Below are 70,364 nucleotides of genomic sequence, written 5' to 3'. Positions count from 1 at the left end.
AATCTTGGTAGCTTCCTTTTGCACTCCCCAGAACTGACCTCCCAGTCACCTGGACCCAGCATTCCAGTTAAAGAGGAAGCAGGCAGAGCCGGAAGTGGGACTCCTACCCCAACATCCCCACATTCTACAGGGAACTGGGGTAGGCCCGGGGGTGGGGAGAGAGAGCAGAGGAAGGGGTTCCCCTTAGCCTTATTTAAAGTCACTAGACATCCCCAAATCACTCACTCCTTGATATTTTTGCAAATTCTCTGCTTCACTGCATTTAAAAAGCTCATGCTGTATGCCTACCCACTGAGCTAGGTGTTGTCTGTGTATAAGATCCCAAGTCTGGCCTTTATTGGAAACAGCACGGGTGTTTGACTATAAAGGGTGGGTAGTTGAGTCGGGTTCTCCAGTGTTAGCTCCCTGGCCATGCATACCAGGAAACCTTCCAGGTTTTCACTACATCATCTTCAAAATGGGGAGAGTTCCATGAGAACACCAATGCATAAACCATTTCATAAGCTGAAAAACTCTGCACAGAGGTCAGCTGAATGTTCACAGCCTAGGGGGAGAGACCTACACATGCCCAGCTATCCATAGGGCAGGACACCCTGGGGTTAGGGCATCAAGGATGCCAACTGGCACCCAAAAGGGGATTGACTCATTCTCACTAAGGGGAAACCTTGAAGACTTCATAGAAGAAACGGCCTTGAAGGATGGGTGAGATTCCATTAGCTCCAACAGAGAAGACAGGGCATTTCAGGTAGAGGCAACACCTGGGCAAAGGTGATGCTGTGAAAGTACAGTGCATATGGCCACAGGGAGCTACAGAAGGGTTTTGAGCAGGGGAGTAGCAGAACCAGATTTGCCTTAGAAGTCACCCAGTCTTCTAGGGAGGGGAGGAGTAGAATTGCTGAGCAACACTGAGGCCTGAGCCAGCTGCTCCCTCCAGAGAGGGCAGGCCTGCAGAGGTAACCCCTTCGCCCCCCAGGAGGACTTACAGGCAAAGGCAGATGGACATGGGCAGCCAGTGAAAGAAGGAAACTGCACCAGGCTAAGCCAGCTGCCTGCCCAGGCCCCCTCCCCCCAGCATCCCCCCAACCTGCCCTCCCCCTGCCTCCTGGGAGACTGGAGACCTGTTTGTTTTCCTTGTAAAGAGGGGAGCCCTGCCCTTTGTGAGATTTCTGCTTGGGAAGGAGCGAAATGTCTACTAGGGCTGCTGCCTGGATTTCCAGCTATTGACACAGACACTGACAATGAAAGCAAAGGCCAGCAGAGGCAGAGACAAGGTGGCTGATTAAAATGTTCTTCCCTGGGGTTGCTCAGCACTGCCCGGAGAAGGCTAACTGGAAAACCCGGGGAGGAGCCCTCTCATCCTGAGTTGCAGGCCCAGTTAGTGGTGCTGCTTTGAAAATGGTTGAGAAGTTTCTGCACCCGACCCTCAGCCTGTCTGATCCAGCTCTGGAACCCACAGCTTTTGTTCTTGTGCTCTTCCCTTAAAAGCCTGGGGCACTCAGATGACTAACTTCTTTAAGGTTCAATTTTGTTTCTAAAACAGGGGCAATGAGAGTACCCACTTCATGAAGTTCATAAGAAGCCAGATTCCCCAAGGAACAACTTTGAGATGGAGCAGGCTTGCTAGAGACAATATAGGATACCCAGTTAAATTTGAACTTAAGCTAAATAGGGAAAGCTTTTTTTTTTTTTTAGTGTAAGTATATCCCACATAATATTTGGGATATACTTATATTGACAGTTTGTTGTGTAACCAAAATCCAAATTTAAATGGGAATCTGACAGCTCTAGAGTGGAGAATGTTCACATATGCTGGGGGTTTGTTGAGTGGCAGTCCTTCTGAGGGGCAAAAGGGAGCAGGATGCCGTAGAAGAACTAGGGTCCTGATACTCAGCTTGTCCTGGTGCAGCTCCAAAGCTGGGCCAGACTTTCATAGCTTCTCCAAACTAAGGTTGGGGCCTTGAGTCCTTATACTGCCATACTGTAGCGGCAGGATGGCCACTGAGCAGGTTATCTCTGATCCCAGCAGACTGGGTAAAGGAGAGTCCCGGAGCCCTCAGTGGCTTTCTCAAGCTTTTAGTGAGCTTTTACATGTAGCGCAGCAACCAGGTACACAGCATGCAGGGGTGCTGCCAGGCCTCCAAGCTCCCCGCCCCCCAAGCCCCCCGCCCCCCAAGCCCCCAAGTCTTTGCTCTGGGCTTCTCTGGAGTTCTTTCTCCCTGTCTCTCTCCTGCCTCTCTCCTGCCTTGGCTTCTCCTGGCAAATATCTAAACTGCAGCTATGACCCATAAAAGTAAACAACATTACTTATAACAATGTAACAAAACACAGGTGCCTCATTAGGCAGGGCAATCCTAATGGCAGGAGGGCAGAAAAGCCTGAAAATCTTTTACCCTACACATACCCACCTGTCATTTGGAATCTGACATTTCTGTAGGGGTGTGACCTGAAAGAAGCTTCTGCAGGAGAACTCAGCTCAACACTACTGGCTCCCACTATACCCTGCAGCTGGGCAGGGAGGTTCCAGTCCTGAGGGGATCTAGGCAGCAGCTGGACACAAAACCAGACCTGGTTGTTAAACAGTTATGTAAACAGCTCAGTAGGAGCCTGAAACCTAGTTGGCAATGATTTTTTTTTAAGATTTATTTATTTTATACAAGAACTGGGGTACAGGTCAGAAGCGCAGGAGGGTGAGAGAATTCACCAGAGACAGAGTGGTGAGCAGAACAGGCAGACGGACCGAAGATACCGCTGAGGGGAACAGCGGGCAAGGCAGGAGAGGTCTGCTGCACCATGTGGGGTTGTCCCTGGCTGGCAGGCGGGGAATCAAACCGATGCTGCGAGGCTGTGGACAGCCTCGCAGCGCGGCGCTCAACTGCTGCGTCACCGGGGAGGCCCCTAGTTGGCAGTGATTTTAGCATGTCCTTCCACCCCCAATGAAGGTCAGGTCACTTAGCCTGGCCTTCAAGGCCATCAACCACCCAGATCCAAGTTATTGACTCTTCTTATTCCCGTCAGCTCTTTTGGGAGAGCCCTTTCCCAAATCAGACATGTCGATTGAACATCTGGGAAGGAAGCCATGTTCATAGTTCTTCCCTTGTGTTGATAAGCAAATCCACTCTAGCCTTCAATTCCATTCCACTTGTTTCAATTCAATTCCCAGATAAAGCATAATGTAGGTCTTCTCCTGAAGGCTCTGTCCTAAGCCTCCTTCTGATCACAGTGGTGGGGGCTTTGTTATTCCTTTGTCTGGTCTGGCCTAGTTCCCATCTTAGCTTGGAGTTACAAGGCTGCAATTAATTTGGTTGGACAAGGCATGCCTAGCATTGGCTAAAAGGGTATCCCTGCTTGCCAATTGTGGGGGCAGCCTGGTTCTGCTTCCTTGTGTCTCTCTGGCTTTGACCTCCGAAGGGAAGAAGGCTGCAGTAGGTAGGTCTGTCTCCATGCTAGCCCCTTTCAGCTGATCGATGCCCCATCTCCACACATCTGTGACTTACTAACCTCCCTCTTGCATTTTTCCTTTTCAAGGACTACAGGGGCCCCCTGATTAACACTCACCTCCAGCATTTATACTTCCGAGTCCCCAGTTTCCCTTCTCCCCATGTCTCCCACTTCTGAGACATACTTAGATCCTGGATGTAGAGAATCTGGCTTGAGCAGGAAAGCACCAAGTGTGGATTTAGATAAAAAAGACTGAGGACGTCTGGACACATAGAGACGATGTGGTTGATGTGACCTCATTTGTTCAGAATCACTAACAGTCACTGCAAGCTTGCTGCCAGCCCTGTAAGCCCAGTTATTCTCACAGCCACCCTGTGAGGAAAACACTTATTATTCCCATTTCACAGATGAGGAAACAAAGGCTTAGCAAAAACAAGTGTCTTATGCAAGGTTACACACACATACACACACGCACACTCACACACACACATACACACAGGAAAAGAAGAATTGGGATTTCCACCCAGATCTATCTACAATAGCACTTGATCAGATATATCAGAGAGAACCCTTCAAGGTTGTGTGGGTTCATCTGTCTATGTGTACCTTCATGGTCATGAGTCAGCCTTTCTTTCAATATAACTATTCTTATGCAACAAATAAACAGCAGGTAAAAAGACAAAACACCCTAATCCAAGTCAGGCTGAGACTGGCACAGTCAGGAGTCTTGCTGGAAACAGCAGGCATCTAGCAGCCAGGGCTCGGGTGCAGAGAGAGCAGCCACTTCAGCCAGGCAACACAGAGCAGCATTCAGCAGGAGGAATTCCTGCCTGAGCCACCATTGGAAGGGGTAGAGGAGAGGGGAGCAGTTGGGCCTGGAGAAACCATGCCCAGAACTCTGCAGAACTCACCTGCCACAGGGGCTGCCTCCTCTTCTTTCTTTTTAATTCTTGCAAAAAGCACATAGCGTAGAATTTACCATCTTAACCATTTTTTAGTGTACAATTCAGTAGTGTTAACTCTATTTACACTGCTGTGCAACAAACCTCTAGAACTTTTTTATCTTGCAAAACTAAAAGTCAGTACCCATTCCTCATTCCTCCTATCCCTGACCAAGCCCCCCCACCCCGACACACACACACCAGTCCCTGACAACCTCCGTTCTGCTTTTTGTTTTTATAAGTTTGACTATTTTATATACCACATATAAGTGGAATCATATAGTATTTGTCTTTTTGTGACTGGTTTATTTCACTTAGCTAAAGGTCCTCAAGATTTATCCAAATTGTAGCATGTGACAAAGTTTCCTTCTTAAAACTGAGTAATAGGGCCTCCCTGATGGCACAAGGGGTTAAGTTTTAGCACTCAGCAGCCACTGCAGCATGAGTTCTATCCCTGGCTGGGGAGCTACCCACATGATACAGCAGACCTCTCCTGTATCTCCCGCTGCTCCCCTCAGCAGTGTATTTCAGTAGATCTGCCTATTCTGCTCCCCACTTTATCTCTGGTGAATCCTCACACCCCCTGCACCTCTGGCCTACACCCCAGCTCTTGCATGCATACATAAATAAAAAATAAATCTTAAAAAAAAAACTGAGTAATAGTCCCTTGTATGTATAGATTACATTTTATTTATCCACCCATCTGTAGGTAAGCATTCAGGTTGCTTCTACCCCTTGGCTACTGTAAATAATGCTGCGTGAACATGGTGGCACAAATATTTCTTCTAGCTCCCATTTTCGATGATTTTGGATCTATACCTAGAAATGGAAATGCTAGGTCAGACTATAATTCTATTTTTAATTTTTTTGAGGAAATTGCAGCCTCTTTGTCATAGTGGGTGCACCATTTTACACTCCTACCAACAGTATACAAGTGTTCTAATTTTTCTGCAACATCCCAACTCTTGTTATTTTCTTATTCTTATTTTTAAAATAGTGGCCATCCGTATGGGTTTGAGGTGATATCTCTTTGTGGCTTTGATTTTCATTTCTCCAATGATTAATGATGTTGAACATCTGTTGATGTGTTTGTTGATCTCTTGTAAATCTTCTCTGGAGAAATATCTATTCAAGTCCATTGCCCATTTTTTAATGCAGTTATTTTGATTTTGTTGAGGTATCGGGCTTCATTACATATTCTGGTATTAACCCCTTATCAGACATGTGGTTTGCAAATATTTTCTACCTTTCTATAGTTTGCCTCTTCACTCTGTTGATTGTCTCTTTGGTTGTGTAGTGATTACGCTTGATGTAGTGCCATTTATCTATTTTTATTTTTATTACCCTTGCCTTTGGTGTCATATCCAAAAAATCATCACTATATCCAATGTCATGAGGCTTTTCCCTTGTTTTCTTCTAGGAGTCTTGAGGAGAGAGTTGTCTCTTTTGGTATATTCGGGAAGAAAGTAAACAGACAGCCAGCTTGAGAATCTCTAACTTCATGAATACCTGTTCCCTGTGATCCCTGAATACCTGCTCCCCACCGTCCAGAGCTTACAAAGCTGTACCATCCCTCCCCACACCACAACTTAGCCTTGACATTTATGAAGCTGGTGATTCAACACTGAGGCCTGAAGCAGAAAAACCCATTGTCTCCACAAACACATTCCCAGTCAGGAAAGCCTGGGATAGCCCAAGATGATCTCTGCCATATTGCTGTATCCCAGACTTGCTTGGGATCATCTCGTTGGGGAACCCTATTTTCCTTCAGTGCAGCAGTATAGAAGTGTGCAGTTTTGCTGTCAGCCTCTCGGCGCAGGCAGTTGCCCTATAAAGAGGTTGGAAGGGATGATGAGTGTTGAGGGCCAAGGTAATAAATTAGGTGATCTGTCAATAAGTGCCAGGTCCCTGCATAGCAGAGAGTTATATAATTGACTTTCCAGGCATAATGTGGGCTGATGAGACAGATTGGTACCGGGTAAGGGAGTGCAATAGTTATGGGCACAAACTCTGCCACCAGACAGGGCTGGTGTGGAATCCTGGGTCTTCCAAGCTTAAGTCTCATTCTCTGCTAAGCAGGAGACTGGTGCTTTCTGAAACATCATCTAATTTTTGGTGTGACCCCAGAAGCTCATGGAGACTCTCTGGGTCTCCCTTTCTCCTTTACAAAAGAGCAGGGGGTGGGCCATTTCACAAGAGCAAAGTGGAGGCTGAATTAGAGCTAAGGGATACCCTGAGTGTGAAAACAATACAAGATCTTCAGCAATGATGCATCATCAGAACAGTCACTGCACTGGAACCCCCTTAGCACTCTTCTCTTAGTAGAACATTCTATGGTAATGACTGAGAGTTATTACGCAGCTTGGTCATTCTAAAACTTCTGTGCATAATATGTACAGATATTGTGTAATTTTGTCATTCGAAAACTACTTTTTTACCCCCAGAACCTTTCTCTCTTGTCCCCAAACAAAATCTTTTGTGCAACCTAACCAACAACAGATACAAGTGGGGCTTGTACAACTGAAGTGGCAGAGGGGATCCTGGTGGCCACTCTTTTCACTTCTCCATCTTCTTCCCACTCTATCAATTTCAGAAGATGCCAGGATTTCCTTACATAACAATTTTAGGACCTGACTTCTTTATGGAAAGAATGAATCTTATGCCAGAAAGGCCCATTTTGGCCAGAACTCGACATTATCATTTTGTGGAGTGGTAGACAAGGCACTAACCTATCTCTATCACTCAGTTTCCTCATCTACCAAATGCTGGACATGTTGGGTCTTGCATCTGAGCCCACAGATATAATATGCTTCAAGCTGAGACCACAAAGCTAAAATGGTGCTGGTGTCGTTTGTACCTTGCTTTGTTCTGCAGCACAGTAATAGTCAAATCATAAGTTGGACCTTCAGACTTTCAAAATGAGTCTTCTTTGCAGTTCTACTGTGACATTGAAGTCTGTAGCGGTCTATATGCCTTATTTTCTCCTTTCTTACAAATAAGAACCTCATCCTCCTTCTCCAAGGCCTCAGAATACCAGAGTCTACCTGAAGCCTAGACCTTCGGGAAATTCCTCACCCTCTTCTCTCTCTACCCTCCACTGGTGCTCCAGCCCACCCTTCTTGGGCTGCCCCAATTGCCCTCCTGCACTGCCATTCTAGGAAGCACATGCCCAGGAAGGCAAAGTACATACCATTCCTAGGCCACACAACCGCCCAAATCTACACAATGTAATTTTATTTAGCATTCCACCTCAGCATCATTTAGAGCTTGACCAACAACTACTTTTGTGTCCATTTCCCAGTGTAACACGGGCCCCAGGGCTATTGTCCACATTTGTAGGAGCTCTGGGTGTCCCAGGAAATTTTGTAAAGACTTAGATACTATATAAGATAGAGCTGGTTGGTTTTACCATACAACCAGAGCTGGTTGGCTTTACTTATTTTCTAGGAGAGACCACAATAAGAACGGGGAAGATGCTGACAAAGGATTCGGAGAGAGAGGGCTTGAGTTCAACAATCCTTCCCTGCCTGCACAGGATACTTTCCTGTTTGCCTCTCAGTTTGCTCATCTGCACAATAGAGACATGGAGGCCCACCCTGCAGGGAAGATTAGTTAAGACGTTGATGTCAGGTTACTGAACCTTGGTGTTAATAGGCATTTGGACCAGATAGCTCTTGGTCTTGGCGACTGTTCTGTGAGCAGGTTTCTGTCTGTCTTTCTTTCTTTTTTAAAGAAATATTTATTTATGCATACAAGAATTGGAGTACAGGCCAGAAATGTGTGTGTGTGGCGGAGGGGTGTGTGTGAGAGAGAGAATCACCAGAGACAGAGGGGGGACAGAAGAGGCGGATTAACTGAAATACACTGCTGAGGGGAGTAGCAGGGGAGACAGGAGAGGTCTGCTGCGCCATGTGGGTTGCTCCCTTGGCGGGTATCAAACTCATGCTCAGAAGCTGTGGACAGCTACACGGTGCTGTGCTTAACTCCTTGCACCACCAGGGAGGCCCAGTGAGCAGGTTTCTGTGGCAGGCTTCAAGGTATCCCTGGCCTGTACCCACCAGAAGCCCATGGCAGTCCTACCCTGAGTTGTGACAACCAAAAGTGTCTCCAGAGATTGCCCAACATTCCCTCCGAGCAAAGTCATTCCCACTTGAGAATCATTAGTATATGTGAACCCGGTAGATGAACAAAAGTCTTTGCTATTGTAGTATGTGATAGACACAATGTGTAACTGCATGTGCAGTAAGGATATAAAACAGAGAGCAGATCTGGAAGGGACTATCAAAGCTGTCAGGCAAATACCCTCTCCTCCTGCTCCCCCCAACCTGCCCCCCTGCTCCCACCACCTCCCTGCAAAGACCAGGTGTGCTCCCTGAAAGCCCTGCCTTAATCATCCCACTGACCCAGAGCCTCGCCTCCACTGGCCTGGATAATTCTTGCAGCATGAGCCTCACCCTTGTGAAGTTGGATGCATTAATACCAGCAAAATATTTCTTAATCTCCTAAGCCTCAGCTTTGAATCCTTAAAAAGGAAAGAAAGAAACGGCACAAATCTCTTAATTAGGACGCCCAATCACTTCGATAAATATTTACCCGGTTCCCGGCATGAGGCATGGAAACCCAGCACCATTAGTCAATAGAGGTCAGCAAAGTGCACCTTGGGAACAGCGGGATACATGCAGCTTGGCTTTGGAAGGAGTACTGGGAAGATGTTTCCAGTTTTATGCTTCCGCTAAAGACAGGTGAACAAACAAATCCCATGCCGACTCTGCACCCCCATCCCCCACAAAGAGCCAGGTGGACACAAGGGGCTCGTTGTAACTCATTGTCTGGCTTTTTTAGCATTCTAGAGAGACCCATGGCAACATCCTCTGCTGGTTGGGCCACCCAGTAAATCAAGCCATCCCTGGCATTCTCTAGGGTAGTCTCACTAGACACCTTTGGCCCTCTCTGGAGGCTCTCATTTCTCTCCACAGGGAAGAGAAGGCTCCCTCACCCAGAGGTCTGTCTCCTCTAGACAGCTGCCCTGATTGTCAACCCTCACCCTTCTCCCCAATACTGTTTTCCTGCTTAAGCTCTAGTTAAGCTCTTAGGGCTCTATTTAAGCCTGGAATTAGGGGCCGTCTAGCCTTGTGTATGTACCCAAGGCAAGGGGGTCCCGTGGAAAATGGTATCTCCAAAGAAGCCTTGCATAAAGTAAGCTAGTAAATTCTCACCAGGTAAGCCATCAGGTGCAACTATTCCCATTTAACAGAGGAGGAAAACAAGACCTTGGGTGGTTCGGGGTCTGCCCAGGATCTTGCAGATCCTCAGGCTTCCAGGATGCTGCACAGTGCTGGTAGCCTTCAGAGATATAATTCACTAGAGCCTGAAATGGAAATGGGATGAGGGCTGGGATCTTGGGGAAGCAAACTCTTAGATCCCTTCCTGAAGGGGGAAAATAATGTGTCAGGTGGCAAAACAAAAAAAGAACCAAAGGAAGCAAAGAGCACCCTGGTATGGGCTGAGAGGCAGTGAAGAGCTCTGTTAGAAGTGTTTGCTGGGCCTCCCTGTTGGTGCAAGGGGGTTAAGACGCAATCTATGAAGCTATCCGCGGCCTCTGCAGCACGAGTTCGATCCCTGGCCAGGGAGCTACCCACACGGCACAGCAGACCTCTCCTGACTGGCCCGCTGCTCCCCTCAGCAGTGTGTTTCAGTCAATTTGCCTGTTCTGCTCCCCACTCTGTCTCTGGTGAATTCTCACCCCCACACCTCTGGCCTACACCCCAGTTCTTATATGCATAAATAAATAAATCTTAAAAAAAAAAAAGAAGTGTTTGCTTATCCTGGCTCCTCTACCCACCAGGACTTCTGTCCATCCTTCTGCATCAAGCTTAGGCAAGAACCCCCCAAGAAGTTCTCTGAGAACTCCCTTCACGCCTCCCATTCCCCCTCAGAACCCAGGTTACTTTATGCTCATATACTTCATTTTTGTGGCTTGTCTTCTCAGAAATTCTATGGACTCCACTGCTGTTGCAGTCAGATTCCTCTGGCTCCACCTTCCCACCTTTCACATGCCCCCAGGCCCTTGAATCCCCACCATTCTTTCCTCCTTCTCCCTTATACCTCAGAGGACCTTGGGCAGTAGGGATGTCCAAGATGATCTGAGGACCATGATCAAAAATAGGGTTTCCAGGGAGAGCGGGGAAGACCCCATGACCTGAGGAGGACATTCAGGGAGCTCCAGAGAGGGGTGCTGGGTGTTCCCACCCAGGTTTGACTATGTCTGTGGAAAGCAGGGTTGGGGGCTACTGCATGGTTCACTGCCCCCAAGGGCTGGGACATCAGACCTTCCTTATCTCTGTAGGCACCCAGAAAATGTACGAGGAGTTGAATCACCTGATGGTACGACATCATCATCATGGCCGCCATAGCTAACTGTTATTGATCACTTAATGTTCCAGGTTCTGTACTGAGTACATCGCGTGCATTATCTCCATCGATCCTCAAAACAATCCTCTGAGGAGGGCGGGATTGCTTTCTTCACTCTGCAGATGAGGAAATGGAGGCTTAACAAGATGAAATAAGTCCCCTAAGGTCACATAGCTTGGACCAGCAGAGAGAATTGGAAGAGGGGCTGGGAGACCCTGGGAAGTCCCTCAATCTCCTGGCGCCTAGTCCCCTTCCCTGAAATGAGGTGGCTTTAGGATGAGCTCTACAGGGACTCCCTCTGGGACTTCCTGGGGCCCTTCAGTTTCCTGTGGTCTATCCTACAGCCTGAGCCTAATTGCCAGGAAAGCCAAGCTGGGTGTGGCTGTGAAGACTCTGAAGTGACCTTGGACAAGTCATTGTGCCACTGCATGTCAGTTGCACCCACTGTAAAATAGGGGTGATACTGATAGCACCCACTTTGTTCATTGTGAGAGGATTAAGTGTGTTAATATTTGTCAAGTGCTTAGAACAGTGTCTGGCACAGAGTAAGGACTATGTAAGAGTTTGTTAAATAAATAAAATTCCCTTCCCTCTTGCTCTATGGTGAGGTGCTTGCTTGTGGAGAAAGGTAGACCTGGGGTGCCTGGCGGTGGTGGAGGTGCTGGTGGTGGTGGTGGGGAACAGAATTGCCCTAAGTTTGGAACCAACTGCCAACCATCAGAGGAGCCTCACAGAATCAACCAAAGGGGTTTGAGTGAGGGAGACTTTTCTTCCCTGTGCAGCCCATGCTAGAGGCCTCCAAAGAAAATCAAAGCCAATGGAGGCTGTAGAGGAAGGGATGACAGGGGAGGTTCACAATCCCACCCAAGACACTGCCATCAGTTCCTCAAATAAGAGGCCACAGCCTGGGGGCTGGCCTGAGTTAGACCCTGTAAGTCCTAAGAAAGGAAGAAAACATGTATCAACACTATTTAAATTGGCTGACAATTATTTTTAAAGAACCAGAGGAGCATCTTCCCAAGCTGGCAGACAACTGCCCACCAACCACCCTACAATCCCAAAGGAGGGGCAGGAGAGCCTCCGCTGTGGAAATCCAGGCCGGGCTTTCCGACTCACCCGGGTGACTTTTTATTTTTTTTTTTTTTTAATGTGCCAGGAATTCCTCTCCCACGTGGGGTGGACTCCGAGGTACTCAATTAGGCAGCCAATGAAAAGTCAGCTCTCCGGTAGCAAATGACCCTGACACTTCTTGTAACATAAACAGTTGAAACGTTTCCAATTAGAACTGGAGACAGAGACGTTTGAACTCTCTCTCTCTACTCCCCTCCTTCTTTAAAAATAATTGTCGAGCGCTTTGGACTGGGTGTTGTATACATGTTTTTTATTTTCTTTTCTCTTTCTGGAGCATAAAAGAAATTTATTTTTCTCCTTGTTTTCCCTAATTTGTGGGGTGGGGTGGGGGAGTAGAGCAGTGAGCTTAATGGGGTGCTGCCCCGGCTTACCTCCACGCCCCTCTTTCGGGGCTCAGGCAGTCCTGGAGAGCAGCGAGGGACACTCAGTGCAGAGCCAGTGGGAGTCAGGGGCCGGTGAGCTGGCCCCGAGGCTCCACAACCTTAGACCCTTTCCACAGATCCGGGGCTCAATGAGCGAGTGAATGCCTTCCCTTCCACAGATGCTAGCACAGAGCCAGTTGGGGGAAAGCAAAGGCAGCGCTGAAGTTGGCTGCCCCAGATTCAAGTCTTGCACCTCTGCCCAGTTTGGGGACAAATTACTGAGCGCCTTAGCCTTTCCTTTTTACGCTCTAAAATGGGGCTACTGACCAAGCTGTTTCCCTCAGGAGTCAGGTGAGGATGAAAAGGGTTTTTTCCCGGTAGCAGCCCTGCACCAAGTAAGGGCTCTAGCGCTCTAGCTCCGTTAGCACCGACTGCGCGGCGGGGGTCCTTCACCCGGCTCTGCAAAACCAAGGCAGCGCTTGCAGCGGCTGGCTTCACCAAGTGCCAGGCCTGGTGCTGGCGCTGAGGCTCCCAGGTGAACTCGACGTGTGAGCTGCAGGAGCACCTGGCAGGTGGAGTCCAGCGCGGCCTCCAGGGCAGCAGGGAAGCCCAAATTCGAGACGAAGCTGCTGTGCTCTTCGGCCCGCGGTCCGCTTACACCCAGCCTGGGGACCAGGGTTCATTGGTCGTCTGCGGGCTGGTGCCATCAGAGCCAGTCCGTAGTGAGACGAAGAGGGAGGCCCGACAAGGCGCCTTGTCCCGGGCATCTTGAAGGCATTGTGTTTAATAAATCCGACCGAGACGTACCCCGGCTCTTCCCTCCCCTCTCCTTTCAGTTTCCAAATCAAGACCTGCTGTGGGATCCCCAGTTTACGGGGTCTTAAAACCCCCTCCACTTTGATTAGTAGCTTCAAAGAGCTCCCTTTAATGTTCGCCCCCTGCCCGCCCCCACCTTCCCTTTTACAGGCCACCCCTCCTCATCATTCCTTCTAGACTTCTGGACGACAACAACAAAACACTTAATGCAAGTTTAAGATGGGGGAGGGGAAATCTTCAGGCTTCCTCCTGAACGTGGGCCGTAGAAATTACCTGTTTCAGGCGTAGCACAGGAATCGGAGAACCGTGGAGTCTGGGATTTTTCTTTCTTTTTTTTTTTTTTTTCTGTCTTTTCTTTCCCCTTTCTTTTCGTTTTTCTTTCTTTCTTTCTTTCTCTCTCTTATTTATTTATTTATTTTTGGTTTGTGTGTGTGTGTTTTTACCTTTTATTATTTAAATTGATACGTTTCATTACTAGGGAGAAAAATAAAATATTCCTTTGATACACAAAATCAAATTGATATTTAGCCTCTGCTTACTTTTTTATGCATGGCTCCTTTATACCACATGGTAGTGACAGATTGTTTGAGCTGGAAGGAAAAGCCATTCAAAGCTAATTAAGCAGCCATTCCAAGCACTATTTGCAAGCGGGAGGCTCAGAAGCCTCGGCATTTGTCAGCGCTCCCCCACCCCGCGTGGTTTTGACTGACAGCTCGGGCCGCGGACTGACAACTCGCGGCAGTTTCGCCAATCAGTAACGGAGAGCCTCCTTTGAGGTCGCTGATTGGTCTTCCGCGCCTCGCTAGGGGGCGGGGTCGACGGCACCCACGTGGGGGACGGGAGCGAGAAAGGGGCGGGGCGGGTGGAAAGCGGGTGCGCCCACCCGTGACGTAAGGGGGGAGGGCAGCGAAGGGGGAGGGGAAAAGGAAGCTCCAAAGAGGAGCCATTTTGTGTCTAATGAATGCTGCGGCCAGATGCTCGCATCTGTCGAGCTGGGCTTCTCCCCACCCCCCCTCTTCGGTGCGCGCCGCACACGATTTATGTTTTTATTTAGGAGAATAAATAAATGAAGAGAGGAGCGCGGTTCAGGGCTGGCGGCCGGAGCGGGCGCGGGGAGGCTCAACTCTGAGGCGGCCGCTCACGTGTAACTCCCTGCGCACCGGCCCCCGAACGCCGGCTCGTTCTCAGCTCATTAAGATGCAAAGCGAACTCCGGCTCCTAATGAGGGGAAAATATAGATCCGGGGCGCGCGGCCGGCTCGCGCGCGCCCGCCGCCGACCCCGGGGTGCGTGCGGGTTCTCGGTGATTCCGGGGGGGGGGCCCCCCACCCGGCCGTGCCCTCTGGGGTCTGGGGCGCGGCCGCCCCTGCTGCCCAACTCCTCGAGGGCCGTTTCCCCCCGGCCGGCCTGCCCTGACGTAACCTGGGCTCAGGAGATCGAGGCTATCGGTTTGCGGGCAAACTGGCCCCCCGAGTCGAGCGGCCTGTGCGACCGCGCGGGGAGTCCCGGAGGCGCGGGGGCGGGAGAGCGTCTGCGCCTCCCGGGGCGTCGGGCCTGACGGCCGAGACACCCACAGACTCGCACACGCGCCCCTCCGCAGCTCCCGCCGGCGCGGCCGACTCAACCCAGTCGGAGCTCGGAGTTGCCGGTCCTCAACCCGGAGGGCGAGCGCCCCGGCCCCGGCTCCGCTGGCCCCGGCCCCTGAGCGCGGGGAGAAGCGGCGGCCAGGGCGGAGCTCGCCCCCTCGGGAGGGCCCCCCACGGGGACGGTGAAAATTGAGTTGGTTGTCGGCGGGCAGCCGGACCCCTCCATCTGCGCTGCCCGCCAAGCAAGAGTTCTTCAGACTTCTCGCTGGCAGCCGTCTCACATCAAAGACGCTGTTTATTTGGCTTTCTGAAAAGAAGGACGAAGGAACAAAGAAGGAAAGCTGGGGGCCGACGGGGTGTGTGTGTGTGTGTGTGAGAGTGTGTGTGTGAGTGTGTGTGTGCAGAAGGGGTAAAGAAACCCCCTCAGTTCCGAGCAAAATCTTTAAAATGGGAGGCAACTTTGGGAGCCACCATTTTATCGGTCCTAAATCTTCTGAAGTGAAAACATTCAAGTGACAAAGTGATTCTGTTTGTTTTATAGTATCTAATTGGGCTGCTTTGCAGACCTAATGAGATTAGAGGAAGGAATCGCTCGCCGCCACTGCAGAAAAAATGGATACATTACTACCAGCCACAGGTTTTGAGGACTGTACAGCTTGTCTTTTTTCTTTTGTTGTTCTGCCTCTGTCTCTCTCTTTCCTCCTCCCGCCAAATAATTATTTGCTAGTAGATCGTGGGAAAAAAAAAAAAAAGAGGAGGAGGTAAAAAAAAAAAAACAAAACCTCTAGCAGCCCAGGACTATAATATATATCTATTTATTATATGTCTTTCGGTTAATTCCTGATCTGAGGAGCGCTGTTTTTCACTCCCATGCGAAAGTCACCAGCGGGTAGGGCCTGATTGCTACTTTTCATGCATAGTTTTAGACACAAGAGGGCATTGTGACGTCGCGCCCGGCGGCGCCCAGTGGCAGGCCGAGTCCGGCGGCCCCACGTGGGGGTCCCGCGCTCCCATTGGCCGGCGCCGGGCGAGGCTGCCACATTATTTTGTTACTTTTCAGTCCCTATTTGGAACTGCTCTCGCGGCAGTTCAGACCTCGTGCTCGTCCCCCTCGCTGGTCTGTGTGTGGTATCCGCAGGTCCGGGGCACTTTTTTGGGGTGTGTGCGTGTGCGTGTGTGCGCGTGCGTGTGCTAGTGTGTGTTTTGGGGGTTTGTCGGGGCGCGGAGCGGAGCGCCGGGCCGCGGGGAAGGAAGGAAGCCGCAGAGCGCCCCGGGCTCGGGCTGCGTCTCCCCGCCAGCGCTCTCCAGCCTGCGCGCTCCGAGGCGGCGGCGCCGAGTGCTCCTCGCTGGGGACGCGGCGCTCGACCTGGGAGCAGCGAGATCCTCTTGGCGGAGGCTTCCTGGACCCGCTGGAGTTAGCATGCCGGGGCGCTTGATTTGCACCTCCTGAGCCCGGAGTTTCCTCCTCGGCCCTGGGAACGGCGCGCCGCGGCCGTGGCGGCAGCAGCAGACGGAGCAGCAGGCTCTCTCCTCCGAGGGGGGGCGTCGAAGCGCCCGCGCCGGGCTCCCGCCCTCACCCTCCGGCGTTCCTGCGGCCGAAGCCACCACCTCGGAGCCTTCCTCCTTCCTTTTCTCGCCGACCGCCGCCTCCAGGATTGGACTCGCGCGTCCCGGATGCCGGGGCTGCCCCGGCGCGCCCCCCTCCCGGTGCGACGCGCTGAGTGACCCGGAGAGGACCCGCGCGCGCCCCGGCAGGGGCCCCGGGCTGGGGACCCGGCACCGGCCCGCCGGGGAGACAACGATGTCCGCTCGGCCCCCGGCTCTGACGCGCTCCTCGCAGCCGGGGGAAGGCGGCCGGCCGCAGCCCGCGGGGCCCTAAGCTCACAAAGCCCGCGCCCGCCGCCCGGCCTCGGCGCCCGCCGACGACTTTGCCGCCTGCTCCGCGGCTCTTTGTCTCCTCTTGGGGCGGGCGCCCGATTCTGGGATTTCGCTGTGAGAGCGAGCTGGGGGGGCCGGGGGCGAGCTCTCGGTTTCCCGGCCGCCCCCCGCTGGGGCTGGGCTACCCCCTCCCCCGCACCTCCCCGACCCGGGCTCTCGGCACTTCCAAGCTCTCGGAATCACGACCCCTCCCTGCCATGTATCCGCAAGGCAGACATCCGGTGAGTAATTGCAACTCGGTTTATTTAAGCATCTATCAAGGCAGGGTAAACGAGGCAGTTTAGCTGGCACCTCCATTTTCCTTGTTGCTACCTTTATGGTGTGTACGCGCGCGCGTGTGTGTGTGTGTGTGTGTGTGTGTGCGCGCGCGCGTGTGTGTGTGTGTGCGCGCCCCCGCGCGCGCGCGCTCACACAAAGGGGATGGAGATGGGGGGCGCCGTTGAGAGGTTAATTCAGCCCGTGTGGCGTGGGGGTCTGCTTGTGCTCCAGGGAACTGTTTGTTTTCCTGTTGCCTCCCGCCCCCTCACCCAAGTCTCCAACTCACCCGGCTTGGCTCCCCCGCCCGTGTCTTACTTGGGAATGGGAACCCTCCGGCCAATAGGGAGGGATTGGGGGGCCCCCTCCCCCGCGGGGAACCTGAGAAACTTGCTAGGAAGATTCTGGTCTGTGAAGGTGGCCTCTCTGATTGGGCGGGGGTTGGGGGGGGCAGGAGACGCCGCCTGGGGGCCCCGGCAGCCAGCACCCCTTTCTAACGCCCCCGCGCTTTCCCCGTCTTGTCGCGGACTGCAGGCACCCCATCAACCCGGGCAGCCGGGGTTTAAATTCACGGTGGCTGAGTCTTGTGACAGGATCAAAGACGAATTCCAGTTCCTACAAGCTCAGTATCACAGGTAAGGCGGGTGGGGGCCGCCCGGGTGCTGGCGGGGAGGGGGGTTCCCCGCCGCTGCTCCTGCCACCCGCGGCGGGGAAGGAGGGGGCTCCTGACCCCCGCGGCCGGGTGGCCGGGGCCTCCGCCTTTTGTTTCCCCTTTCCGTGCGCGGTGCTTTAACCCTTGGCTGCTCGCCGCCTCCGGACTCCGGTGCCGCCCGCCCCCTGGGCCCCTGAAGTGAGGGTCGGGGGTCGCCGGTGGGTTCGCTCTGGCTTCTGGGGGCCGTGAGCCAGCGTCGGGGTTCCGCTCCCCTCCCCCACTCCTGGACCTAGCGGAGTCCACTTGCTCAGCTCGGGAAGTTTCAAGTTGTTTCATCCCCCCTCTCGGTGGTGGGGAACCCAAGTCCCCTCTGTCCAGAGGCTGCGGGAGGATGGGGCGCCCCCGGGGGTGTCAGGGAAGTGGAAAATGGCTCTCAGGAGTCCAGGGGTTCGGAGGAGGCTGTGCAGGCTCCAGGCCTGAGCCGGCTCCTCCTGCCCTCGCAGCCTCAAAGTGGAGTACGACAAGCTGGCGAACGAGAAGACGGAGATGCAGCGCCATTATGTGATGGTGAGAGGCGGCCCAGGGGCCTGAAGGCGGGCGGCCGAGCCAGCGGGGGTGCGGTGTGGCTCTGGGAGTCTTGAGCTCTAGGGCATCTCTGGGAGGAGCTCTGGGAGCATCTTGTGATCTGAGCGCCCTCTGACCCTTCCCCAGTTTCCCTTAGCCCTAGCTAGTGGCGGAGGGCGGATGAGAGCACGGGCAGAGAGAGAAACCCACATCTAAGCCCGGCACTGCTTCACCACCTTTGTGCCCTTTAATTTGTGTGTTGGAGGTTTCCCAGAGGGCTGGTTGCCCTATCTTGGCTAATAAGATAGGATTGAATCAGTCCACATAGGGTTGGATAAAAATCTCTCTTAAAGACCTCCTGGGAGTGTTTGGAAACTTCTCTGCAGCCCTGGGATCTGGCCAGAGTAGGACATAAACCCTCTCCCCGCCTTCCCTTTGGCTCCTCCAGGGCTTTAGGACAGTGGTGGCGTCTTTTTGAGCTCTTGGCCTCCCCTTCCCAGGGATCCCCCAACTTGAGAATGTGTCAGCCCTGGGGCAGTAGGTAGACCTTCTGCCCCTCTGCAAGTGTCTGTTTCAGCAGGTTTAACTCTCCTGTTTGTGAAAGGGCAGGGAAGGCACTTAAGCACAGCTCCCTGCACTGCTTTCCACATAAGAGGCCTTCGACACATTGCTAAATAACTCTCAGAGGACATGAGGGTCCCAGTGTACACACGAGTCCCTGTTGAACCCGAACTTTGTATAAACAGGTTATGTGGCACATGTGTGCCTGTGGGAGAGGGGGGGAGGGCCCAGCTTTTTTACTGCTGTACATAGAATGTTCTGGTCACGTGGGAACAACACTCACCCCTTGTAGGCTCTGAAACCTCTCTCTATCTCTGGCTTTAGAGTTTGATTTTAACTTCTTTAGTAAACACTGTTTTGTTAAAACCTTACCAAGTAAAAGCTGATTTTGAAAAATGAACAGATTTCTCTGTTTTTTCTGTTAATGGAAATTCTTTTTACTTTTAGTACTATGAAATGTCCTATGGCTTGAACATTGAAATGCACAAGCAGGTAAGTGCCTTTCTCTTTAAAAATACGTATCTCATTTTTAAATATGCATATCCATGGATTACTTAGGTCCCTTTCTGTTTGAAAGTGAACCTAGTTCTTCTGTTCCTGGAAGAGTGAATGGATCCAGGCCTTGAAATGAATGCTCTGAGGCTTTATGGGTTTCTTGGACATGCTGAACGTTTAGCATTGGAGCTTGTGAAATTATCCTGGTCTTGGATTTTGGTGGAGAATAAAGGAGCAAAGGGAAATTTGCACCTCCAGCACCTATTTTGCAAACTCCTGAAGCTTAGAGGTGACTGGTGCTTTGTTTTAATGTAAAATTCTCAAGAGGAAATGCAGGAGAGTGTGTCTGTAAGTGCGCTCTAGAGTACGTTGCATGATCCTATGAAAATGTGATGTTCTGCCTTGATAAGATGAAACTTCGAGTCTCACATGCCAGGTTGAGCTGCCAGAATTTAAGGGAACAATCCATTAACTGATTAAAAATATTGAAGGCGAACTAAAATTCATATGCCATACGTTTATGAGGCCGATTTCTCATCTCTGTCTTCATTTGAAGGCAGACTTGTTCCCATTTTACAGAGAAGGAAGCTGAGCTGAGAGGTGAAGTAATTCGCCCAGAGGCAGCTCAGCCAGGACTTTTGTGATGGCTGGGAGTTGAGCTCAGCTTTGAAATCCTGAAGTCAAACCAGTTTAGCTAGTGTGGTGTTGTTTGATGGATATGTAAACCACCTCGTATTGTCACTCTTCTAATAACAGTATACCTCAAACTGAGCAAATACAAACACCCTTTATCTCTGTGCATATCAGTAACTAGTCCGGCTGCTAGGCTGGGCTGTGGGGAGAGGCCTGTTTGTGTGTTTGTGTTCCAAGGAGAGGCTGCCTATAATTTGGCTCGGCCTGGAGATTAGAGTTGACTTGGCACATCTAAATGGCGCAGGCAGGCCGGTTGTTCTTTTTAACAATTGGTGTTCTTGAAATCTCAGAAAGCTGTTGACTCATTCTAGCCTTTGGTGACCGTGACTTGAATGGATTTTCTGCTCTAAATTAACAGTCATTTACAAGGTTTAAATTTTGCTCTTTAAGGGGGCAGGACCCAGGGCAGGTGAGAAGGGCAGGTGACCCCTGGAAAGCTGGTAGATTCCTGCCTGCTCCAGTGGTTTTGTGTAGAGTCTGTGGTTTTCTTTCTCCTCTTGGAAGGAGGCTTGTATTGGGTGAAGGGCAGCCAGAAAGGGGCCTGGGTTTATTGAGCAATGTGGGAAACCAGCATGTGGCTTCCTGAGGGATTAGCTCCCTAGGAAGGCCCATAAAGGCTACCAGGTTTTTACTTATTGACCCATAGAAATAATAAACAGAGACCTCTTTGTGTATGAAGATGTTTCTCTTTGGGAGAATAAACTAGAGACAGGTTCTGCCCAACTTTAGGGGGGAATGGACCAAGTCTGATAGGGCCAATGAGAATGCACGAAGTAGAACTTGGGTCCCAGGTGTTCAGGAACATCAGTGTGTTATGCAAGGTGCCCTGCCGCCTTCTTCCTCCATCCCCCCTTTTTTTTTTCCTCCATAGCGCTTAGTATCTTGGGTGTGTTTAAAGAGGGTAATTGCACCCAGGTTTAAAATTTATAGCAGCAGTTATTCTAAGAGCTTCGTAATTAAGGTGTAATATGCCGTTGCGTGTTGAGGTCTGCATGGGTGGTGTTCTCTGTGTTGGTGAGTGCATGGTTCCTTGGCTTAAAGAATTCACCTTGGCTGGAGCAAAGCTGTTCCCAGAGTCTTCGGGACACTCTGAATCCAGGAAGAGTTAAATATCCTAAAGAGTTGCTTTTGGTGGTGGGGCTTGTATAAAAAGCAGCAGTGTACATTTAGGACTTCTGGCCATTCTGCAAACTGGGCTCTGGGGGTGGGGGGAGGGGGGTCCTGAGGTTTGGCTGCATTGTCTCATGTAATCCTCACAGCTGCCATTGGCAGAAAATGGCTTATTTGCTCCCTTTTTTATAGGTGGGCAGACTGAGGCTTTGGGGAGAGGGGCACAGGAGGGTAGAACTGGTGTCTGGATTCCCAAAGCGGGTGCTTTACCCCACTCTACACTCACCTTTGCCTTCCAGCCAGCCTCAGTTCCCATTTGTCTCCCAGGATGAGTGTGTGTGCTCCCCATGTGGTGCCATTGCAGGGTTATGGCAATCTCTTGAGGCGGTGCAATCGCCCGTGGCTGTGTAGGAACAAAGAGGCAAGGAGGTGAAGAAACCTTGCGCTGAGAAATGCAACCCTGACCTAATGGGGCTGGCCACTCCCTAGGCTTGCGAGGCTTGTGCAGAAGAAACCTGGCCACTAATTGTAGTGTGGGTCTTGGGTGCATTTGGCGGATGGTGGTTAGGCCTGAGCAAACAAGTTTATCAGCTGACCTGTTTAGCGGTTGACTGGTGTTTTATCTGCACACACAATCAAGTGACTGGAGTGCTTGAATTATTCATGCAGTGTCCTGCCCTCTAGACTTGACTGTTCGTGTGATTACATCTGCCTGGAACAAACAGGCTGGATTCTTCATCTTTAAGCTCAGGAGTGGGGGGCGGGGACTGTCTGTACTTTTATATAATAGATCATCTACAGAGCTAGCACCTTGGGAGATGGGTTGGTCCTCACACACATACACTCATAGATGCACACCCTCTTACCATAGATGCACACCCTCTTACCACCGTACATCTTCTTAAAAGCTCTTCTTTGCTGGTGCGACGGAAAATGCCTGTGAATTTCGAACCTCAGGTTCTGCCAGATGTGCCCAAGTATTGACAGAGGGCAGCTGATGAGATGCGTCCTGCCCCTTTTTTACTGAGGTTGGATTCACCGTGGCTGGCTTCTTTCTTGCTTGTGTCTCTGTCTCCCTGTCTGTCCTTTTTCCAAACTGTCAAATCCCAGGGAAGTAATAGATGGTTTCTCCTCCTACTCTGCTGCCTCCCTCCCTAATTATGGGAAAGCAAAGATTACAGAATCACGGGCCTGGCCCAAGACTTCAAGAGGTCACCCACCTCCTTCCAACCCCTGCTTCTAGGCAGAACGTCAAGGGTGATTCAGCGAGACCAGTTTGGCGACGATGGCCTAGCAGTCCATCAGCTCCATCTAGGCTTTCCAGTGTTAGCCACAAGTCTCAAAGCCAGCTTAGAAGCTGCCAGAGCAGCTATTTGTTGTACGTGGGGCTTGAGGCTCTGACACTCTGAAAAGCTGGGTCAGGCAGACTTTTCACCCTCTGCTGCTGAGCACTGATGTTTAGAAAAAGGACTTGAGGTATTTTGATTTGGGGGCAGCAGTCACCTTTTTTCCCCCCTGTAAAATGAGCAACACTTTACCTTTCTTTTGGCATCCTGAAACTGGAGGAGCCCTGTTTCACATTACAGGGGATGCCACTGAGGCCCAGAGAGGAGAGCCAAAGGACCAGATCACACAGCCCCGTGGTAGCCATTGTAGCCTCTGCCTCCAAGCCTATGTCTCTCTTTCAGCAAGACTCAAGCAATGAAGAGTGCTAATTTAACTCGGTGTGTTTACTATTGCTTCTTTCGGCTTTATTATCTGAAGAGGCATGGGCAACAAATTGGTGACACCAAAGTCCAAAGTATTCCATTTCGGACTGTATAACGATATCAGTGAAGTCCTCTTCTGCCTACAGTCCTGATCTGAATTGCCAGCGGTTTGCAGAGCTAATGATTTGATGTTCATTGCAATAAATAGAATGTATAACTAGCAGCCCCAGAGGTCAGGTTCAGGGTTGAGGTAAAGTGGTTGAAACTGTGAACTTTTCACCCAAGGCTACAACAGGGGCTGGAGAAGGCAGATGGACAGTCCCATTTGTCACCTCCTCTCTGGGTCTTCTAAGCAAAGAGGGTCTGGCCTTGATCTTGGTACAACAGCTTGAAGTCCTGTGACCATTGTGGAGGTGTGGGTAGCCAGGGGGAGCCACCAGGTGGCGAAGTTACAAAGACCCCGGACCACAAGTTGAGTCTGGCTTGGTAGGGAAAAGCGGGGCCCACTCTCAAATTGAAGGGTACCTGGGTCCTGTACTGTTTGGTGGCATCTGAAGAAAACATTCCTTTGAATATCCTTTTTTGGATCAGAGTGCTGGCATCCAAGAGCCTCTCTACCCTGGTTTCCATTGAACTTTCCCTGCCTTATCACTATTCTCTGGAACAGCATGTCCTGGCACACGACTCCTCTCACTGTCTGGGATTCCTGCCTCACCCAGCTTTGGGGGTCTATTGAGTTAAAGCCCCCTTTACACTATCCTGTCCACCTAGAAGGTGCCCCCCTACCCTACCCCTCCCAGTCTTCTCTGGACCCCTGTTCTTTAATTGTGCAATTGGGGGTTGGTGAGCTTCTCCGGGTCCTCCTCACTGTGTGGTCACTTGAGTGATCTGGGAGATGGGCAGATAGACGGCCTGTTGCCCTTACTTTCCGATCAAGGAAATGGAGGCTGGAGGGCAACCTGGCCCCCTATTTAGGACTCTTTTCTCTTAGTGCTCCTACCTAGGAGCCCCCCTGCCAGTGCAGAGCTCTTCTTTCTGTCTGAATTCCTCCTCCTTCCCCACCTACCTGAGTTTTTGTTGGCGGCTCTTCCCAGGAAAACAGTGAATTCCTTTTGTCCATGAAAACATTTTTCTGTTTTTTTTTTTTTTTTTGTTGTTGTTGTTTGTTTGTTTTTGGTACAAAACCAGTGGCAAAAAGGATCAAGGCTAAATCTCAGCGGGATGCTCCCCTGTGACTGGCCTGTGATGTTCTTTCTCGCACCTCATAATCTCAAGATTTTTTTTTTAAAGCTATGGAGAAGCTCCTCTGTCCAGGTCTTGCGTTCACTTAGCATGAAATAGATGCTAATCAAACATGTTGAATTTTCTTGACTCAGAATTACTCAGGTTGGCAGAGGGTGGAATTCTAGTCTCTGAGCCCAGTGAGTAGGAAGTAAGGGTTGTAATTGCGGCCTGGCCACCAGCTCTGCAGCCTTCCTCCTGCGGCTCAGCATCCAGTTTCTTCATCAGTAAAATGAGGGGTTGGATTCATTCCCAAAACGGTTATTAGGTGCCTGGGACGTGCTTGGTGTGGGCTGGAGCTAGTTAACACAGACAAATAAGATACCATTCTTGCCACGGGGGAGTTGGGCATCTAAATAAGTCATGGGTGGTAGGTGAGGTAAGTGCTAATGTGCTTGAGTGTCACCCGAAGAGCCCTGGGGACAGCAGCTTATTCTTCCTGGGAAAGGGCAGTCCCTTGAGAGCAGGCTCCCCCAAAGGGCCATTCCTTGGTCAAGTCTTAAAGGGAGGGCAGGGGCTCATTAGGCAGAAGCCAGCAAGTGGAGGCTCCTCCAGGGTGGCAACAGCTTGTGGAGAGGCAGAGGTGTGTTCTGGAAGCTCTAAGTCTGCAAGTCATGGGAATGGTTTGAGGTGGTGATGGGGGGTCCACATGGGGAGTGAGGCAAGGTGGTGACATATTACAGCAAAGTGATCTCCAAGGCCTCTCTGCTCTCTCACTGCCGACTCTGTGACTCCCATAAGGCTCTGCAGGGGCAGATAAGGCACTCCAGGGCTGGCCCAAGTCCATCTGCTGCCAGGGTGGGGGTGGTCCCCCCCTCCATCTGTGGCCTCCACTGCCTGCTTCCCCACTGTTGTTAGGCTCTTTTGAACTTTATTCCCCAAAGTGGCATTGTCTTCCTTTCTTGTATTGGTAATTCTGTAATGACTGGTTATGACCCGCCCCCTCCCCCATATTTAATTCTCATCAGCCGAGCTCTCCACTTGGCTATTAATGATAGCAGCCAGCAAAATAGCTTTCAACATGCCATTGACAGTCTGGTTTAAGAGAGCACTTGAAGTAGTGCTAGACAGCTGAAAGCACCCATAATTGTGTACCAGAGTGAGAACTGCGTGCTCAAGGGCCTTGTTTTTATATGCTTAAAGGGACAATATCATGTTTTCAACAAATGCTCTCTGCAACTCCCAGCCAAGATGCTGTGCTTTCTTCGTCCTCTTTCCTGTTTTCCTTTGACTTCCGTTCTGGTCTTTCCCTTACCTTTTAAAACAAATGTTCCCCCTCCAATTGGGACTAAGGAAAAACTTTGGGAAGGGGCAGTTTCCTGCTGTCACATCAGGAACACTGGGGCGAATGCCTCCCCCTTCATGCCTTCCCCCCAGGGGGTTTGGCCTGGGCCCCTCTGGAGGAGGTAAATGGGGGATTGGCAGTTCTCACCCACATTGATTGGGAGTTCTTTTGTTTGCTAAGGATGTTGCACAGTCAGCAGGAGGATGGGCTGTCAGCCTCTGGAGCTGTCATTGTGAACATTAGGCTGAGGCCACCTTTTGGGGGCTGTGGGGGTGGGGGGAGGCGGGGCTGGCCGGCTTTTGGAGAGTAAGATCAGGGCCCCTTTAAGCCTTTTTCAAATCAGATTTCAGGAGACTGTTCAGTACACAGGGGCCCCTCTGGAAACCGAGGGTTGGGAGGCAGGGACTTAAATTCTTAAGTGGTGGTTTATCCTAGGCTTAGGGGGTTAACCAGGGGTCCCATCTACTCAGCCCTGAAGCTTGTGCTCAAGAACAAGTACCCTCCTGCTCCTTTACCTCTGCAGACTTAATTATAACCTGTTGGCAAGAGGCTCCTTTTACCCCACTGTCACCAAAGTTTCCCTTTACCAGTTGCATGCTAAGGATGAAGAAAGACCAGGAGGGGGACCTGAGCGGCCAGGGAAACCCCATGGGGGCCTGGAGTCTGTGGCCGTGGGTTTGCCCTGCCCTTCCAGAGGTTGGCCCTATGGAAGACACTAGGAACATGGCTACATGTGGCTCGTGTGTCCCAGTGCCCCTTCTGTTGACCCATCATGTGGAGGACCTGCACAGGGCCTGGCACCCTGGGGCAGCTGCCACCACCACCACTACCAAATAATCCCAGGAGAAGGCCTTGATTGAAGATTAAAAGTTTGAAAAATTTGGTTCTCTAAATATTATAGATTATAAAAATATAGTCATTTTATATTTCTGTAGCACTTGATTACAAAGCAGATTAGACATGTCATCCTAGGTACCTAGAGTAATGGTCATTTTGGTTCAGAACAAACATCAGGCAGAAGCTTCTGAGCCTGGCATGAAAGGTGTGGGGTGTGGAGAGGACCTGGTTACACCAGGGCACTAGAGGACTGTTCTTAAGTGGGGGTAAAGTGAGGGGTGTGGAATGAGGAGGCGTTGAGTTCCTTCGGGGGACTTGACTGTTTTGTAGTCACTGAGGCCCCTGAGCTCTGCGTGGTGCTTGGCCCATCCTGGGTGCACAGTGAGGGTCATGTTCCAGTTTGGGGTTCTCCCTGACCCTGTATAGCATCTTGGACTTTCCAGAAAGTATACAAGGGTTTATGTGGTGGGCCTGTTGGCTTCAAATATTGTGATTACAGAAAGATGTCAAAGTGTCATAAACCTTTATTTTAAATCCTCTTTAATGTAATTTAGGCATTTCCCCCCCCAATCTCATATTCTAGATAGTTTGAGTGTGTAAGGGGAAGGAAGAAGGGGGTGACGGAAGAGCTCATTGGGAGGAGAGGCGATAAACAGACATTTTGGGGGAATAAGGAACTTGGGAAGGGACTGGACAGCAGAAAGTAAGGACCAGTGGCTTGGAGGTAAATTAAACTGCCTGTCTTGTGTTGGCAGTTTGGGCCTGTTGGGCATGGAGGTCCCTAGTATGGTGACCTCATCTCACTGCCCTTTCAAATCCTTGATAACCGTTGTTCACAACTCTTCATCTCTTGTTTATTGTTGTTCTGAATGAAAACTATACCAGCCTAAATGGGAGAAATTCCTTTTTGAGTTTACCCTGGAAGGCTACGTATTCCCTTGTGAATGCAGCCAGAGTTCTTCCTTTCCTCTGTCCTGCGGCCTGGGGAATGTCAAGAGCACTTTCGGGCAGGGAAGGGGGCTCTTCATTCTTGGTCGATAATAAAGGCCTTGCTTTTAGACTCCCGACACCATCAGCCAGTATGTAACTTGGCGTTTAGAGGAGGAGGCCTTCTTGCCACTCCCCAAGTAATTCCTAGGGAGAGCTCGCACAAGTAGGTCCCAATCCCGAGTCTGAAACTGATAATTTTGTCAGGACCATGCTTTGAGAAACAGTGGTGATTTGTTGGGCAGAGGAAGGCAAACTCTGGGATGGACATAGGAACCGGCAGACTTCCTGTTTAGGAAGAGGTGATGGGGCCCACTCAGAGGGCCCAGGAGAAGCTGCAGGTGATGGTGCAGAAGGTGGGAGAAAGGCTGATGGGAGCAGAGAAAGTAGATGGTGCAGAATGAGAGAGAAAAGCCTGATGGGAGGGCAGATGGGGGTCGTGAAAGGCCAGGACTGACGGGTCAGGGGGTGTTTTAGCTTTTCCTTAAACTTTTGCCGTCCCGGAAGACAGCCCCTGCCCTGAGCACCCTCATCAGGGGACAGAGCCTGCTGTCCAGTTCTCACTAGGCTTTGCCTAAGAGCAGCTTTGCCTCCCAAGGACTCTGGAGGAATTGAGGTTGACACGTGGTATTGCTCTGTCTCCCATCCTCAGTGCTAGGACCTCACATGTCATCCGGAGAAACGAGGGTCTCTGTGAAGCCAGCATGAGGGGGAGAAGCTCTGGGACTCCTAGAGAGCTGCCCTCCCCAGCAGGGGTCTCCCACATTGGCTCTTCCACTTTGCTGACTGTGGCACCAAGTCCAGCCTGCAGCAACCCCAAAGGGGGGCCTCCTAGAAACTTTGGACTCTTAGCCTTTAGGGGTTTTTATCTCTTTCTTTTTCCTATCACTTTTCTTCCTGGCTCTCCGTCACCGTCCACCTCACCAGGCCTCTTTGTACAGCCCCTGATTGCTGCAGGGACATTGGGTGTTTCCCAGGCCTCCTGGGGGTGTCTGGATAAGCACTCTCTTACTGGCACCTGTTTGCCGGTGGACTCAGCTTTTCCTCAGAAGTCACTGGTTCCCAGAGGGGAGACTGGGGAGTTAGGTGTGGAGCCCTAGGATCTGGGACAAGGTATGTCCGTGGTGGCCGAGACAAAGGCTTTGAAGTCAGACAAACTAGGGTTTGAGTCCTAGATCAGGACTTGCTGGCTGTGTGCCTTGGGGCAGACTTTCACCTCTGTGAACTTCACCTTTTCATGAGGATGGTAATAACACCCACTGTTCACTAGAACTTTCTGCAGTAACAGACATGAATATCTTACTGTCCTCTGGCCGCCAGCAGCACATGTGTGGCTGCTGTGACTGAGGGACTGAATTTTAAATTGAATTTTAATGAGTGTTAGCTAGCCGCACGTGGCTACTGGCTTCATCTCTTGGACAGAGCAATTATAGGGAGTGTTAGGAGGATTATATGAAATGATGTCTATTAACTGCTTAGCCTGGTACCTTGGGAATATGAAAACCCCAGCAAGGTAGTGTCACAGTGACAGTCCCAAAAGTTACTAAGTCCTCAAAGAGCCAAACCACTTGATGAGAATAAGCCACTTGATGTCATGATACTGAGAGACTTCCCAGGACCCTTTCTCATGGGCTACTTGCTGGCTTCCTGTGCCAGTCCTGCAGGGCAGACATCGTCAGCACCACTCGCTAGGCAGTAGCGTGACCTCTGAAGAGGTTAAGTGACTCCACTGTGACAGACCAGGGACAGGTTCAGGACTGGAAACCAGATCTGTTTGTGCCTCACAAGAAGCCAGGGTCTTGTCTTCCCCCATGCCCATCAGACCCACTTGTACTTGAGGGCTGTGGCACCAGTGCTGGCAGGTCCCCTGACTGTGCGATTCAGTGAACTGTGGCAGCGATGTGTCATCTGGGTCGCTCAACCTGGAACTTGGGCGGAGAGTTCTTGGTGGTGGAGCCGTCCTGTGTGTGGAGGATGTTCAGCAGCATTCCTGACCTCTATCCACTAGTGGTCAGTAGCACCAGCACAGTTGGGGGACACCCCAAAAATGTCTCCAGACTTAGCCAGATGTCCCCTGGGGAACAAAAGCATCTCTGATTGAGAACCTTTGATGGGGGAAGAATTTTGACTATTAAGTTGGGAGACTTGGTCTACTGTCTTGCAGCTGTGTGACTAAGACAGCTCCTTGCCCTTTCTAGACCTCATTACCCTCAACTGTGTAATGAAGGGTTGAATGTGGTGGTTTGGGAGGGGGTTGGTTTGAGAGGGAGCAGATTGCATAAGCAAGTGTCTGCATAGCTGTTCTTGATTTTTGTGGCCTATGAGATGGCAAGACTCCTGCCATCTTTGTCCGGGGGGGGGGGGGGGGGATGGGCCCTCTGACCCTTTTAATCCCAGGAAAAGGGACAAATTCTTTTGGGGAGCTGGGGGTGAGTGGATGGAATGGGGCTCTGTCCACGGTCAGCCTGTCCCCTCCCCCAACCTCTTTTTCCCTTCCTGCCAGGTTTCCCAAAGAGCCCTGGCCTTAAGAGGTCATAGCCAGTGTGTCATTGTAGTGCTGACCTTAATGGGGAGACACCCAAAATTTAATGAGCTGCCTCTGCAAGGGTAATGTGACTTTTACAGCCTGTTGAGGGGCAAGGGGAGATTTGCATAATGTTCCAAGGGGGATTAGGTGGGGGGGGGGTTTCCATGGCAACCCCACAGGGATGAATTGAGAATTTTTCCTCCTGGCAGGAGTTGGGCAGCGGAGTCTGGGAGAGGGTGGAGGAGGGGCAGGGGTTACCTGAGAGGAGGTGTGGAGGGGTAGTGGCAGCCGCAGCCTCTGGGATGAACTGTGTTGGGGGAAGGTGTCATCTGAAAAGGCTTTCCCTATTCTGTCTACACAAGCAGTACTTAGAAAGGCCCTCCCCCGGAGTAGGGGTGGGAGGCTAGCTGAGTTTAATGTGTTTGGGAACCAAGAAATTAAAGTGAACAAATATTTAAAGATTATTGGATCTTGTTAACAGGAAACCTGGTAGATGGAAACTGAAAGTCTGAGAAATGAAAGCCTTAGCACCTTAGCCTGGGCGGGCAGCTAGGCCTGCGGGTCCCTCTCATGGAGGGGTGGTGCCCCATATTCCTGGTGGGTTGTGTTGAATCCTTCCCAGGAGGGGGCACTCATTCACGCATGGCACCTAATTCATTTTTTGAGGGCTCTGTTACAGGGGACCCAAATCAGCTTCCTTCATGTAATAGAAGCTGAGGCCTAAGTGCAGAACAGACCCGGGACTGGAACAGAACATGTCTTTCGACTGTGCGGTGGCTCTTTGAGGGTGGGTGGCTGAGAAGTGCCCTTTAACACCCACCCCCACCCACCCCGTCCCTCCTTCCCATTCAGCTCATCATTTTCAATTCCCTTACTCCCTAGGATCTCCACAGAAAATGCTTGAGATTTCTGGTGGGTAGAGTGAGGGAAGGCCTTGAATTCCTTTCAAGGAAGCGCAAAGAGGGGTCGTGTCATGCCCCCAGCATCCAGCCTCCCTTCCCTTTTCCCTGTCCTAGCTGGGAAGGGACAAGTGCTTTGGATTCCGACAGCCATCCTCGCCTTGCACAGGGGGAATGGGGGCTTGTGCGCAAGTGTCTGTGGCAGGCCAGCCCCAGCCAGCTTCCTATTCCTTCCCCCGGGAGACAGATCCTCAGGGTCACCGCAGGACTGGGACTTTTCTTGTACCAAACCCTCCCGGCATAAAGAATTCAGCAGGCTTCCTCGGAAGGCATAAATATTTAATGGCACTGTAGTTATATATAATTTGATCAATATGTCAGTGCTAAAAGGGCTTTAAGGAGGCTCACCTATCACTGAGCGATCTGTGATGTAAGCCCTTCCCGGCCCTCCTGGAGCAGGGTCATCATCATCTCCCGTGGCTGCTAAGTGGATCATTTGTGCTCCCCCTCCTTAAGGACACTGTGGCGCTGCTTCTCCCTGGAGCCCAAGGTGGAGAAGGAAAGGAGCTTGCCAACCTATGGGAGCCTTTGCTGGAGGTCTCACCCCTCCCTGTCCCTGGACTTTGCTGCTGCATTTGGCAAAACTCTTTCACTTGCTTTATTTCGGTGCGCTCAGAGTTCGGCTCAGGGAGAAACTGCCTGGCAAGGAATTTCATCTTATAGTCCAATAATTGAGGGCCTATCAATTTAGAATTGCCTAGGAAATGCAGTGGGATATTTTAAGTTAAAATTGCCTGGACACATTGTTCCGGAATCTTCCAGTATTTGAAAGCTGGGTGAGTGTGGCGCCTGGCTGCTGGCACCGGCTCCTTCTGCACAGCCTCCAGCCTTTCCCCGTGTCCCTCTGATTTTAATTCACGATTAAAATTCAAGAGCCCCAGAGCCGAGTGAGACCCCACCCCAAATGCACATTTCTGGAGACATCACCTGAGGCCAGGGATCCAGGACTGCCTTTCTAGATGACACAGGGCTTGCTGGACAGATTGAAGACTAACCACCATTTCCTCATGGTTTTGGAGCATAACTCAATTGTGCAAGTAGGCAGGGGTCTTTTTCTCCTTTCATTTTTCCTGTGCACATCCATAAACAGCTCTCTAATACATACCCCTCATCAAGACACTGTCCTGATTCTCCCAGGAAGAAGTAATTGAGGCCAGGATCTAAGTAACATCTGATAGCGGCGGTTCGCCAGCCTCAGGAATTGCGGTTACTTCCCAGTAAAGAAAGTGCCCTATCTGACCGTCTCCTGCTCACAACCAGTCTTTGTGAGTCACACACCAGGGACAGTAGCTGCTTGACTCTTACTGGAGCGACCTTCTGCTCTGATGACAGTTGTGTGCAGTGTTGCTGATGGACACATTGAATCGTTCATGCTACCAAGACTGGTCCTTAGGGCCTTGCCCCAGCCGCCCTGGGAATCCACCCACAAGGTGGCTTGTCCCTTCTCTGCTCATCCTTCAACTCATGAGCTTTAGGAGGAAATGCTGTGTCACAGAGCAGTGCAGCATTCAGAGATGCTAAATGAAGGTTCCTGATCTTCTCAGTTATCTAGTTCATCCCTCGAACTGCAGACAAAGTTTGAGGCCTGGGGGAGGGAAGTGATTTGCCCAAAGTCACACAACTCTGTGGAGGCAGAGGTCGTAGCAGAAGCCAAGTCATTTCCATGTGACTTTGGGTCATGACATGCTTTAAAATGGCAGCTTTCTCCTTCTCCTTGTTGCTCTTGGCTTGAGGTTAGCAGTGGAGTGTGCATGCTCAAGCAAGAGCTGACAGGGACAGATGACTGGGCCATTTAAAATAACTAAATAGCTGAGAGGTGCCAGTGGATGGTGCAAATCGCAGTTGGCTGTTTCTTGAGCAGTCAGCTAAATGTCTTTTTTAAAATACAGGCCAAAGACTGGCTGGGGCTGAAGGACCGGGAGGCAGAGGTTGCTGGCGGGGAGAGTTCTAGGCTGATTCCATGTTCCTCCTTAAATCGGTGTCTGCGTCAAAGGTGCAAGGGTGACAAGCAGCAGCCAATGTGAATGATAGTTGTTAGGGAAATACACTTTCCCAGTGCTCAAGTACCCCCAGTTTACAGCAAGATGTTTAGAGGTCCCGCTTTAATGAGAAGATGATCGTGCAAATGGGAGCTACTAAGGCACATTGAGCAGATTGCTCTTTGGGAAATTACACTTGCCCCCCACTATCTTGTTTTCCGTCATTTATTTGCCTAACAATCTCGACGGAGACGTGGGGCAGATGTTACTCCCAGCGCCCAGTTGGGAGCGCAGATTCTGATTTTCGCGGGATCTCTGCACGTCTCCCTGAACTGCTTCTCTTTCTGTGTCTAGAAGGTTAGTTCCTTCTGAGCAACAATGTTTTTCTAGCAGCAAAGCTGCCTTCTTTGAACTACACTTGAAAAGAAACTTTCAAAGGCCCCGCCAGCCTCCCCAAACACCTCTTTCCAAAGGAAGCCGGCCTTCCTCCTCCTTGGCACCCCCTCCTCTCAGTCTGAGGCTTCTGCTCCAAGGCAGTGGCTTCAGGAGCAAGATGGAGGGGAGGATGGAGGTGGAGGTCAGCTCCCCAGCCCCAGCTGCCTTATTGATAACAGATTGTCCCGAATTGCCAAAAGGAGTTTTCTGATGTGTGATCTGGTTCCAGTTCTGATTTGTGACCTGTCCAGATTGTTGAAGTCACACATCTTGATTTTTTTCTCTTCCTTTCTTGGAACTGGTGTTTAGAGCTTGTTTGAGTTGGATCGAATGCTGTTTTAACAGCTGTTCTAATCGGAAATGCTGTCAATTATTAACCCTGATATGGTAGTTTTTCCTTTAAAAATACTTCTCTGAGCTCTCAAAAAATTTGGCTTCTTGGTAGGAGGTCGTTTAGAGAAGTTCCTTAATTGTTGGGCATCAGTTTACCCATCTGAAAAATGGAGGTTTTCTTAAGTGCGTTCTCCATAGGGTTACCGGTGAGCTTGCACATGTAAAATGCTTGCAACAGCTGGGTGGGCTGAAGCTAGCTAGCCTTCATTATCTCTGTTGCTGTTAAGAGGCTGTTCTGTCCAGCCAGCTTCCTTGGCCACCGCCCCTACCTTCAAAAAAATAAATAAGTAAATATTTTCAAAAATTGGTGAACACAGTCCTATTCATTCTTGGACTCACTCATGCCCTGAGCCCTATCTCAGGGCTGGAGAAACCAGCAGGGATTGCTGCTCACCAGCAGACAACGGCAGTTACATACAGCTGAGACGGATGGGATTTGCCTGCTCTCGCCACGCCCATGTTTTCCGGAAAAGAACACAGACCCCTGGACAGGGAAGCCCTGGTTTATTACAAAAGCTGTCCCAAGCATAAAACCCCTCCTTCCCTCAGCCCGTCCCCCAGCCCTACACAACCCAGGCTCATGACAAAGCAGCATCCTTCCTGCCGGCAGCAGGGCCTGCCTCTGAGTTTGGACCCCAGGATCAGGCCCAGATGCTGACGGCCAGGCCTCCTGAAGGAGGCCTGTGAAGTTGTTCATATTGCCCTTGCTTTGTGGAGTTGTTCATATTGCCCTTGCTTGATGTTTGTGGTGTTGGAACGGTAAAGGAGGCAAGAACTGGTTTTGGTTGGCGAGAGGGAATTTGCTCTGAGCTGTGCGCAGGCTTTCTGAGCCACTCAGTGGGCACCAAGTCTGGTGGCATGAAATCAGGCAGGTCCCTTTTTCTTATACGGAACGAGCTCACTTAGGGGCACATGTTTGCTCGAGGTTATGAGGAAGGAGGTCTGTTTTACTTTTTTCCTTTTACTGCTGAGGCCCTGACACTTGACCTGTTTGCTAGAGAAAATAGACAACAACTGGGAGTCCTTCTGTACCTGCCCACCCAGGAGACCAAGTTGTAGTTGTAGTCTTAATTGTAGCGAGATCCAAGTGACCAGGAGGATGCAAAACCTGCCGCCTGCCTCCCGGAGTGTGGGCACAGACAACTGTTGGTCTGGCCTGCTTACTCTATCTCACCCTGTTGGTGAGAGGCATGGGCCACCACCTTCCTGACCTCCCAGTTATAAATCACCACTCCATGCCCCGGCCTCCGCCCCCCATCCCAGTAGGCACTGCCTACACTGGAGGAGATCGAGTTATGGGGCCCCTGCAAGGTGCGTTCTTGAAAAATACATATGGAGAGGCTGGTGAGATTCTTTCAGCCAAACATTTTATTGAGCACTTGGTATGTGCTAAACTCTGTGATGCTCGTCATTTAAGGCAAAGGCTTTGGACCAATACAGTTCCCAAGCAGTGAAGCTGGCTCGGTTAGTTTATCAGTAGTTCTGGGTTTTTTTTTGGTTTAATGTGCCTTTCTATTCTTTCTTGGCACACAAACATGTGACAGTTGAATGACTGTTACTCTGTGCAGCTTTAGGTTGAGATGCAGACCTGCTGTTTCTTGCCATCCTGCCATAGCCAATCCTGACTCCAAGACTTCATTCCTTTTGCAGTTTATTTGAGGGAGAAAAAAACAGAAACGAGACACACCCTGTTTGGGAGTAGAATTCTTCTCATCTAGCTGGATTAATAATTTATGCAATAATAATTTGGTAATCTTCCCAGGGTCTTGTAGTATGAATGATGGACATCACATGGGTAGAGGCCAGGATGCTGCTAAAAACCCTAACAATGAACAGAACTGCCTCCCACATATAACAGAATTATCTGGCCCCAAAGTCCATAGTAATGAGGCTGAGCAACCCAGATGTGCCAGGTCCTTGGTAGAGTATGCCTCAAATGTAAAGCCCCGTGAGTCTCGGCTGGTGGTGCCACCCCCACCCCCAAATTTGAGAGTGAGGACCGTTAACACTCATTTGGTCTGGGAAACTATGGATGGTCCTTTAGAGAAAAGAAATGCTCCATCCACATGCCAACAGGGGTGCCTGCTGGGAAACAAGAACCTTGTTCTCAAGGCTAACAGAGTGTACCAGGCAGGGGACAGAATCCCTGATCTCCACTCTGGAGCATAGGGCTGCCAGTGTGCACCAGGTTCCTCCTGCAACCAGCAGCATCCTCACTGTGTTGGGGTTGGAGGAAGGTGGGGGGGTTGTGTGCTGCTAGGACACCCCCCCACCCCCACCCCCGCCACCAGAATTTTCATGAGGTCCAGGAAGGCTTCAGAGAACATTGTTTTTATTCTGAGAGCACAAGGATTTCTCATCCAAAATCATTTGACATGCAGATGATCAGAGATTCCGAAGGCTGTTGTCATGGTTTTTGTCTTTGAAAGATTGCTATGTGCTGAAGCAAGCTTTGAAGCCAGCCCTGGGACCTCAGTCCTGGCGGCCTCAGGATTCAGCATGAGATAAGAAAAGCAATTCTGAGCCTTGTCTCTCCGTGGTTCTGGGCTTTCCTATCAGTGGACTCGGTTAACCATTTAGCACCAATGTCTTTTCTTTTCTAACTACTTTTTTTTTTTTTTTTTAAAGATTTTATTTATTTATACATACAAGAACTGGGGTACAGGCCAGAGTTGTGGGGGGTGAGCGGGTACACCAGAGACAGAGTGGGGAACAGAACAGGCAGACTGACTGAAATGCACTGCTGAGGGGAGCAGCGGGTGAGACAGGAGAGGTCTGCTGCACCATGTGGGTTGCTTCCTGGCCGGGGATTGAACTCGTGCCGCAGTGGCTGTGGCGAACTTCATAGGTTGCATCTTAACCCCTTGCACCACCAGGGAGGCCCCTCTTTTCTAACTACTTTTGATCCCAGGTTCACCCCGGACAGGTGGCAGAAACAGTTGATGTTTTCTGAATGTGATCTTTGCTGGAGCGTTAGGTGGTGGGCTAGGACTTGATCTGTCTTTCTATGATCAATTTATATGAGGCTTAGGGATCTCCTGAGTAGCTTCTTGGAGAAGAAAATGCCTTATACCACCCCCCGAAAAAAAAAAAAAAAAAGCTTAATGGTGGGATTTGAGGCTGGAAGGCTTATACTACTTGGCAGATGGTTTTGGGGACTGGTCTGGTGGGAGAGAGATGGCAGTGAACAGTGGGGGGAGTGTGAGGGAGAACCCTCAATGCCACCATAATCTCTGTGAGAGGCTGGCCACAAGGAACCTTTTGGCTTATGCAGCTGGGGACTTCCAGTCATCCAAGCCTTAGGCAGCTGAGAGCCCGTCTTGCAGTTACCTTCGGCCATGGCAGTTCCTCCGGCATCACACTGCCCTTCACTCGTGTAATAGGTTTCACTGGGTGCAAGGCAGGGGGCTGTTTGTGTTTTGTCATATTGTGAACCAAATATAAGCCACCACCTGTAGGGAGCATGCTCCCAAACGCGCCTGCATTTGGGAGCGTACCTCAAATATGGGCTGCCTGGCTGGGAGTTGGAGGGGATTTCTTGGTTCTGTGGATTGAGGGCGGCCTCCCAGGATGGAGTCCATTACGGGTGTCTGTGGCTTGGGGCATTTGCACTTCCACTGTCTTGACATTTCAGTGGCTTATGAGTTCACCTGAGTTTTACGCGGTCTCTTTTCTTTCGCAGACAGAGATTGCGAAGAGACTGAACACGATTTTAGCACAGATAATGCCTTTCCTGTCACAAGAGGTAAGTCATTCTTTTACTGTCTCTCTCTTTTTATTTTATTTTATTTTTTAAAGATTTATTTATTTATACAAGAACTGGGGTACAGGTCAGAGGCGCGGGAGGGTGAGAGAATTCACCAGAGAGAGCAGGGAGCAGAACAGGCAGATGGACCGAAGACACTGCTGAGGGGAGCAGTGGGTGAGACAGGAGAGGTCTGCTACACCATGTGGGTTTCTTCCTGGCTGGCCGGGAATCAAACCTGTGCTGCAGAGGCTGCACACAGCTTCACAGCGCTGTGCTCAACCTGCTGCGCCACCGGAGAGGCCCTCTCTTTCTTTTTAAAAGATTTTATTATTTATGCATAGAAGAGCTGGGGTGTAGGCCAGCCCCGGTGGAGGGAGGTAGTTGACTTTTAGGCATCTTTTGGCTCATAACTTAAAATAAAGGAAGTTTTTATTACAAAAGTAGTATCTGCTCACTAAGAAAGGTTTAAAGAAGAAAGTGAAAAGTGCCCCCTCCCCATACCCCCTGTGCTGTTTCGGTTGAGTGGACCCTCTGCCTACTGTGGGTGCTCAATCCCCAGTGCCTTCCCTGTACTTACTTTCTTTAGGGAGCAGCATGTCTAATCCACACCCTGTTCCTCCAGCACCAGCAGCATGGGGGATGCGGGGAAGGAGAGTTATAAGAGGATTCACCAGAGACAGAGTGGGGAGCAGAAGAGGTGGATCTATTGAAATGCACTGCTGAGGGGAGCAGTAGGGAAGACAGGAGAGGTCTGCTGCACCTATGGGTTAGCTCCCTGGCCAGGAATCAAACTCATGCTGCTGTGACTGCCAATAGCTTGATAGCACTAAGACTTTAACTCCTGCGCCACCAGGGAGGCCCTGTCTCTTCTTTTTCTTTCTAAATCAGTGTAGTGGCTGAGCAACTCTTACTGGAGCCCCAGCCTCTGTCCATTCATACCTAGTAAAGTTGACAACCTGGAGATTTATAGAGGTTTCTCCAGCCGGCTGGGGTGGGGGGTGGGGGCAGCGGCCACATCAGAGGGACCATTTACTGGTTCTTCTGGTAGAAATAGTTCTCTGCCTGAGGCCAGAAAAGAGGTTCCTGGCCTGTGACTGGGCTAACAGTAAGCATAGAGTGATGCCTGGTGCACCCAAGCACATCCAGACTGGTATTCCCAGCCTTTACTTCCCTGTACCCCAGCTTCCATACCCGGAAACATCTAGGAACAAGGAATCCTGGCCAGTGCCAAGGGCCAGCCCCTGTGAGGGGAAGGGATACCAAAGGGGGGCACCCCAGGCCCCAGGCACAGTTGCCCTTACCATTGGCAATCCTACTGGACACATCCCCTTCTAGCACATTTGCCAAGAGAGTCCTCCCTGAGGCAGGGGCTGGGCTCAGCACTATGAGAAGAGAGGGCGCCTCAGTGTAGGACTGACAGGTGGCCGACCTAAGGGCCTGACTCTATCCAGTAGAGCCCACTGTAGTTGGGGCAACCATGCCTTCTCCGTGGCTGGGCCCACCTCCGCTCCCTCGTGGAGTCTTGGGTCTGAGTAAGAGTAACGACCAACAGAGGACACTGCAGCATCCTTGCGGCTTGCAGCTTGGCAGGGGAGACAGTTGCCTGCAAGGCAGGTACTGACTCCAGGCTGAAGGGAATGAATGCACCAAAAGATAGGCTTTTAAGTAGACTTTCATTTTTTTAGAGCAGTTTTAGGTTCACAGCAAAACTGAGCAGAAGGTACAGAGATTTTTCCAGAGCCTTCCCCACTACCATCATCTCCCACCAGAGTGGTATCTATTTTACAATCAATGACCCTCCATCGACACAGCTGTCACCTGAGGCCCAGCGTTTCTATTAGGATTCATTTGCCACTCTCTGTCTAAGCACATTCTCTTTGCTTTCTATTTAGATAGATGTAAGTTGAGTATATATAGCTACATATCCTTTCCTTCCGAACCCTTTGAATAACTCCTAATGCCACCACTTCCACTAGCTGCATCTCCCCAAAGTGGGGCCACCCTCCCACATGATTACAACACTGTTACCAGATTTAGAACATTAGGGATCATTGAGTAATAACATCTCATGGCCAGCTCATGCTCAAATGCACAGGAGCGAGTCTGCGTGTGTGGTGGAGGGAGGTGGTTGACTAATAGCCATCTTTTGGCTCATAACTTAAAACGAAGGAAGTTTTGATTACAAAAGTAGTATCTGCTTACTAAAAAAGGTTTAAAGAAGAAAGTGAAAAGTGTCCCCTCATCCCCCCTGTGCTGTGTGGGTTGAGTGAACCTCTTGCCTACTGTGGGTGCTCAGTCCCCAGTGCCCTCCCTGTACTTTCTTTCTTTGGGGAGCTGCATGTCTAACCCACACCCTGTTCCTTCAGCACCAGCAGCAGGTGGCACAGGCTGTAGAACGTGCCAAGCAGGTCACCATGACGGAGCTGAACGCCATCATCGGGGTACGTGGACTCCCCAATCTGCCTCTCACCGTGTGTATAGCCCTTTTATTCCTCTCATTTACCATAACAGAGATGGACCCTGACCTTAGCTGGCCTCAAAGAATGGCGGCCCTGGGGCTCCTGCCATCCCATGTGAATCATGGACTTGGACCCCTATGGGGTTCTTGCTCTCTGGGCTCCCCCATTGTCTTGCTGCCCCTGAACTAAAAGGGTGCCAAGTGCTTCCTGGCCCCACCTTACACTTACCAGCCCAGTGCTCCCCACTTTTGAAGGGGGTGGGCTCCAGGCTCCCCTTCAAAGCCCGATTGGCTACCTGTGGGACCAGCCTGTCTCCTCACCCATCCCCAGGGGCCTGTCTGCCCCATGCCTCCTCCCTGGCAAAGGTCTGCCCTTCTTTGGCCACCTGGGATCAGAACTGTCTTCTGCTGTACTGTTGATGTGGAACGTGCTGTGGAATTGGGGTTGGGCCTTGCTGTCCCCTGCTCTGAGCTGCCTGACCAAGCATCCCTCATTTCCCCTTGTGACTTCTCATCGGGGCACCCAGACAGGGATTCCTGACCTGGACATCCTGTTTCACCTGGGAACAGGAGAAAATATATACAGGTGCTTAGTGTATGCATCTTTAGTGCATTTTGGGGGTTCACAGACTGTCTTTCTCCTGCTTGCTGCTTTGCTGTGAGGCTAAGTGTTTGGAGATAAGCATCTGAACAAAAAGCATTTTCATTGTGACTTTGGACAAGGTCTTACCTTGAGGTGTACCTGTCCACCTTTGTCCCTTGGGTGCAGGGATAGGTGAGATCACTGCCCTTCTCCCCCACCTAGAGACGTCTGGGTCAGGTCCCCATGGGGACTTGTAAACTGTATAGATGCTAGAACACTTGCCCAAGAGTTCTTTTTCACACCTCTCAGGGTGCGGGACTGGGAATCTGCATTTCTGACCTCTTCCAGATCATTCTGAAGGGCAGCCAGGGTAGGGAAACCGCGGACTGGTTCGCTGTGCTTTCTTTGGCCCTAACATTCTGGGGCCGTGGTTGGTCTTCATTCTTTTTCTTCTTATGCGAGCTCATGATTTCAAAGTGGAACCGTAGGCCTCAGAACGTTCTTCTAGTCAGTGGGATAGATGGTGACTTGCCTTTCCAGTCCAGGCCTGAACCCCAGAGACTGTGTTTTTGTTGACTCTTCCCGTGTGACTTTGGGCAGGCCTGTTCTTGTCTCTTCTGCAAGCCTTAGTTTCTGCTCATCTTTCTGGGCCTTCCCAAATTAGGCCAGGAATATCGGGAGTTGGGGTGGACAATGATGTGGATCCCAAGCCTCCATCACGCAGTTGGGGCCCATGAGGGTCTCATGGTTCTGTCCTGGTCCAGCCCCATGACAGCTGTGTGATGCTGCCGGGGGAGGGCCTGGAAGCAGCAGACTTGCTGGGGGGGGGAGAAGCAGACCTTCCCCCTCTGCTGAGGGGCCGAGGGGCCCATAAATGGGAATCTGAGCAAATGGTCAGTGTTTTTGACCACTGAACTGGAAGGCAGCCTCTCAGGAGAGGTCAGAGTGTAAAGTGTGATGTTGCTTTGAGATCAACTGTTCTAGGTTCTTCAGGCCCCACAGAAGTGAAATAGGGGCTCAGCCCCTTCTTTGAGGTGGGGGCTGATCTGTGTATTGTAGGAAGTTTAGTATCTGCCCTGGCCTCTAGCCACTGCATGCCGGCACCTTCTTCCCACAGTGGTGACACCCCAAAATGTCTCCAGACATTGCCAGATGTCCATGGGGGCACAGTGGTCCCTGGGGGAGTACTGCTAGCCAGGCCCTTGTTTCGGGGAGTGAAGTGCTTCTTGGATGGTTACAAGCTGTTGAAGGGCAATGCCTGAGAGGCCAGAAGTGCAAGGGCTGACTCCCTAGTGTGGGGCCTGTGTCCTCTTTCCCCATGACCAATTCCTGGCTCTGCTATTAGTGGCAGCAGGGGACGCGGGGGTGGGGAGCGTGTTGTGAGCTCTGTTGCCTCTGCTATTACCCTTTTCCCCTCCTTGTCTTCGTCCCCTTTCCAGAGGACTCCTGGCAGTCTCCTGGCCAAGCTTCCCCCTCTGCAGTGGCCCCCAGTGGGTCCTCTCCCCCCAATGCCTCACTCTTTGGGATTGAAAAAATAATTTTTTTTTTTAAAGTTCTAAGAAAAGAGTGAAATTGGGGAAGAAGTGCTGCTTGGATTAGCTCCACTTCCTTTAAGTAGTATTTAGGAAGCGACAAGTTAGGTCAAGGCAGCTGGAGGCAGATATTGGAATTCAATTAAAGCCAACGAGTGGGGCCTGTGACCCCCATTTTCAAGGTAATTGCTTCTCCGGCTCTGAGTGAACGCAGCCGTCGCCCTGTCATTAAGCAGGCAGCCATCTAATCGCTGTGCCTGACAGAGCCTCACAAGGCAGGAATTACGGACACGGGGAGCCAGGCTTGCCTGCCCGGCGGAGGAGCAGGAGTGGCTCAGCCAGGCAAGGAGGAGCCGGGAGAGCGGGTCTCAGCTGAGCCACCTCTGGGACAGGAGGTGGGGAAGGCTGGCAGGCCCAGGCCCGGACTGATGGCAGAGGACAGCAGCCTAGGCCCCACAGGAAGGGCAGTGAAGGGAAAGGCCAAGGAGGCTCAGCCACTAGTATCCACCCCCAGAGCACTACTGGATTTGTCCTGTTGGAGGGAGAAGTAGCCCACCCCCCTGGTCTGGCAGTTAGGAGGTTAGGCTAGTCACTTCATTCCCCCAGACCTCACTTTCCCCATTTGTGAAAAGAAGGGGAAAGACCTGGAAAGTGTATATGATGTACGCACTTCCATCAGTTGTTTGGTCCTCTGGTCATGGAGTAGAGGGTTCTGAGTGTGCCTTGGCTCAGCTCAGGGAGATGAGTTAGTTTTGTCCGGTGTGGGCATGACTTAGATAGTGGTACAGTTAGCGTGTAGATTAGAGTATTTCTAGGATCCCCCTCCTGATCAGAAAGCCCAGGATCCAAAGTCAAGTTGGTGTGGGAGGGAGAGGGGGTGGAGGAGCAGATGGAGGGAATGCTGACTTCCTGGCCGGCCTGGCCCAGCCCGCATCCTCCCCTGCTGGGCCCCAGGGAACTCTAGTAGCATCCCAACAACACTGGTCCTAAAGCGCCTGTCTCCTTCCTGGCAAGCCTCAGACCTGTTACAGTACATGCCCCTTTTCCTTGGATCCAAATTATTGGGGGTTCCTCAGAAGGAGAAGATTCCTGAGCATGCGGAGGGAAATTTTGACCTTGGCCAGCAGCTTGCAGGAGGTAGTCTCCGGCAGATTAAAGATCCTGGGAGCTGACCTCTCACCCAATTCCAGGACCATTTTTTCTTGTGGTGCTCTCTGCGGACCACAGGTCGTTGGCCTGGCAGGTGGGTGCGTCTTGAGCCACCAGCAATATGGCAGTTATTCAGGGAAGAAACGTTGCAAGGTTGACTTGGAATTTTTTTTAATGGGGGTGGGAGGGTGAGGAGGAAGAGGGAGGTCGCAGCTTGTTAGAAAGGATTATCTTGAAGTCATTCCTAAGGTTCTTGGATTCAGGGCTGCAGGATGAGCTGGAATCAGTTGGTTGAATTTTACATGGGGGAAGGGTGTGCTTTATGGAGACTGTTTCTTTCGGCCAGGAAGCGCGCTTGAGTCTTGGCTCTGGTGGTTTTGGTTCAGTCATTCCTGCGCCTGTCCCCATCTCTGAAGTGGGGAGAACAGGGTTACTGTGAGCACTAGAAGCTGTGATAGCGTGAGGCTCAGTTCAGCGTGGAGCTGTGGGACCACGGGTCTCGTGAAGTGAAATAACAAGCAGTGGCCTGGGGTTGCTCCCTCCTTGGAGGGCAGGCAGTGCTCCTTCTCTGCAGTATGGGTTCTCTGCATTCTCTCGTGGGCATCCTCTGTGGGTCTGGGCTCTGGGAATGCCTAGACAGCGTCACTGCGTCTCTCCCAAATCATGAACCTGAGAAGTGAAGCATTAAATCAGCTGGCAGAGGCATAACGTGTGCTGTGTATAATCCAGTTACACGTACTCTGCAAGCAAGCTCTTCCCCGAAGCCTCTCCCCTAAGTGACTGAAGCACAGGAACTGGGCACACTTGTGTGTGTGTGTGGTGGGGGGAGGTGTCACACAGATGCTTCACGGATGCTACATTCTTTGACCTGTTAGTGTTTTGGCATGAAATGTTAGGGAACAAGTGAGCACCCCTGGCTGGGCTCGTTCCAGACTCCCAGCCCCATTTGGGGGATGCAGTGGAAGGGCAACTCTTGCCTGGCTTTTGTATCATGGATGGAGAAGCCCTGGCCTTGGAAGAAGCACTAGAAACTACACAGGCAGCTGCAAACATGAACTCAGGTGCCATTCAAATTGGAGACCTGAGTGCATGCCTACATCACCGGGGGGGGGGGGGGGCTCCCCAGTTGGAAACACTGTCACTGCCACTCAGGTGGCACTGTTTCAGCACATCGTCCTCTGGGGCCTGGGACCTGTGGCAGAGGTGAGAAGTGCAGCTTCCGATGGCCGTGCCCTGCCCACCGGCCTGTGGAAGGGCTGGGACCGCCATGGGGATGGTAAGACGACGCCCACTGCCCTTCCAGGGAGAAAATTTGTCTTCATTTCCTTTTGCAACCAAGAGTGCTGTTGGCAGACCTCTCTGCTGGAGTAGCCCTGGCATCTGCCCTTGCCCCGAGAAAACTTGGAGATTGGTGCCCTGCCCCTGCTTCCCAGAAGCTGCTGGCCATTCCTGATTATGCCTTCACGCCATCCAAAGAGACCTGGGAGCAGTCTTTGGTACTTGAAGAAGTGTAGACAAGTTTCCTTTCTTCTTGCAAGGACATTACGGCCGAAAACCACCGTCTCGGTCTTGGAAGCTCATCAGCTTTGAAAGCACTCTTTTCCAAACAGCCGATGATGCAGCCTTTTCCCATTTTCTGATGTTGGTTCACTGGTCCACATACTGGGAACACAGATACCCCACTGGTGTTCCTTGTCTCAATGAACTGCCCTAATTGTATCCCAGCGGGCCCTATGGAGGAGCAAGGGATGGGAGGCGGACGGTTGCTTTAGGCCAGAGCCACCTGCTCAAGGACTGCTGAGTATCTCCGTGTGTATCCTCGCCAACATTTTCAACTTACTCCCCAGCAAATGAACGCTGAGATGATGTGCAGCACGCCGTCGGAGGTGCTGCGTAGATCAGACAAAGCCCTGTCTTCCTGACTCTACAGTTGCCAGGCGTCATCACTGAAAGTTGTGGTCTATCATTTTGAGGGCATTGAGCTCCTACTTGGCCTTTATATGTAGTAATGTTTGTGGTCCTGTACAACCCACAGAGACGAACTGTGTCTGATCTCCACCTGCCCATGCAGGAACCAAGGCCCGAGAGCCCAGCTGACTCATCTGAGGTCTCAAAGCCGATAAAAGACAGGGGCTGCACGTCCACCATTGTCTGTCTGGCGCCAGAGCCTGAGCTGTTAGCATTCACAAGAGTCGAGGAGGGGACCTTTGACCCGGACAAGGTTGAAGCTGGGAGGTGGGATTAGAGAGCAGGCCTTACCCGGTGAAGTGAGAATTAGGGTGTTTATTCAGGTCTCTTCTTGGGTGCAAATCTTCAGTAAGCTCTTTCTATAGAAACGATCGTCAAGGAAGGAAGGAGTTCGTTGTCTACCTTCTTGGAAGCCATCCGCCTCTCCATTTTCTCCTCTGTTCTTACTGGCCATGCACTATAAGAAGTGATTAAACACCTCAGGTCTTGTTTTCTGGATTTTTCTGAATAATTAACACTGACAGAATGAAAATGCTTGCCAGCAGCTGCCAGCACAGACCCCAGCTGAGATGCATTTTCCTTCCAACCACAGTAGAGAATACTATGTAGCCACTGCTGATCTGTTCTTCAGAACCCCCTTAGATTAAAATCCAAACGTATAGGGTAAAGTGAATGGGCTTGTTGGTATAAATTTGAAAATTTTTTCAAATCTTTGTAGATTTCCATAAAGGAAAATCTAGAATAAACTGGAATCTTCTAGGGAGGAATAATTATTTCAGTAAACTTTTTAATTTATACTTTTAATGTTTCCTGATGATGAGCATGTATTATTTTTGTAATAAGATATAAAAAATACATTTTCTTTAAAGAGAAAAGGGGGGCGCTCAGGTGTGAGCCCGTCTTAGAAGACTATGAGCTCCTGGGTGGGTTAGGGGTTGTGTTTGTGCTCCTGTGATGGTAGCTCCAGGGGCTTTGTTTCTGCTCTGGGGTCAGGCAGACATGGGGTCAGGCCACAGTGGGACCAGTGCCCCCTGGTAGCTCCATAGACTGCCCAGCAGTAGAGCTGCTAGGTCTTGGGTCCCAGCCTTTCACCCAGAGCAGAGAAATCAGCCTCCCAGGTCAGGAGTGCTGCGTTGGCATTGATTGCCTTGAACTTTGGGGTGGGCCAGGTTGGTAACTAGTTGGGAGATCAGGGCTCTTAATCCCTATTGTCAAACACTCCCTCCTGGAGCCTCCCCTTCAACCAGAACTGTGGGCCTTCACTATGTCCTATTGTCTGGTCAGAAAGCCATTTATGCAAACTTGTCAGATCTTTGTCCTTTGTCACTGCCACCAACTCTTTTTACTTTGGGGCTCTCCTTAGGTGCATTAGGCTGAAGATACTGGCTGAGTGATTTTGAGTGCAGATCCCACTCGCTAGTGGTGAGACTTGGCTAGTTACTGGCTGTGCCCACCAGTCCCCAAAGTGTCAGTCTCCCATCTGTAAAATGGGTACAACCCACCCCCCGCCCCAGCAAGTGGTTAGCAGGATTGAAGTTAATGTTTGAAACATACTTGGGTATGCAGTAAGTGTTCTTGTGCTGGTTGAAAAGAAATATGCATGCACTAGTAGGTCTCAGCCACTCCTGGGCAATATTACCATCCCTAAGTAGTAGCTGGCCATAGTGTAGCCTGCCCCCCATCGTCCTTGGCACAATCTTAGGAATGATAAAGGGCATTTGGGATACTGGTTGCCAAGCCAGTCACTTGGGTGTGGGAAGGAGAGGAGGGAGAGAAGACCCGAGGCCAGTGTTGTTTAGGGCTGTCTGGGGCCTCTTATCAATCCTTGCTGTTGATGATAATACCGAGTTAATGCATGCCAGGGTTTTGGAGCCGTGGGGGACATGTAAGCCCTCGGTAAATGTTACCTGTGATCACAGCTGCTACACACATTATCTTAGCTTAATCTCTTGAGGTGGGCACTGCGTCCCCCTTTTATGAGTAAGGACATTTGAGGCCCACAGAGTTGAAGAAACCTGCCGGAGGTCACATAGCTAGGAAGTGCCAGAGCTGGGATTTGAACCCTCTTCTGTCTGGTTCCAAAGCCTGTACTCTTCTCGTTACCCTGTTCTCCATTCTGATATCCAGTGCCACTAGCTCTCCTCCCACTGGCTACAAGCTCTTCCTGCTCTCGGCGCTTTTCTGCTGCAGCCTGCCCTCGCTCTGTAAGGCAGGCACGGAGTCCTCAGAGATAGGGCGTCTTCACGGGGTGTCGGCTCAGGGTGGGAGACCCTGGCTGCTAAGGTTTGAAGGCATGTAAGCATGAGCAAACACGTGTCTGCTAGGAGCTTACAAATAGATCCCCCTCGGCTCAGAGGGAACCTGGATGACTGTGTGGTTTTTAAATGCATGCTTTATTTATCTTGGGCTTGGAAATACATATTGAGAAATTCTGTCCTGAAAAAACTGGGACAGGGGAGGGATGGGGTATTTGAAGACATAAATCTTATATCTAAATTGCGGTCCATTGACAGACTTCCTTCAGCAAGACAGCATGTGGCCTGAGCCGGGGGCCAAGGTTTTGGGGGGTGTTTCCCCCTGCTGCCTTTTGGTGGAGTGAGGGGGATGGACAGCTGGGTTTCTCCCCATCTCCTCCTGCTCAGCTGTGCTCACCACCACCTTCATTACAGCAGCAGCAGCTACAGGCGCAACACCTCTCCCACGCCACGCATGGTCCTCCGGTCCAGTTGCCACCCCATCCGTCAGGCCTCCAGCCTCCCGGGATACCCCCTGTTACGGGGAGCAGTTCGGGGTTGCTGGCATTGGGTGCCCTGGGCAGCCAGGCCCACCTGACAGTGAAGGACGAGAAGAACCATCATGAGCTGGACCACAGAGGTGCGGACCCGCGCTGTGGGTAGGGGCAGAGGGCAGGGCTGGGCTGGGCATATGAATAACTGTGGGTCCCACCAGGCGTAAATGGGCACAGCAAATGCTGTTACCCTAGGACAGGAGTGTGCCAAAGATTTGGAAGCATCTGTTGAATCCAGCGCCTGATCCCTGATGAATACCCATTACCCGCTGCCCTGGAAGACTCTTGTCCATTCCTCAATAAACACCTTTCCCTTTTCTCTCCCCTTCAAAGTGCACTCCGGCCCCACTCCTTTTGGTTTCCTTCCTGGCCAGTTCTAAGTTCCCATAATAGTTTAAGAGTTGGGATCCAGAGAATGGGCCCTTTATACTGTCCTCTTGCATCCTGCCTGCGCCTGGAAGATGTTTTGCTCTCCGCAAGGTCATTAGTGCTCTGAGGACAGGGGCAGGTTCCTGTGTGCTTAACTCCGCACGTGTGTCTCCCTACTGCGGGTGCCTTGGGAGGGGTACCCAGTTGGTGCTAAAGTGAAGACTTGCTAGTTGGCTACCTGTAAATGAAGGTAATGATCACGCCACTGCAAGAGGATAATTGGGAAGACTTGGCATCAGGACCCCCATCCTGGCTCCCTGGCAGACCTTTTTACAAAAGTTGTGACCCTTTGTGACTCTGCCTTTTGAGGTGTAATTGACAGTATAACGTTGTGCGAGTTTAAGGTGGACAGTCACCACAGCGCATGGCCTCTGAACCCCCACTAAACACCACACTGTTGGGCAGCAGGGGTCTGGAATGTCACCAACCTGGCCTGGCTCAAGGCCACAGGGCAGAGGCAGGTCGTGGGAACGCAGTGGGGTGAGGGCTGAGTTATTGTCCCTGCAGTAGGATGGTCTTTTGGGCAGAGGGAGAGGAGAATCAGGGTAGTGACTGGGCACATAATCAGAGGCCTCAGCTTCCAGGGGCTATTGGCCAAGAATGGCGTTAGCTAAAAACAACCACAAAACCACTCCCACAATTGCCTTTAAAGAAAAAAAAAACACAATTATGTCCTCTACGCCCAGATCCTACAGATGCTCTGGTTAGTACGATCCTTCTCACGCTTGTAGCTTAAAAACCTGCTAAATAGTAATCTTGGTGCCCTTATTGGCATACTGGGGAGACGTGTGCCCCAGGCTTTCCCACCCCACCTGGGACTATGGGCCAGAGCAAGTCTTGAAATTGAGGCTGTTAATATCCAGAATGAGACATGTCACCTCTGTCCACTCCTTGGCTGACCCACGGTGATGCCAAAAGCCAGGCCTGCTGCCACCTTTAAAACCTGTGAAGTAGCAAAGCATAAAAGCCAGCTGCATGATGAGACTGACCTTTCTTTTTTCTCTTGTCTTTTTGTCTTGGGGGGCCTGACCTTCCTCCTGTCCTGACTGTGTGTTTCTGAAGAGAGAGAATCCAGTGCGGTAAGTGTTTTGGAGCTCTTGTGGTGTGTTTGGGGTGCTGGGAGGAAGAGGACAGGTCATTGTGAGCTCCTGGTGGTAGTGGGGTTGTTGTCATGAAATAGGAGTTGCTGTCACCTGTTGAAAGTGACCTTCAGTTGGGGACGCCCTTCATCTCCAGGCTTTAGGGCCATCATTTTTTAAATGAAGAGCTTGGGTTAAGTGAATTCTGACTTGCTGTTATATGAGAAACGATTAACTGGAAGATCAGCTGGGCAGCCCTGGATCCTCTGGGTAGATTTGTGGAGTCACTTACACTGACCCAGGACTTAGGACCCAGGGGTCCCTTGTCCTGGGCCAGGGTGCTCCCCTGCCCACAGCCCCGGGTTGGTTGCCTGCTCTGTGGTTCTGTATCCTCTTTTCCTCCATATGCCTGAGGTTTGTTTCTCCCTGTTCTGTGCCTTTTAACTCTGTTTTAGAAAGTGCTAGCATGCGAGCATTAAGGCCAGGCTGCCTGTGTGTCTGCCAGCACTGAGATTTGTTGTAAATCTTTCTGATCACACTGAGGCTCAGAGGTTCTGTTCTAGTGAATAAGCCTTCTGAATAAGCACAGTGGAGTCTGGATAAAAAAAAAAAAATCCTCCAGCGATTAGCAAAGCTATTTTATTCCTCATCGCCATCCTTGTATCTGGGGGCATCTAATCTGTTAGGATGGCTTTGGTTATTACCTTGTGTTAAGTGGGACTTGGAAGGTCAGGCAGTTAACTAACCATCTAGACAACCGCTTCCTCGGGCAGCTCCTCCACCCCGACCTGCCTTCCCTTCTCAGCCTCCCAGTAGCAGCAATGCGCGAGTCTGCTCTGATATTCTCAGAAATCAGGTCCACTTGGGCTTGGGAATGGCTCGGTACGTAAGAAAGGAATGGCTGAAGTAGAAAATCCATTTTAAATGCTTTAGTGTTGATCCTATAAGTGGTGGCGCTTTGGGAGAGGTGCATTGCCCAGATAGTAGGAGGGCTAGACTGGATTCCCTGAGGCTGAGATCCGATCCCAGCTTCATGGGACATTGGTGTCTTCAAAATTCGCTTTCTTCATCTATAACTTGGGCCTAGTTCCTGCCCAAGCCACCCCCTCAATAGGACCTGGGATCCGAGAGATTACCTTGTTCACAGCACTGGTTGCACAGCCAAATAAGTATCTGAAACCTGGCCCCTTACTTCCCCCCTTCACATTGTCCTTATCCCCAAGCCTAGTTGCCTTGGCCTTTGGCTTTGTGCCTCAGTCTGTGAAAGCTTTCTGCTAAAAAGAAACCCATGGGGAACCCCCCAGGAGCGAGCTCTTCACTCTGCAACACTCTCCGACATCTGAGCCTGTCAGACAAAGCAGAGGGGGCACGCTTGGGTCACGGGAGAGTCTCATGGGAATGAGTCAGGACGCCATCCCAGGCTGGGCTGAGTGGGCTGCTCTGGGGTGAGGCAGGCAGGCAGGCCATGTGCATGTGGCAGTGCGGTCGAAGGGGGTGTAGACTGAAGTCATCAGCCCTTTGGAAACCAGGTTGTCAACAGCTGAGGTCTAGGCAGGAAGGACAGGGCCATGTCGGGGTGGGAGGCGGGCGGGCTGGAAGCCGTCCCAGAGGGGTTAGTCTGGAGTCCAATTAGAGGTAGCTTCATTCATATTTCCTTGCCTAGCTGAAGCAATAAAAAATACTTAGTTTTTTGGCTGCCTGCCAGCCAGAGGCGGGCTGGATCGATGCCGCTAAATGTCTGACATGACTCTCCTGTAGCAGCAAGGGTTTTCAGCCTGACTGCAGGAGAAGAAAGAGCTAGCTGTTTGTGAGCGCCGACTGGGTTGCGAGGAGAAACAGGAGCAGCCGCTCCCCCCTCCCCCGGCCCTGCAGCCCAGTCCCCCGCCAGAGGAGAGGGCCAGCCAGCACGAGGGAGGGGGCTGGAAGCAGGGCTGCTTAGCACGGGGTGGCCGCCACTATGGGAGGAAATGAAATGAAATGACGGTGATTTTTCTGCCGGCGCTTGCAGCAGCTAATTGAATTGCGGCTGTGTGCGCATCGCCGCAGCTCTTGCCCGGCTGCGGGGAAGGTTGAGCTGCACTTCCATTATACCCTCCATTTTTTTCTTCAAGCCTTGATAACTCTGCCATTTTAATTTGCTTCAGGCAGAAACTTGGCAGGGAAGGGAAACCGACTTAGGAAGGGAAATGAAGGTCTGTGGCCAGTTCTCCCACCGCTCCCCCCAGATGCCTCCCATTGACTGTCCGCCCCTGTCCCTCCAAGTGCCCCATGCCTGTGAGCCAGCACTGACCTCTGGGGAAGTGCGAGGCCTGAGTGATGCTCATCCCTGCTGTCTTTCACGTCTGAATAGACGTCCCTCTGTGTTCCCCTATGGCTTCATCAGGCACCCTTGTATTGTATGGGGAGCTCAGCCAGCCTTTTTCATCCCTGCACTTGGGCTGCAAGCCCCTGGTGGGCAGCAACCATATCTTACTCATTCCTCCATCCCCAGCATCTGGCCTGATCCAGGGCAGGTGCTCGGGGAAAGCGGGAGTGTGTGGGTGAGTGAGGGACTGTGTCTTCTCGGTGCCTTGAAAGAAGGGCACCTCAGCTGCTTCCTAGAGGGATGTGGGCTCTGGTCATCTCTTGGCACAGAGGTTTGCCTGCAGGCACCCTGTAGCTCCTCCCTCCCTGCATACCAGCCACCACGGTGCCCAGTCCACCTGAGGGCGGCGCTCTCATCTTGAGGACAGCTTTGTGGGAGTGTTGCTCCTGTGTGGGTAGGGGTCCACTGCCCCTTCTCTCAGGCCTCTCATGTCACCCTGTTCTCCTCCTGACTTTATAGTTGCGGGGGGAACTTGAGCTCACTAGGCTCCCCCCAGCCTGAAAAGTGTGTGTTTCCTGCTTGCTGCCTCCTGCTGGGGATGTGGGCAAGAGTTCTTGTTTCCCAGGACCCCCACTTTCCCATCACCACATGGGGGATGGTTCTACCTGCCCATATGCCTTTCCCCGTTTTTCAGAAGGAAAGAGTCTGTGACCTCTTTTGGTCTTTATTACCCGGGTGTTTCTCTATAAAGCTGCTGAAGGTCACGTGGCTGAATAGGGGGCGTTCACACAAAATGCCAAGTCGCTCACCTACACGTAGAAGGCCTGTTGGCAACCCAACGTTCTTCCCTCTCAGTCTTCTCTTTCCTGTCGGGCTTAGCAGATGAAGTATTGCTCACAGCCCAGTTGGTCGGCTCAGATCCATCTTCCAAGACTGACTGAAATGCTGCTTATCCCTTCTTTGAGCAAATATGTGTGACAGGCACAAGCTAGGCGGTGAAGGCAGATGTGTCCCCTTGCCCTCAAGGAGCATACAGTCTCATAGCCCAGAAGGCACATGACTCTTAGCATTTAATTATTTCATAGCAGTGGCATTGCTGTGCGAGAGAATCTTGATGCTCTCCTGGCCTCTCCCCGGGTGGCCTAGTCCAGGGCAGTTGGGAAGGATTTCCTAGCAAGGCTCCAGTGGGGCTGAGACCTTTAGGACACACAGGCCATTTCCTCTGACCTCCTGACATACTTAGAGGTGTCTCTGTATTCTTGCTTCCAGAATAACTCGGTGTCGCCTTCAGAAAGCCTGCGGGCCAGTGAGAAGCACCGGGGCTCCGCAGACTACAGCATGGAAGCCAAGAAGCGGAAAGCAGAGGAGAAGGACAGTCTGAGCCGATATGTACGTTTGAGGGTGTGGCGGGCACCACTGGGCTTGTAATGGGCAGGCTGGGGGTAAGAGAGAGCTGATGGGGCCTGAACCCTCTTGGCATCAGGGAGTGAGTCAGGAACACATGTGGTGGCCTTGGTGTCTATACACACACTGAACACGTGGACCACACCCTGGATGGTGGAAGGTTGTTTAGAACTCTGTGGGGTTTGGGGAGAGCCATGGGCCCATAGATGGGCCAACAGCCTTTGGCTGCCATCGTGGCTCTCTAGAATCCCTGGCACCCCATACTGGACATGGTCATGGTGTCTGTATGGGGCTCAGACGCATCATACAAAGTCTCAGCTGGACTTCAAGAGAAGAGACTGACCCTATCACCCACAGTGATAGAGATGACAACATGGGACTAGCGCGTTTACTTGTAAATGATACAGCTATAATCCCAGCTGGAAAAGTGTCTGGCTTCAGAGAGACAAGTGACAGGGGCTTAGAAGTGTAATGGTACAGTTATTAGGCTGCCTGTAGGCCCAGGATAAGAGTGATCCCGCAGCTGGGAAGATGGTGGAGGAAGGTGAGGAGACTAGGAGACAGTGAGGAGGAAGGCCAACTGGTGGGGTAGGGTAAAGAGAACCTGATCTTTGGACTTGGCCCAGGGTCAGCGTCTGGCTGGTAGAATTAGGGTAATTTGGGCTTGGTGGGGGTTAGGGAGGGCATGGCCTCTTCTTACTGGCTTCTGTCTGGGTTGCAGGACAGTGATGGAGACAAGAGTGATGACCTGGTGGTGGACGTTTCCAATGAGGTAAGGGTAGGCCCGGGGTGCTAGGTGGGAGTTACTGTGTCATGATGGCTATGCCTTCATTGCTGGCAGCCTAGGCTGGGCAACGAGGCTTTGGTGTTGGGGCATCACCTTATCAAGAGGCTGGGTATTTGGGCCCCGAGGGGTTGCTAGAAGGGTCTCCAAAGGGAAAGATCAGGCATCCCAGGGGAAGGCCTGCTTTCACTCTGCATGGTACTCTAGTAAGCTCTGTATCCCCACTCATGCAGCTCTTGAGGTGGGGGTTTTAGGCCCCCAGGGGATCAGCCCCAACAGGGAAGAGGAGCCCAAGAGGTTCCCCACAAGGCTCAGATTGGTGTCCTGAACTCACTTGATTTTGAGAGGTCACCCTCTACCCTACCCTTAGTCTTTCATCTGTGGGACAAAGCGGTCAGGCTAGATGATTAAGACCTAGTTGCCTTGACTTTGGTCCCCGAAATCTCTCAGCCATGCTCTCCTCCCACCATCTGTGCCACCCCCTCCTACCCAGAGCAGGAGACTTCAGGATGTGCTGTTAAGTGCAGCTCTGTACCCTGTGTCTTTTTAGGACCCTGCAACTCCCCGGGTCAGCCCTGCACACTCCCCTCCTGAAAATGGGCTGGACAAGACCCGGGGCCTGAAAAAGGATGCCCCCACCAGCCCTGCCTCCGTGGCCTCCTCAAGCAGCACACCTTCCTCCAAGACCAAAGACCTTGGTCATGTATGTGGGGTCTGCTCCTGGTACAGCAGAAGCTGGGAAGGGGCTGGGGAGGGGGGGATGGTGAGAGAAGGTTCTGGAAAAGAACATGGATTGGGATCGTGACCACTTACTGGCTGTGTGCTATGCTAGTTAGTTCACTTTACTAATCAGCTTTAGTTGCTACTTTTTAAAAGTGGGAACAAACACTGTAGTCCTTGCCAAACAAGGTTGGGCAAGAATTGGGGGGCTTTGGGGTAGAAGGTTCAGACCTAGGGCTTTGGCACCTGGCGACTGGCACCGGCTGCTGTGGCCAGCTGCAAGTGCCAGCTCTTAGGAGAAAGGGGTCTTCATGACTTCCCTTGGTGTCTGCATCTTCCATTTTCAGAATGACAAATCCTCCACTCCCGGACTCAAGTCCAACACACCAACTCCGAGGAACGATGCCCCCACTCCAGGCACCAGCACGACCCCAGGGCTCCGGTCAATGCCGGGTAAACCTCAAGGCATGGACCCGATAGGTATAATGGGTAGGCATGATGGGGCTCTGTCAGCCGTGCTTGAAGGGAGAGGGTCTGCCTCAGGCTGGGACAGAAGTCCCATGGGTGGGTCATAGCATGGGGCTCTGGTGCTAGGTGGCACAGAACCAGTGCAGGGTTTATACTGGGTCAGGCATGTGGAAGGACAGGACACTATGGTCTGTTCCCAGTGAGGGTTCTTTGAGGCTGACCAGCCCCCTTCTCTGGGCCTTTGCGTCCTGCTCTATAAAAAGAGAGGGCACGTCTCTTAGCTAGAACTTTCTTGAACTGTGACAGGGATCCCACTTAAGTGGGTTCAATCCAAGAGGGTAGCCTGGAGCAGGCAGATTGAGAGTGGAGTGATTGCTGCTCAGCAGATGTGGGCGGGTGGCCTGCTTTTGTCCTGAAGGAGGGGTGAGGTCCATTCCCCTTGATGACCACCTCTCCACTGACACCCTCCTCCTCGCAGCCTCGGCCCTGCGCACGCCCATCTCCATCACCAGCTCCTACCCGGCACCGTTTGCCATGATGAGCCACCACGAGATGAACGGCTCGCTCACCAGCCCCAGCGCCTACGCCGGCCTCCACAACATCCCGCCCCAGATGAGCGCGGCTGCTGCTGCCGCTGCCGCTGCCTATGGCCGATCACCAATGGTGAGCTTTGGAGCTGTACGTAGACCTTTTGGCTCCTTTTGGGGGGGGAGGGGGGCGGGATCTGAGCAAGGAGTGGGGGTTGGTGGGGGAGGCACTCCCTGCATACCGAAGGGGACCCTTGGTCTCTGCCCCAGGCAGCTGCCTTGAGGGAGGGGGGTTTGGGGTGGGGTGGGGAGGCATTTATTAGAAACAAGTGGGACCATACACACTTAGGAGACAGTGGCCATAGATCCCACCTCTGCCCGTTGGTCACCATGTGACTTCTGTAATGCCTCCTCCCTTGGCTCCCCCTTTCCATTGGGAAGTAGGGCTGATCCCTGTCTGTCTAGGTTCTTTGGAGTAGGAATCCCCGTATGAGCCCAGGGACTCCCATGTAGCAGAGGTTGGCAACTGTGGCTGGTTGTCTTCTGTTGATGAACAATTCGGATTTGGGTGGTGGGGAAGAGGGGTCCGCTTTTAAGAGCGTTTCTCTCAGTACACCTGTACCTGTGTGTTCTTTCCACATGACGGGGCCCACCGCAATACCAGGGAAGAGAAAAGGCAGAGGCAGGGAGACTTGGGGGTGTCGAGAATTCTGGTTCAGAGCTAGGGTTCTGGACTTCCTCGTCCCTGTCACTTAGCTGGGCAAGGCATTTGGCCTTCCTGGTTCTCTTTGCTTTGATCTGCTTGATGGAGTCTGAGGAGGCAGCAGTGTGTGTGCAGGGCCCAGGAAGAGGTGGAGGAGGGAGCTGTAGGGGAGGGGATGAACGTGGCATCCCTCACTAAGGGCTCGCCTTGTCTTTGCCTTACAGGTTGGCTTTGACCCTCACCCCCCAATGCGGGCCACGGGTCTGCCCTCAAGCCTTGCCTCCATTCCTGGCGGAAAGCCGTAAGCTTCGGTTATATTTCCTGCTTGCTTCTTGGGAAGGGCAGGGAGGGCACCCTCACCCCCTAACCCTGGCCCCTGACCCGCTAAAGCTCCCCAGAGGGAGGGGGTCTGCCCCTTCAGAGGAACTTACAGGCCAGGTTGCAAGTACTGGGAACAGTTGCCTGGTCCTTCTTCCGATCCCAGGGGCTTCTTCTAAAGGGGACCTGAGTGGAGGTTGAGGGGTGGTCCCTGGGTTCTGGAGAGAAGCACTAAAGACATTAGCATTTCCTCACCAAATGGCATGAGCTTCCCTGACCGTGGGGGCTCCTTTGGGCATTGCCCCCAGCTGGCACCCTTGGGAGCCTAACATGCCTGGCAAACGTGCTGGCTGAGGTATGTGTTTGGGGAGCAGATATCCCTCCCTAACAGTCCTGAGGGCTTTTAGAGCTGATGGGAAGGGGCGTTTCAAGCCATATGTGGGGCTAGTGACTGGTTTGGAGCTAAGGAGCTTGGGAGCAGAAATCAAGGTTGGAATGCGGAGCAGGCCCCACCTGGTGGAGCCAAGCCAAGGTGGAAGGGGGTGACTGGGTTCCCTAAGATTTGGGGAGAGGGAACCCTGAGGCAGAGAGAGTGGAGGTTGAGGGAGGTCCCAGTCGAACTGGGCTGGACCTGTGGAGCCTGGGAGAAGCCCCCGGTGGGAGAAGACCAGGGATGGCCCAAGTGACTCACCCTTCTCATTCTTGCAGCGCATACTCTTTCCATGTGAGTGCCGACGGGCAGATGCAGCCGGTGCCCTTTCCCCACGACGCCCTGGCAGGCCCCGGCATCCCAAGGCATGCCCGACAGATCAACACACTTAGCCACGGGGAGGTGGTGTGTGCTGTGACCATCAGCAACCCCACGCGACACGTCTACACAGGCGGCAAGGGCTGCGTGAAGATCTGGGACATCAGCCAGCCGGGCAGCAAGAGCCCCATCTCCCAGTTGGACTGCCTGGTGAGGACCCTGGGGCTCGGGCATCTCCTCTAACTGGCAAGCCGGGCAGGGCGGCAGCTCGTCCCACCTGGCCTGCTTCCTGCCCCCTGCGTGGGCTGGGTGACTTGGTGTGAGCTGGCTCACCTCATGGAACCCTCGCTTTGCCGCCTCAAGAGGGAAGATTCTGACCTCCTGGGGCTGGTGAGGAGAGACTGAAGAGCTGTGTATGGGCTGTGTCACAGGGTGGGGGAGGGCAGGCTGTGAGCAGGGGTGCTGAGGGTGTGCGGTGCTGCCGGACGTGACTGGTCTCCAGGAGGAAAGGTTAGGCTGCACTCAGCCTGGGCCCTTCTCCTTCCAGAACAGGGACAACTATATTCGCTCCTGTAAGCTGCTCCCTGATGGGCGCACGCTCATTGTGGGAGGTGAGGCCAGCACGCTCACCATCTGGGACCTGGCCTCGCCCACACCCCGCATCAAGGCCGAGCTGACATCCTCAGCTCCCGCCTGCTACGCCCTGGCCATCAGCCCGGACGCCAAAGTCTGCTTCTCATGCTGCAGCGACGGGAACATTGCTGTGTGGGACCTGCACAACCAGACCCTGGTCAGGTGAGGCTGCAGAACGCGGCAGGAGTGCCCTGTCCTTGGGGAGTCTGCACTGATCGTGCATGCCTTGCTGCCGAGACTGCACTTGTCCCAGGGGCTATTGGTGGCCAGAACACTGTGGATGAGGGACACCCAGGTCAAAAGACAGCTTGGCCTGCCTTGTGCAAGTGGGCAGCTCTGTGCCAGATGCTGGTGTGGGCAGACGATGGAGGTCTGCTTGTTGCAGGAGCTGGCAGAAGGCTCTGGTATGTGGGGAGAGGCCAGCCTGTGGCAGGTCTGGGAAGGCAGAGTTCAGATTGACAGATAAGCAGAAAGGGGTGGTAGGAGAACCCAGAAAGAGATGGCTTTGCAGTCAGAATATAGCAACAGTGTCACTGGTGGTCAGCGTGGAGGCCTTGGCAGCTAAGCCTGCTGGGTTTCAATCCTGCCTACTTGTGACCTTCCACAGGTCACTTAACCCCTGTTCTTCCATTTCCCTTGTGAACTAAGTAGAGTGAAACTGTTCCTTAGAATTGGGCCGCAGCGCAGTATCTAACCAAACATGGCTCTTGCTGTATACTTTGGCCTTCATATTAAGAGTCGTGTTCCTCTTGGGCTTGTCTATGGCTTCTATCACTGCGGGTGAGGGGGATGGATTAAGAATGGGAACTTAGAAGACATTGAATGTTAGACTGACAGGATCTCTATGTTATACCCCTCACCCTCACACACACACACACACACACCCACACACATACCTCCCACCACCCTCCCCCCCTGGCCCAGACCTAGCTCTGTTGCAGGTTCTCTAAGGGACTGTGGCACATGGTGCAACCACTTCTGGGCCTCAGTTTCCTGTTCTGCTCAGAGGCAGAGCTGGCCTGCTCCCAGGCACCACTGTAGGTTCCCTGGGGCTAATCATCTTCCTTGCTTGGCCTTCATAGGCAGTTTCAGGGCCACACAGATGGGGCCAGCTGTATAGACATTTCCCATGACGGCACCAAGCTGTGGACTGGGGGCCTGGACAACACCGTGCGCTCCTGGGACCTGCGGGAGGGTCGGCAGCTGCAGCAGCACGACTTCACCTCTCAGGTGTGTGGCCCCAAACGCCCCCCTCCCCCCAGAGTGGCATCTTCTCTTCCCTCCCAGGGTCCCAGTGACCAGGTCAGGGGCAAAGATGGTCATTGCAAATCGGCGTGGGGCCCACTGAGCTATCTGGGAAGGGTTTCTGGAGGAAATGGTAATGGAAGAGTTCACGAGCCCTTGGCGTTCCGTTCCCAGCTTCCCTATTATTGAGCATTTTGGCCTCGGTTTCCTTTTTTTTCTTTTAATGGAACTTGCTATTGGAATGTTTTTTGAACTTATTTATTTTTATTTAAATATATTTTACATCATTGTTCATTTTTGTACAATGTTTGCTTTCTCCTCTCAGGTGTAGTCCCCATAAAATTCTCACCAATTCACCTGTGCACCATCACCATAGTCCCTTGTTTTGCGCCTTCCCTCCCCTGTTTTGCCCCCGCCCCGCAGAATGTCTGATTTATAATAGCTTGTTAATTTTGGCTTTTTATTTATTTATTTTTTTCCCTTGATCCCTTATTTGGTTCCCCTTATATTCCTCCTGTAAGTGAAACCATACGATATTTTTCTTTTTCCTTCTGGCTTATGTCACTGAACATAATCCCTTCCAGCTCCATCCGTGTTACCGTGAATAGCATGAGTTTGTCTTTTTTGATTGCTGAATAGTATTCTGGTTTCCTCATTCTTAGGCTGGGAACAGTAGCAGCTATTTGTGAGCACTGGAGACAGCTCCTCTAATAGCCCTCACCATCCACCTGGCTCATAGGAAGCATTCTGTAATGCCACCAATTATCATTTTGTTATTTTTATTATTCACTTTCATATCTTAATTTTAAGTATTTAATATTTTGGCGTTTCACTTTCTTAATGAAAGGCAAAAGTCAGAGACAGAGATAGTGACTTTGAAAGTTGACATCGCTGTGCCACCTCCAAATTTGAGTCCTGGCTCTACCACTAGAGTCAGTACCCCGCTGAGCCTCAGGTTCCTCCTATAAAATGAGGGCACAAAGTGGCATCCTCTGCCCCTGGAGTGGTGGACTAAGGGAGAGGGGAGCTTCATTTTGCAAATGGCAGGAGTGGCAGTGATATTGGAGGGAGTAGGCCTCAGGGTCCCGGAGCGAGGCCTCCCTACAAACTCTGCAAGTGCTGGATGCCAGACTCAGCTGTTCTCCCCTCTGCAGATCTTCTCGCTGGGTTACTGCCCCACTGGGGAGTGGCTGGCCGTGGGCATGGAGAGCAGCAACGTAGAGGTGCTGCACCACACCAAGCCCGACAAGTACCAGCTGCACCTGCACGAGAGCTGTGTCCTCTCCCTCAAGTTCGCCTACTGTGGTGAGCCAGGGGACCCGGGCCTGGTGGGGGTGCGGGAGCTCCTGAGGTGTCTGGCTGGCCCACAATGTCCCTATGAGAAGCACAAAGCTTACAGAATGGGTCTTGGATCCAGGCCTCCTGTCCCTGACTGGTATCCTTCTGGTGCTCATACCCCCACCTTTGTGCCTTAGATGCAGATACTGCCACAGGGCACCAGGTTCCCCTGACACCAGGCCAGACTTTACCAACCTGGGGCAGGGGAATGGCACTTGCAGCTCCGCAGGGAGGTCGTCTGGGTGGTTTGACCATGGGCATTAAGGTCTGGTAGCCCTGACTGGAAATGTCTGCCCCTCTACTGATGAGCCATGCGACCCTGAACCCCTTGTCCTCTGAACCCCATGGCCTTTTTCTGTGGACTGAGAATAGGAGGGCAGCACTGCCACATGGCTTGGAGGGAATGTTGGTGTGTTAACACACTCACGGTCTTGACAGTGCTGGGGCCGGGTCTCCTGCCTTGGGTTTGCTTGTTTCCCACACTGGACGCTCTCTAGTAGAATATAGAAGGATCAGTTCACCTTAGTAGCTTTAAAAGGAATCTTTGGGGGAAGTGTAGTAGCTGCAGTTAACTGCAAATGCTACTGCTCCTTTTCCAACCCTCCCCTTGATTGCAGAGGCAGCATTCTTACTGCCTGCGTGGGTCTTACATGACTTGGTTACAAAGTGCCTCTCAGGCCTTCCTGGTGGCACACAGGGTTAAGATGCAACCTATGGAGCTATCCTCAGCCACTGAACACGAGTTCGATCCCCGGCTGGCCAGGAAGAGACCCACATGACACAGCAGACCTCTCTTGACTCGCCCGCTGCTCCCCTCAGCAGTGTATTTCAGTCAGTCTGCCTCTTCTGCTCCTTGCTCTGTCTCCGGTGAATCCTCTCACCCCCCACACCTCTGACCTGTGCCCCAGTTCTTGTATGCATAAATAAATAAATTTTTTAAAAAAAGCGCCTCTCACAAGAGGAGTGCGGTGTGGCATGCCGCTTAGCAGTTCACGCCACATTTCCATGGCAATTGACCATGCCCGGGATAGGAGGGCTGGCTTTGGAGGGCAACAAGGCCACAGCTTGACCCTTCCCATGCCTCCCACCCACAGGCAAGTGGTTTGTGAGCACTGGGAAAGATAACCTTCTCAACGCCTGGAGGACCCCGTATGGAGCCAGCATATTCCAGGTATCACCTGCCATTCCAGTGCCTGATTCTGCCCGGCAGTGGGGGTAGGGGCAGGGTGGTGGGAGGCAGATCAGAGACCCTGCTCTGGCCTCTGCCAGCCCCTACCTGATGGGGGTCCAAAGTTGAGTTCCAGAGATGAGGACCTGGTTACACCAGCAGGCACACGTGCTGCTGTTCATGCCTTCTGTGCTCTGCAGGCCAAAGCTTTTAAGCAGGGACTCTTGTAGGATTTTTAGCACGGAGCACACAGTGCCCTGCTTTGGCCTGTATTCTGAGTGCTCATGGAAATTGCACAGTTGAATAAAGCCGGTTTACTGCACACCGGCAGCTTTTTTTCAAAGCATTGTTACAGCTCAACACTTTTCATGTTAGGAGGTCGCTGGGCAGGGAGACAAAGATGGAAGAGAGGGCAGAGGCTTTAATAATTAAAGTTTCTCAAGAGCTGATGCTCAATATATAGCACTCCCTCACACACACACACACACACACAATCACACGCATAGTGTGAATCCATGCTGGAACTTGTCCAGGGTGTCACCCACATAATGTTGAGTGTCTGGCTACACCCGATGCTTTCGAGCTCAGGTGCAAAGCCTTCCCTTAGCCCACCAGGCTGAGGATCAGGCCTGCTGGCTACCCCAGCTCAGAAAGGCTTCTTCCCACTTGTAAACTGAGCAGAGAGGCTCACGCTCAGGTGTCCGTGTTAAAGATCACATTGGCCCCTGTGGCGAGCGGCTCTGCGGCAGAGCAGGTAAAGAGGTCGTTGTCACCGAGAGTGCTTCTCGGCGGACTTCTAAGCGCCGGTGACCTCATCTCTGCTGTGTGAGCTCGGGGTTGGAGCAGTGAAAGGGTGTTGAGTACCGAGAAAGTGAAATCCTGTCTTTTCCCCCCCCCACCCCCCTGCCTTTCCTTCTCCAGTCTAAGGAATCCTCATCTGTCTTGAGTTGTGACATTTCGGCGGATGACAAATATATTGTAACAGGCTCTGGTGACAAGAAGGCCACGGTTTATGAGGTCATCTACTAAACAAGGACTCTAACAGGGCTGTCAAACTCTGGGAGAAACAGACTCGGCTGTGACAGGGAGACCCCGGCAAGGGGCCCCCGAGGACGGCGGAGGACGGGCGGCGAGCAGCCGAGCGTCCCAGGGCTGAGCTCCGGCTGGCTGCGAGGGCGCGTGCCCCGTCACGGTCCTGACTCCTGGGCATGGATTGATGTGTCTCGCAGACTCGGTGGATTTCTCTTCTCCTCCTCCCCCGTAACAATCCTGGCAGATGTTACAAATAGATTTATTTGGAGGCTCCTGGCTCCAGTTCCCTAGACCCCTTCATGACTCTCTCTTCCCCTCTCTCCCCTTTCTTTTGACCTGTACCCCTGCCCTGGGTCGGGGACACTGGAGTGGACCACATTTTTGTGCTGGGGGAGGGAGGGATCTCATTTTCCCAGTTGTGCAGCGCACAAGATTTGTGAAAAATGTACATAACAGACTCCTATCTTGGACTGGTCAGTGGGGGAGGCACCCCCTTCCCACCGGACACGCTAGCTGTGTATTTCGCCTGCTGTATTTGTAATCCACTCGTGGTGGTGGTTTTTTGTTTTGTTTTTATGAAACAAGTTCCCGTCTGGGAAAGGGAAGTACAGGGAGGGACAGACAAATGGAGAGGGGGGTGCCATGGGGAGGAAGATCTTGGGGTAGAGGAAGGAAACGCAGGTGGCCACCAGATCAACCATCAGATGCCCCTGGAACAAGCCTCCGTGTGGACTGGGGAATTGTCCCAGACGTGTCAGGGTGAGACGCCAGACAGACGGCGGACAGACGGTACTTGAGACGGGCCAGCCTGGGCCAGTGTGGACAGAAGCACAGGTTCTCTGTGTGCTGCGTCTGCCTTCCGCCCCCCTCCTCTCCCGCTCTCTCAGGTGTCTGTTGTGTTCGCGCGCTCCCTCTCCTCGGCCTCGGTCTCCCTTTGGTGCATACGTGGTTATCCTGACGAGCAGTGGATGTTCAAGGCGACTCCCTCTCCTTCCCTTCTTAATCTTGGACACAACCTATAAAAAGGATAAAAAGTTAGAGGAAAGCATAGCAACTCAGCTCAGGGAGCTACAGAGAAAAATAGAAACTGATGTGGGTGCTTTTTTTTCTTTTAATTTGAATAAAAAGAATTAGAAGTGATGTCTTTTTATAAAATAAATGCCTTCTCCTCTTGCTGCCAGTGACCCCTTACTCTCTCCCTAGAGGGGGGAGAGTGTATTTAACCTGCAGAGCTGCTAGTCTGCAGGGCAGTGGGCTGAGGGGACAGACACTCTGGTGACTTCTTGCAGCTTTCGGTGTCAGGAGCCCAACAGGTTAAGGTAGGCTGTCGTCCCCTGCAGGTGCCACTTTTTGGCACCCAAGTGTTCTGAGGTATTAGGATTTGGGTTGTTTTCTTTTGGTCTTTTATTTTTTTCTTCTTTTAAGGAAAAGCTAAAGGCCGTCGTGAGTCCTGGTGGTGGGCTCTCCGTGGATGTAGCATATGGAAGATAATTTTTATACTGCATTTTTATGGATTATTTTATAATGTGTGATTCTGTCTGGAGAGAAGGAAGGGGGTGTCCCGTGAAAAACTGCCCGACGTAAATGATCTTGCTCCCCGGTGAGCATTCCCCTCGATGTGACATGTGACATGAGGCCGAGGTGCCCTGTACCTTTCTGAGGTCGGGGGAGGGTGTCTAGAGTCTCTCTCTCTCTCTCTCTCTCTCTCTCTCTCTCTGGGTCTCTGATGTTCATCTGCCACCTCATGTTAAGGCTCTAGCCACAAGGGAGGCCAAGGGTAGAAGAAAATTGATTCCTGAAGAAAAAAGAAAATGAAAAGTCATTGTAATGAGCTGTTTTTATATTTTTAAAAGTTACTATTTAAAGGTTGGCTTGATTGTTGTGTTTTAATTGCCTCGCTTGCCCCTACCCCAGCCCTTAGCCGTCAGCCAGAACCCTTGCCGCCTCACCTTCTCTGTCACCCCTCAACATGAGTTCTTCTCATTTCAAGACACCATGCTGCTCCCAGCCCCCAAAAGTCAGATCCTGCAGGATAGTTGGGGGGGTGGGGTGGTTTCATAAGATCAGGTCCTCTACAGTCTAAGCACCCACCTAGGGATTGTTCGGGAAGCGGCTGGTATTCCTTCACAGGCAGCGGCGTCCCCTGAGGGGAGGGCCGCGTGTTAACACAAAAGTCTAGTACAGCTGCTGGTGCCAAACTTTTTGGAAAAAAAATGAAAGGGGACAAACATGAAATTGCAGTGTCTGAACATCTGGATCCTGAAAACCTGTCTTTTTTTTTTTTTTTTTTTAAGCTTAACTTGGATGTTAGAGGAAGACCCTCAATCCCCAGGGCGCGCGGAGCTTTGGTTTTGAAGGCTTTGGGAGCAGGGGTTTGCAGAAGGGGCTGAGACAGAATGTAGCACCCCAGGGAGGCAGGGCTGGGCTTGGGTGGATTTCAGGCACCCCTAAAACTGGGCAATAACATGGTTTCCAGCTCCTCATTTTGTCTGTCACTATAAATCAGCACAAACTCACTTCACACAAGAAAGGGAATTTGACATTCTTTATAAGGAGCGATGGTCAGACTAAAGCACAGCCTTCATTCTAAGCCTAGAAAGGACAGCTGGGCTGCACATGGGCCATTCAGCTCTCAGGCTTCATTCTCAGGGAATCTTCTAGCAGGCAGCAGGAACACTGCAGTTTACCATTTGGATCAGCTGTGTGCACCCTTCATACCACACGTTCCTCGACTGTCCAGGTCCACACCTGGCGGCAGAGGGCTGAGGGGCTGGTGGCAGGCTCTGCCAGGACATTCTATGTGCTGGGAGTACTCTTCAGTACCAAGATGGGGGGGAGTTGGGGCCTGCAGACCCCAGTAAGGGAAAGGGCAAGATGTCCTTCAGTGTATTCCCCATTCCGTGGCTGAAAAACATTTCTACCAATTTCCTGGCAGTCACAAGTGGGGTGATGACCCAGATTCAGTCCCAGCCCTAAACACGACTGTAGTGGGGGCAGCTCACAGCCCTTCATTTGGCCTGTGTAAACGGTGCTGGGGACCCATCCTTCAGCCCCAGCGGCTTGCGTCTGGACTCCTGCCTGTGCTCACTGCCAGTGGCCATGGCCAAGTTCTGGCCTCCATGGATTAGCAGCTGCACAAGCTCCCCCTCTGCTCCCCCCACCCTCTGCTCCCTCTGACGCTTTTCCATGAGCTCAGCCCAGCCTCCCAAAGCCTACTGATACTGCATCCTAACCATCTGAGGGCGAATCCTCTGCTCTTGGAAGCTGGGGAGACTCTAGTCTAGAGTGAGGGGCCCACTCATGGTAAACAATAACTCCATCCTTAATTCCCCCAGGTCGCCCCTGCCCCCTACTAAACAAGGTGGCAGGAAGCTTTGAAACCATTTTTCTAGTCTTTTTTTTTTTTTTTTTTAAAGCTACCCTCTATGATTATCTTCCTGCTGTGTAAAAGTCCAAGTTCGTGCCCAGTCGTGGCAGTGGCGATTTACTACGCAGCTCGGCTACGCAGCTTTGCCTGGAGGGTAGCACACAGCTGGTGTCAGCCCGGGACAGTTTTGACCCGTGACCTTTCACTAGTTTAAGAGGCTCCTGTTCTCAGGGCAGGCCTTCCAGCCTTACTGACTGAAGCCATGGAGAAGTGAACTGACTTGGGCCCATCGGCTCTGTTGTGCAACCTCTGCTTGAAGCAGATTTGTTTAGACAGAGGGCCTGGTTGTTAGAAGCTAGTTTCCATCATGGTAGATGACATGGGTTACGTACCAGTGTGCAGGTCATCGCTGGCAACAGGTGACAGCATGACAGCACCCCTCCTGGCCTCTCTGAGTCACTGCCCTACTCTGTCCCCCTACCCATGACCCTGGCACAGGCGGTACCTGGGAGGGGAGGGGGAGCGTTTGGGGAAGGTACCAACCTCTGGATGCTGCCTCTGGAAGGGTCCTTAGCAAGGCCGTTAAATGGTATGAACTGGCCATGGAAATCCCCTGATGGTGAAGTGCATGGTTTTTTGTGAAGAACGTAGTGTTTGACAATGAACATTATTTTAAATATAAAATATAGCAAACAAATCTGAATACCTTTTTTAACTTGCATGGCTAGATATCACCTGATGTGTTTGGTGAGGGTAAAATGTATTCTATTCCAGCACTCGAGACATTTTAAACACTGCAACAAAATTTGATCTTTTGTATTTGAAGGGACGTCTATATCCAGCTTCTGGTTTTATAAACGGGACAATTAAGGCCCCAAAGGGCAAGTGGCTTGAGTCACAGCCGGAAATGAGATTACCACTCCTCCCCCTCCTCTAGCCCCTTGGCACACTCTTAGTGAGGGAGGACAGGAAGCCAGGAGGGAGCTGCCCACTATGCAGGGCAATGTAGTATTACAGGATTATTATGCAGGGGCTGAGCCTCCTGTCCCTTCACCAACAGGACTGGTCAGAAAATTTCTCCTGGAAGGTAATGGCCTGCAATGGCCATAAAAACCAACCTCCTGCCTTGAGAACAGCCACCTATCTTGCCCATGCTTCCATCTATCCATCCACTCATTCTATTATCCATCCACTCATTCTATTATCTATCCACCCATCACTACACTCTCTTATCTACCTACCCATACATTTGCCCCTCATCACCCACTCATCCACCCATCTGCCTGCCCACCCATCCATCCATCCAGTCATCCATCACCACCTACTCATCCATCTATTTGTCCCTATATGTAACCCATGGACTCATTTCTTCAACCACGCATGCATCCATCCATCTAGCCACCCATTCATGCAAGAAGTATATAATGAGAATCTAGCATGTGCCAGCTAGCCATAGTTTGTAGATGCTGGGGTGCAACAAATAGGGCATAATGCTTGCCCTCAGAACTCTCAGTCAGCTGGGAGAAATACTCACTTAAAATGGCGATTACAATCATGAGATGTGAAGGCACAAGCCAGAAGATGTCCCAGTGCAGACATTAATCTGAGAGCAAAGGTTCCTGGAAGGAGTGAACTTAATGGAGACTTAATGAACACAGACTCATCATAACAACGTGGTAGGAAGCAAAGTGTTCCAGGTAGAGGGCACAGCATGTGCTATGACCTGGGAGAGGACACCGTTGCACCCCTCTGCCATCTCCCCATCTTGTCTACTTCCTTCTCCTTCTCTGCTCTAACACTAATCCAGGTGCTTCAGTCCAATTCCTACAGCCTCTCCCTGGCCAGTATCCAATGCGGAATCCAGGCAAGGACTCTGAGCTGACTTGGGCTGATGACAGGGTTTTCACCTGAGCCAGGAAAGGCAGAGGGATGGGGAGATGATGGTGGGGGTGGGCTGCAGTTCAGGAATAGAGAATGACCGTGATGATCCCCCCCAAGACTACATCTCCAACACAATTGGCATATGAAATCTGGGGATCTGTGCACCAGGTCATTGGACAGGGTCAGTCCCTTATCTAAGTTCCCCACTGCAGTCACACAGGCATCTTCAGGAACTGTACTCTGACCCCATCACTTCCCTGCTCATTGGTCCTCTGCAGATCAGTGTCTAACTCCCTAGGCAATCCCCTGGCCTAAGCCCTGCATCTCCAGAATTACCTCTTACCTCCTTTCCTGTTTAATTTCACCCGCCGGTCAAACACACCTCCAATGCCCTGAAAAAATGCTCTATAACGTTAAGTTTTGGATGTGCTGCTCTTTCAACTGGGAACATCCTGCATGTTCGCATCCTGCAAAGTTCCTCTTTGAACTCCTGCTGATTCTTCAGGACCCAGCTTTGGTGTCACTTCCTCCAGGAAGCCTTCCCTGACTTCCAGATCCTCCGGTCTGAGTTGGGTGGGTTTCCTTTGTGCTCTCAGAGCATCTTTCCCAGCTCTCTGAGCACGCAGGGCATACTGTGTTGTGACTATGTCAATGATGTCATCCCTCTCCTGGTGTTAACTTAATCTTCCCACCTGTCAAGACTGTGTGTCTTAAACATCTCTAGTACTTAGCACATAGTGGGTGCTCAGGATATTCATTGAACAGTGAGTGTGGATGAAAATAATTACTAATATTACTAGAATACTTAGTAGTGTTAGTGCTTCATAAATATTATCTATTTTCATACTCATAACTATCCTATGAAGTCATAGCTATTATTATGCCCATTTTATAGATGAATGAACTAAATTTGAACTTGCCCAAGGTCACATAGCTTGTAGTGTTTGTATAATATTGCTGCTGGATGGGTGGGTGGATGGGTACATGCATAGATGGGTGGGAGGGCTGGCTGTATCATTAGGACAGGCTCAGTCGCTTGGAAACAACTGACCCATAGGTAGAGGAAGAGATTAGTGATATCCAAGTGAAGGGCTTATAAGGGGAAGTCAAGGGACAGAACCCACCCCACCCAACTCAGGTCTTCTTCACTTCTATCAGGGCCCCTCTATTAATGACCGGAAAATTCCACCCTGAATCTCCTCCTGGCCTGCGTCCAACCTGACAGCACCCTGACCCTGACTCTGAGCAGATCAGACAGGGCAGAACCAAGGGCACAAAAGTGGGTCCTTGGCACTTCCTAGATTGCTGAAGCCAAATGAAAGCTTAGGAAGGGGCTGTGGCCTTGTCTCCAGGATGTCACAGGCGGACCTGCCCGGTGCAAGAGTCTGCTGACACAGGTTACAAGCCTTGAAAAGAGCAAGTCTGGAATTTTCAATTCTGGCTAATGAAAAGCAACTAATAAGGATTCCCTTTCACCAACTGAATACAGACATGTTGGGTACAATTTAGTAGCGTACTTTGAAAGAAAGAAGGGGAATTCTTTAATGTCAAAAATAAAAACATTTAAAGGCAGAATGGGGAAATCCTAAGCTCAGAAAAATACCCCAAAGACTATATAGAGCAAAAATGGACAGAATTACAAGGAAGAATGGAAGGTTTTGACATGCCACTAACAGAAACTGGTAGATCAAGCTGAGAAAAATTTATAAGGATATAGAAAGGTTGAACAGTATAATTCTCGTTTGAGACATAAAGCCTTACAAGCAACTATTAGGAGCATGAATTATTTTTCAGCACACCTGGAAGAGCTGGACAGTTTACCAATCAAAAGAGCCAGACAAGGCGTTTTACACAATTCAATACTTGTCCATGACTTTTCTTGAAGTACCAAACTAAGACTAAAAGAAAATGTCTTTAATATGAAATGAATAGCTAAATCGGGCCAGCAGCCCAGTAATAAATAAAGGTTAAGTTTTAGAAGCATTGTTTTAAAGTCAGCAAAATTCCAAAAATGCTCATTATTTCTCCTCCTATTCAACATAGTGCTGGAGACTAGCCAATGCAATCAGACAAAATAAAAGAATAAATAAAGTATGATGATTGAAATGAAAGAAAAAATTTCTAATTGTTTGCAGATGATATGACTATATGCATACAATATATACAAACAAAAACAAATAAGAGAGTTTAGACAACATGCTGGATCCAAAATCAACATTCATTAATCAATGGCATTCCTATTCAGAGCAGGAACGAATTAGAAAATACAAAGTAAATTTTTAAAAATGCATTTACAATAGTAATGAGAACTACCCATGAATAAATCTAAGCAAAGCTACACAAGACCTTTATGGAGAAAAATATAAAATTTAATTGAAGAAAATAATTTTTAAAAGACCTATATAGATCAAAAGCTGTATCATATTCATCAATGAGAATGAGAAGATTCAATTTCATTTGAAAGGCTAACTTTCCCAGCTGTTTATAATTGTTAAACAAGGTCCAAGTAGGATGTTTTCTATGTAATTTGATAAGCTAGCACTAGACTTTCTTTAGAGAGTAAAGAACTAAGAGTGATGGAGTTTTGATGGGAGGACTTGTCCTCCATATAACAAGACTTTCGTGAAGACAGCAAGAAAATGTGC

General features: G+C 51.3%; 1 protein-coding gene across 6 annotated transcripts; it reads left to right on the top strand.

The window, feature by feature from the left end:
- Nucleotides 1-16,819: 16,819 nt before the first annotated feature.
- Nucleotides 16,820-62,468, top strand: TLE3 (TLE family member 3, transcriptional corepressor; the record flags this gene model as incomplete). Of its 6 annotated transcripts, none has more annotated exons than XM_084241156.1 (20): nt 16,820-16,843; nt 17,412-17,512; nt 18,033-18,096; nt 19,102-19,146; nt 37,027-37,089; nt 39,459-39,533; nt 47,452-47,656; nt 49,062-49,078; nt 52,653-52,772; nt 53,509-53,559; nt 54,122-54,274; nt 54,639-54,744; nt 55,238-55,437; nt 56,214-56,290; nt 57,016-57,265; nt 57,603-57,850; nt 58,771-58,918; nt 60,088-60,238; nt 61,366-61,442; nt 62,361-62,468. In XM_084241156.1, 20 exons carry the CDS (start codon nt 16,820-16,822, stop codon nt 62,466-62,468), a joined length of 2,283 nt encoding a protein of 760 aa, XP_084097282.1. The 6 variants fall into 6 exon arrangements, with proteins under 6 accessions (XP_084097282.1, XP_084097281.1, XP_084097279.1 ...); XM_084241155.1 differs by having other exon boundaries at nt 54,639-54,771; nt 55,238-55,422; XM_084241153.1 differs by having other exon boundaries at nt 54,639-54,771.
- Between the last annotated feature and the right edge of the window lie 7,896 nt (nt 62,469-70,364).

This window comes from Talpa europaea, assembly GCF_964194135.1.
Source record: "Talpa europaea genome assembly, chromosome: 8".
Classification (NCBI taxonomy): Eukaryota; Metazoa; Chordata; class Mammalia; order Eulipotyphla; family Talpidae; genus Talpa; species Talpa europaea.
The sequence above is the reverse complement of the archived record's forward strand: the minus strand, read 5'-3'. Positions and strand labels throughout refer to the sequence as shown.